A 72,089-nucleotide genomic window follows, 5' to 3' on the forward strand; every position below is an offset into this window, starting at 1 on the left:
AACAGGGGTCATAGTCTAAGGATAAGGGGTAAGCCATTTAGGACTGAAATGAGGAGGAATTTCTTCACCCAGAGAGTGGTGAACCTGTGGAATTCTCTGACACAGAGGACGGTGGAGGCCAGTTCATTAAATATATTCAAGAAAGAGTTGGATATATTTCTTGAGGCTAAAGGGATCAAGGGATATGGGGAGAAGGCAGGGACAGGGTACTGAATTTGGATGATCAGCCATGATCTCATTGAATGGTGGAGCAGGCTCGAAGGGCCGAATTGCCTACTCCTGCTCCTATCTTCTATGTTTCTAAAGCACATCAAGACGTCTGCTGGTCATGAAAGCACTGTATAAATGCAAGTCTATCTTTCTTGAAGTAGTGCCATGGGATCTTTTACATCCCCCTGAGAGAGCAGACAGGGCCTCAGTTTAATGTCTCATCCAAAAGACAGCACCTCTGACAATGCAGCACTCCCTCAACACTGCACTGGAGTGTCAGCCTAGATTTCTATGTTCAAGTTTCTGGAGTGGAACTTGAACCCACAACTTTCTGACACAGAGGCGAGAGTGCTACCCACTGAGCCACTGGCTGACACTAAAGAACAAGCAGCTCTGACGAAAGGTCATTGACCTGAAACGTTAACTCTGTTTCTGTCTCCACAAATGCTGCCTGACCTGCTGAGTATTTCCAGCATTTTCTGTTTTTGTTAAAGAAACGAGTGAGTGATTGCTGACAGGAGGAATGTTGGGTCGTCCTGCGCATGTGCACCTCCCCGGCGGCTGAGGCGAAACACCGACTTGCCCCCACCTGAGCCGCGCACGCGTATCAGATGTTGCGGCTCCGCATGTGCGCCCGATGTTCCAACCGTGGGGTTTTGTGCGCTGAGCATGTGCGTTGCGGACCGATTGGGATGGGCGATTGTGGAGCAGGAGGGAGAGCACGGAGGCCATGAGCACATGCGCGGGACTCAGATTCAACAGAGCGCTTTCTGGAGCACCGGGGCTTGTGGGTATTACAGCCGCCATTACTGCTGATCCTTTCGACCAACCTGTGCAGCAGCTGGAGCCTGAAAATCAGCTTCACTGCCCCTGGGTTCAGAAAGGGGAAAATTGAACAACAGTTTGCCTCTGATCCTTTTCTGAACTCAATTTACAGGGTTATAGAAGTGGAGCAGTTGCAGGCGGGAAGCTCAGACCAAACATCACGTCAAGATCTGACAGAGTCGCTCGATTCATCAGGACCTGAATATCATTGGCCTTTGCACATGGAAGGAGAAAGCAGCGATCGCAGCGATGACAAACCGCACACGTGTTCGGTGTGTGGACGCGGATTCAGCCGATCGCCTGACCTGGTGAGACACGTGCACCGTCACACCGGGGAGAAACCGGGTAAAGGTGGGGACGGCGGGAAGGGATTCAGTTCCCCGTCTGCATTGGAAGTTCAACGGCGCAGTCACACCAGGGACAGTCCGTTCACCTGCTCCATGTGTGGAAAGGGATTTGTTTGTTCATCCCATCTGCAAACACACCAGCGAGTTCACACTGGGGAGAGACCATTTCAATGTTCTGACTGTGGGAAGGGATTCACTCAGTCATCCAACCTGCAAACACACCAGCTTGTTCACACTGATGAGAGACCATTTCAATGTTCTGACTGTGGGAAGAGCTTTAAAAGCCCCAGGGAACTGAAGGAACACCAGCTTGTTCACACTGATGAGAGACCATTTAAATGTTCTGACTGTGGGAAGAGCTTTAAAAGCCCCAGGGAACTGAAGGAACACCAGCTTGTTCACACTGACGAGAGACCATTTCAGTGTTCTGACTGTGGGAAGAGCTTTAAAAGCCCCGGGCATCTGAAGGGACACCAGCGAGCTCACACTGATGAGAGACCATTTCAGTGTCCTGACTGTGGGAAGAGCTTTAAAAGCCCTGGGGAACTGAAGTAACACCAGCGAGCTCACACTGATGAGAGGCCGTTTAACTGTCCTGACTGTGGGAAGAGCTTTAAAATCCCTGGGGAACTCAAGCAACACCAGCAAGTTCACACTGGGGAGAGGCTGTTCACCTGCTCTGTGTGTGGGAAGGGATTCGCTCGATCCTCCATCCTCCTGACACACCAGCTTGTTCACACTGACGAGAGACCCTTTATATGTTCTGACTGTGGGAAGAGCTTTAAAAGTTTGAAGAGCCTTAAGAGTCACCAGCGTGTTCACACTGATCATCGAATCTAACAGCACAGAAGGAGGTGATTCGGCCCATCGTGTCTGTGCCAGCTCTTTGAAAGAGCTGTCCAATTTAGTCCCAAACCCCAGCATTATCCCCAGAACTCCGCAAACTAGTCCTCTTCAAGTACATGTCCAATTACCGTTTGAAAGTTCCTGTGGAACCTGATTCCAGCATCCTTTCAGATGGTGCGTTCCAGATCTTAACAACCCTCTGTGTGAAAACAATTCTCCTCATTCCCCTCTAGTTCTTTTAGCAACTATTTTAAATCTGTGAGCTTTGGTTACCGACCCACTTGCCAGAGTCAACAGTTTCTCCCTACTTGCTCGATCAAAACCCCTCATCATTTTGAACACCTACATTAGGTCTCCTCTTAACCTTCTCTGCTCTAAGTGGAACAATCCCAGCTTCTCCAATCTCTCCACATAACTGAAGTCCCTCATCCCTGGTACCATCCTGGTCAACCTCCTCTGTACCCTCTCCAAGGCCTTGACATCCTTCCTAAAGTGTGGTGCCCAGAACTGTACACAAGACTCCAGCTGAGGCCAAAACCCTGCAGCTGTACAAAACCCTGGTTAGACCACACCTGGAGTACTGTGAGCAGTTCTGGGCCCCACACCTTAGGAAGGATATATTGGCCTTGGAGGGAGTGCAGCGTAGGTTTACCAGAATGATACCCGGACTTCAAGGTTAAGTTACGAGGAGAGATTTCACAAATTAGGGTTGTATTCCCTGGAATTTAGAAGGTTAAGGTGTGATCTGATCGAAGTTTTCAGGATATTAAGGGGAACAGATAGGGTAGATAGAGAGAAACTATTTCCGCTGGTTGGGGATTCTAGGACTGGGGGCATAGTCTAAAAATTAGATTCAGACCTTTCAGGAGTGAAATTAGGAAACACTTCTACACACAAAGGGTGGCAGAAGTTTGGAACTCTCTTTCGCAAACGGCAATTGATGCGAGATCAATTGTTAATTTTAAATCTGAGATTGATAGATTTTTGTTACCCAAAGTTATTAAGGAATATGGGCCAAAGGCGGGTGTATGGAGTTAGGTCGCAGATCAGCCATGATCTCATTGAATGGCGGAACAGGCTCGAGGGGCTGAATGGCCTCCTCGTGTCCTATATTCCTAACTAGTGATTTGTAAAGGTTTAGTGTAACTTCCTTGTTTCTGTATTCAATGGCCCTATTTACAAAGCCAAGTATCCCATACGCTTTCTGAACCGGCTCACCAACTTGCCATGGCACTTTCAAAGATTTGCGAATATGGACCCCCAGGTCCCTCTGCTCTTGCACCCCCTCAAAATAGTCCCATTTCGATTATACGGCCCCTCCCTGTTGTTTCTCCCAAAGTGCATCACTTCACACTTATCCTCATTTAATTTCATCTGCCTTGTGTCTGCTCATTTCACAGTCTGTCTCTGTCCTTCTCAAGTCTGCCACTACTATGCTCACTATTTACTACGTTGCCAAGTTTTGTATCATCCGTAAACTTCGAAATTGTGCACCTATACCCAAGTCCAGGTCAGTTATATATAACAAGAAAAGCAATGGTCCTAATCCCGACCCCTGGGGGAACCCACTGCATACTTCCCTCCAGTCAGAAAAACATCCCTCAGCACTGCTCACTGCCTCCTCTCCCTTAGCCAATTATATACCCAAATTACCATCAGCCCTTTAATTCCCTGTGCTTCTATTTTCCGAGTAAGTCTCTTATGTGGTACTTTATCAAATGCCTTTTGAAAGTCCATATAAACAACATCTACTGCACTACCTTCATCAACACTCTGTTACTTCATCAAAGAACTCAATCAGGTTAGTGAAGACACGATTTACCTTCAACAAATCCATACTGGCTGCCCCTTATTAACCCATGCTTCTCCAAGTGAGAATTAATTTTGTCCTTGACAATGGTCTCTAGTCGTTCACCCACCACTGACATTAGACTGATTGGCCTGTAGTTACCAGGTTTATCCCTCTCCCCTTTATTAAATAGGGTGTAACATTTGCAATTCTCCAGTCTTCTGGCACCACTCTCATATATCTGAGGGAGATTGAAAGAATGTGGTCAGACCTTCTGCTGTCTCCACCCTAGCTTCCCTCAGCAACCTAGGATGCATCCCATCCGGACCGGGTGACTTGTTAACTTTGAGTGATGACAACCTATTTAGCACCTCCTTTCTATCTATTTTTATCCAATTCCTCTACTCCTCCTCCTCTACTGTGACATTAACTTCATCCTCTTCTTTTGTGAAGACAGATGCTAAGTACTCATTCAGTACCTCAGCCACATAGAGTCATAGAGTCATAGAGTTTTACAGCACAGAAAGAGGCCCTTCAGCCCATCGTGTCTGTGCCGCCCATCCATCCCTGTCCAGTCTAATCCCATTTTCCAGCATTTGGTCCATAGCCTTGTATGCAATGGCATTTCAAGTGCTCATCCAAATGCTTCTTGAATGTTGTGAGGGTTCCTGCCTCTACCATCCTTTTAGGCATTGAGTTCCACATTCCAACCACCCTCTGGGTGAAAAAGTTCCTCCTCAAATCCCCTCTAAATCTCCTGCCCCTTATCCTGAATCTATGCCCCCTTGTTATTGACCCCCCCACTAAGGGGAAAAGTTCCTCTTTATCTACCCTATCTATGCCCCTCATCATTTTGTACACCTCAATCAGGTCCTCCCTCAGCCTTCTTTGCTCCAAGGAAAACAACCCCAGCCTGTTTAGTCTTTCTTCATAGCTGAGGCGCTCCATCCCAGGTAACATCCTGGTGAATCTTCTCTGCACCCTCTCCAAAGCAATCACATCCTTCCTATAGTGAGGTGACCAGAACTGCACACAATACTCCAGCTGTGGCCTCACCAGCGTTTTGTACAGCTCCATCATAACCTCCCTGCTCTTATATTCTATGCCTCGGCTAATGAAGGCAAGTATCCCATATGCCTTTTTAACCACCTTATCTACCTGTTCCGCTGCCTTCAGGGATCTATGTACATGTACACCAAGGTCCCTCTGACCCTCTGTACTTCCTAGGGTCCTACCACTCATTGTGTATTCCCTTGCCTTATTTGTCCGTCCAAAATGCATCACCTCGCACTTTTCAGGGTTAAATTCCATTTGCCACTTTTCCGCCCATCTGACCAACCCGTTTATATCGTCCTGTAGCCTGAGGCTTTCCTCCTCGCAATTTACCACCCCACCAATTTTCGTGTCATCTGCGAACTTACTGATCATACCTTTAACATTCTCATCCAAATCATTTATGTAGATCACAAACAACAAGGGACCCAGCACCGATCCCTGAGGTACCCCACTGGACACAGGCTTCCAGTCACAAAAGCAACCTTCGACCATCACCCTCTGCCTCCTGCCACTCAGCCAGTTTAGGATCCAACGCGCCAAGGCACCCTGGATCCCATGGGCTCTTACCTTCTTGACCAGTCTCCTATGCGGGACTTTGTCAAAAGCTTTACTGAAGTCCATGTAAACCACATCCACGGCATTTCCCTCATCCACCCCGCTAGTCACCCCCTCGAAAAATTCAATCAGTTTTGTCAGACATGATTTACCCTTGACAAAGCCATGCTGACTATTCCCGATTAATCCTTGCCTCTCCAAGTGGAGACTAATTTTGTCCCTCAGAATTTTTTCCAATAATTTCCCTACCACAGATGTTAGGCTCACTGGCCTGTAATTCGCTGGTTTATCCATGCTACCCTTCTTGAATAATGGTACTACATTAGCTGTTCTCCAGTCTTCTGGTACATCACCTGTGGCCAGAGAGGTTCTGAAAATTTGTGTCAGAGCCCCTGCAATCTCCTCCTTTGCCTCCCACAGCAGCCTGGGATACATCTCGTCCGGGCCTGGGGATTTATCCACTTTTTGGCCTGCCAAAACCGCTAGCACCTCCTCCCTCTCGATGCTAATATGTTCAAGTATGTCACAGTCCCCTTGCCCGATTTCTATGTCTGCATCGTCTTTCTCCATAGTGAACACAGATGCAAAAAATTCATTTAAAACCTTGCCTACATCATCTGGCTCTACACACAGATTGCCACTTTGGTCCCTAATGGGCCCTACCCTTTCCCTGGTTATCCTCTTGCCCTTAATATACTTATAAAACATCTTAGGATTTTCCTTTATTTTGCTCACCAGTGTTATTTCATGGCCCCTCCTCACCCTCCTAATTTCTTTTTTAAGTATGCCCCTGCACTTTTTATACTCCTCTAGGGCTTCTTCCGTCTTTAGTCTTTTGTAACTGCCAAAAGCCCCCCTTTTATTTCTAATGCATTTTTGTATATCCTTTGTCATCCAAGGTTCCCTTTGCTTGTTGGTCCCACCCTTGACCTTTACAGGAACATGTTGGCGTTGTACTCTCTCTATTTCCCTTCTGAAAGTCTCCCACTGTTTTGATGTGGATTTTCCTATAAGTAGCTGCTCCCAGTCCACTTTGGCCAGATCCTGCCTTATCATATTAAAATCGGCCTTCCCCCAATTTAGAACCCTTATTTCCGGGCCGTCTTTGTCTTTTTCCATGACCACCTTAAATGCTCTCCTACTGACACTTCCACCACTTGCCCGGCTACATTCCCTAGAATTAGGTCCAGTACCGCCCCCTCTCTTGTAGGACTTTCTACATGTTGGCTCAAAAAGCTCTCCTGGATGCACTTTAAGAATTCTGCACCCTCTAAGCCTTTCACACTCTGACTATGCCAATTAATATGATGAGTTCCTATTTGGTCCCTAATCAGCCCCACCATTCCTTTAACTATCCTTTTACTTTTCATATGTTTATAGAAGATTTTTGGGTTCTCTTTTATGTTACCTGCTAATCTTTTCTCATACTGTCTCTTTGCCCTTATATCCTGTTTCATTTCCCCCCGCACTCTCTGTATTCTCCTGGTTTTTGACTGTATTCTGTACCTGACATTTGTCGTAAACCTCCTTTTTCTGTTTTATTTTAACTTCGATATCCTTTGCCATCGGGAGCTCGAGCATTGGATGGCCCATCTTTCCTCCTTATGGGAATATGCTTGGTTTGTACCCGAACTATCTCAGCCTTGAAGGCCTGCCATTGGTCATTCACTGTTTTCCTGGACAATCTTTGTTTCCAGTCCACCTGTGCTCCATCCCTTCTCACATCACTGAAATTGGCTCTCTTCCAGCTGGGTATTTTCACCATTGATTTTTCTTTATCCCTTTCCATAACTACTTTAAACCTAATGATATTGTGATCACTGTTAACCAGATCCCTCCTGCCCCAGAACCGATGAGAGACCCTTTAAATGTTCTGACTGTGTAAAGAGGTTTCAGATTTCATCCAACCTGCTGACTCACCAGCGAGTTCACACAGATCCTCAAAGAAAGGAAGGTGTTTTAGAAAGGCTGGCGACACTAAAAGTTCACAGCCATCTCAGAGTAGTGTCCCTTTAATTACAATCTCGCAAAACAGGAAGAATTCACCAGACTGATACCTCGGATGGCAGGAATGACGTATGAGGAGAGATTGGGTCGACTGGGCTTATACTCGCTGGAGTTTAGAAGAATGAGAGGGGATCTCATTGAAACTTATAAAATTCTAACAGGACTAGGCAGACTAGATGCAGGAAGGATGTTCCCGATGGCGGGGGAGTCCAGAACCAGGGGTCACAGTCTATGGATAAGGGGTAAGCCATTTAGGACAGAGATGAGGAGGAATTTCTTCACCCAGAGAGTGGTGAACCTATGGAATTCTCTACCACAGAAGGCAGTTGAGGCCAATTCATTAAATATAGTCAAGAAGGAGTTAGATATATTTCTTAAGGCTAAAGGGATCAAGGGGTACGGGGAGAAGGCAGGGGCAGGGTACTGAGTTTGGATGATCAGCCATGATCTCATTGAATGGCGGAGCAGGCTCGAGGGGCTGAATGGCCTACTCCTGCTCCTATCTTCTATGTTTCTATGTAATCACTGTCCCTTTAACAACCACAAATGCCTGTGTGGAGGAGAGGGGAGATACAGCCTGTCCCAGTAACTGTCACAGAACAGAATTAGCAACCCTGTCCCATAAGGGCTTGACCCTCCCCCACTCCCTGCTTTTCCTCAAGTGTCTCATCCTTAAAATTCTCATTCTTGTTTTCAAATCCCTCCGTGGCCTCGCCCCTCCCTATCTCTGTAATCTCTTCCAGCCCCTACAAACCCCCCGAGATATCTGCGCTCCTCTAATTCTGGCCTCTTGTGCATCCCCGATTTTAAACGCTCCACCATTGGCGGCCGTGCCTTCAGTTGCCTGGGCCCTAAGCTCTGGAATTCCTTCCCTAAACCTCTCCATCACTCTACCTCTCTCCTTTAAGATGCTCCTTAAAACCTACTTCTTTGACCAAGCTTTTGGTCATCTGACGGAATATCTCCTTATGTGGCTCGGTGTCAAATTTTGTTTTATAACGATCCTGTGAAGAGCCTTGAGAGGTTTTGCTACATTAAAGGCGCTTTATAAATACAAGTGGTTGTTGCTGTTTCCTGAAACTAATAATAAATTCCCCAGAGGGAAAAAAACTTGTACTTTTACTCCCAAATATTAAAAAGTTTGTTTTACAGAAGCACGAGGTCTTTCTGCATTTATTAATCAATTTAAAAAGTCTCTATTAAAACCTGAGCCAGTGTGTTGTGAGACAAAGAGCCTTGTGTCCAATAAGGGGAATAAAGGCCCACAGCCTCCCCTAGCCCCGAGCCCTGAACAAGGGACTGGAGAAACTCGCTGCCCTGCGGATCAGACAATCCGCCGGCGCTAGTCCTGCCCCTCGGGCTCCCCGCCAGCTCGCTCCTCCAGTCACGCACCACTCGCTCCCTATTGGTCGGAAGCTCCCGTTAATCAGGCTGTGGGGCCGGGTCACGTGTCCCTCACCGACTTTACAAAGAAACGTCGACTCTAATTTCTCTCCACGGATGTTGCCTGGCCTGCTGAGTTTTTCCAGCATTTTCTGTTGTTATTACAAAGAAAGCCTCGCGCGGTTGCCGGGCAGAGCTGCAGGTCGGCGGGAGCGGGGTCGGGAGATTAATAAACTGCGGGTAGGCCGCGCCGCAGGGTTTATAAAGTTGGAGAATGGCCTCAATCCCGAATGAGATCCAGCGGCCCGGTCTGTGATCCACCGGACGGCAGCGGTGAGGCTTTTTCTCGGTGACAGGCCCGGGTTAGGCGCCGCCATCTTCATGGAGGAAAGACAGACCGGTTCCACCTGGAGCACGGCTCATGCGTGGCCATCTTGGTACAGGGACAGTGAGTAGGCGGGGCTTCAGGGTCCCAGTGACCAGGAGAGACAATCATTGACTCATTGATTTTATTCTCACACTGAACACAGCGGGTGTAGAACTGAACCCAACCAGAGTAGAGAGAGGGGGAAAACTGGGAGTGGAGGAAAGAAATGTTGGAGATGGTGCGATGGGTTTGGATTTCAGCACAGGGAGGAGGGAGAGTGTGTGGGATGGGGATTTACAGCTTTGGGGGAAGAAGAGAGACAAGAATGTTCCACAGAAACTAGAATTGTCTGTTCTGAATTTCTATCCTGTACTTACAGTGATGACTTTTGTAAACTCCTTTTACAGGGTATTAGAAGGGGAGGATTTACAGACGGGAAACTCAAACCAAACATCACATCAAGATCTGACAGAGACACTCCATTCATCAGGACCTGAATATCATCAGCCTTTGAATGTGGAAGGAGGAATGTTTGTTCTGTCTGTGGGGAAAGATTTCAAACATCAGTGTGACTGGAAAAGCGCTTTAACCAGTTACGCAGCCTGAAAAAACATCGCACCGTTCACAGTGGGAAGAGAAAGGGAGCGAGAGAGAAAGGGAGCGAGAGAGGGAGAGAAAGGGAGCGAGAAAGAGAGATAGTGAGAAAGGGAGCGAGAGAGAGAGAATGATAGAGAGAGAGAGAGAAAGGAAGCCAAAGAGAGAGAGAGTGTTCCATGTGTGGACGAAGCTTCAACTGATCATCCAACCTGGAGAGACACAAAGACCCACACCACGGAGAAACCCTGGAAATGTGGGGACTGTGGGAAGGGATTCAATTATCCATCCAAGCTAGAAACTCATCGGTGCACTCACACCGGGGAGAGGCCGTTCACCTGCTCTGTGTGTGGGAAGGGATTTGCAGAGTTATCCAAGCTCCAGATACACCAGCGAGTTCACACTGGGGAGAGGCCGTTCACGTGTATTGAATGTGGGAAGGGATTCACTCAGTCATCCAGCCTCCATAGACACCAGCGAGTTCACACTGGGGAGAAACCGTTCCCCTGCTCCGTGTGTGGGAAGGGATTTGCAGAGTTATCCAAGCACCTGATACACCAGAGAGTTCACTCTGGCGAGAGGCCGTTCACATGTATTGAATGTGGAAAGGGATTCACTCAGTTATACCATCTCCAGATACATCAGCGAGTTCACACTGGGGAAAGGCCATTCACCTACTCTATGTGTAGGAAGGGATTCACTCAGTCATCCCATCTTCTGACACACCAACTTGTTCACACTGTTAAAAGACCATTTAGATGTTCTGACTGTGAGAAGAGCTTTAAAAGCACAAGCGACCTGCTGACCCACCAATGCACTCACACTGGGGAGGGGCCGTTCACCTGCTCCGTGTGTGGGAAGGGATTCACTCAGTCATGCACTCTGCTGAGACACCAGCGAGTTCACACTGAGGAGAGATCTTTCACCTACTCTTATTGTGGGAAGATTTTCACTTGGAAGTCTAACCTGCTTAATCACCAGCGAGTTCACACTGGGGAGAGGCCGTTCACCTGCTCCATGTGTGGGAAGGGATTCACCCGTTCATCCCATCTGCTGAGACACCAGCTAGTTCACCAGTGACTGCAGGGGTTTGATTCTGCTGTTATTGCTGCTGTTAATCAAATCCAGGACTGAACCATGTTCACTCTGGCAATTGGGCTTTGTTTCTGCTGATGTTAATAACCAGGTTAACTCGGGTTGAAATTAATATTCTGGATCAATATTAAATAAATCAGCTTTGTTTCAAACACACAGTGTGTCTAATATTTGATTTCTCCATGATAAGAGGAGACTAATTGGTGTTCTGTTACTGACTGTTTCTTACTCTGGATTATTTCAGTTCTCATCTAACTTGCCTTCTACCACATCAAATCCCAAGCTTGTTCCATTTGTGTACACGGTCTGTGGGTGTCATAGACTGAATTGTAGTGACTCGCTTTACTCTCATCTGAAATTCCTTTGAACCATCCCTTTACAGAACTAACTTGTATAAGATTTGAAATCTGTTATTTTTTGTATCATTTAACCTCTTTGGATCCGATTTTTTTTTTAAAACTCCACACACACTGCATGTGACAGCCTTAGAAATGTTCTGATCTTTGCTGATTTTGATGGTCCCGTCAATTAATCTCGTTACATACCTTGCACTATTTATTTAATCGAGATAATTGTTTCAAATACTTCTTTATCAGGACTTTAGCTCCTCCATTGATCCCTGTCAATAATCCTTGGTCAGGATTGGGGTTAGTGGTTGGGGTTAGTGTTAGATCCGTGATTCTGAGGGTATGCTGTTATTCAATAACCACACGGATGCTGTAACTTAACAATAAACAGGTCTTTACTGGAGGAGGGTAGTCTCAAGACTGGGGGTACAGAGGCATGCGCAAAGCTTATATACAGGTGTGGTCACTGCCGGTACTACAGTATACAGGAGCTGTAAAAGTAGTTCTGTCTTAAAGGCACATACACTACAATTCCTCCCCTTTTAGATTAGTAGTACCCCTAATATTCAAATAACAATTAACACTTTAACATGTACATTAAACAACAATAGTCCATTTATAGATTCAGTCTTTGGGGTGGCTTCCTGACCCTTTCGGGATAGCACCTTTCCGGAGGTTCTTGTTCTTGGTGCGGAGGCGATTCTGACCCCTTTTCATTGGGTAGTTCATCGGGTTCCACTGCTACTGGTTCTGAGGTAGATGCTACCGGTATGTCGGGTTCATCCCCAGGTATTCGAGACATGGGGTTGACGCGTTCCTGTGATGCTAAGATCTGATCAACGTGGCGTCTCACAATGTTCTCCCCGACATCCGCTGTGTACATTAATGGCCCCTGCCTTGTGCATATCATTCCGGGTTGCCGTTTCTCTGTTCGATAGTCACGGGCCAAGACTGGTTGCCCTACATTGAAGCTCCTTGTCGGCTTCTCATTGATGTGCTGGAATTGTTTGTCCTCAACATTTCTTCGCACATTTGGCCTGAGCAAGTCCAGATGAGATCTCAACCTTCGGTTAAAGAACATCATGGCCGGTGTCTGGTTGGTAACTGCATGTGTCGCGTTTCGGTAGGCTAATAAGAAATTGTCCATCTTATGCTGTAGTGGAATTTCATCGTCGCACATGGCCTTTATCGCCTTCTTAAAGGTTTGTACGAACCTCTCAGCCAATCCATTTGTGGCTGGATGATACGGGGCGGATGTGTAATGCCTTACCCCATTCCTTCTCATAAATTTTTGAAACTCGTCGGACACAAACTGTGGTCCATTATCAGAGCAAATCTGCTCTGGCAAACCGTTTCTGGCAAATATGGTCCGTAGGACTGCAATCGTTTTCTCTGTAGTGGTTGAAGACATTTTTATCACCTCAGGCCACTTTGAATGAGCATCCACTGCTATTAAGAACATTGAGTCCATGAATGGACCAGCGAAATCAATATGCACCCATTGCCATGGAGAGGAGGGCCACTCCCATGGGTGTAGAGGGGCATGTGGTCGGAGAGGAATTTCCCAGATTTTTTTCTCCCAAATTGGCCATTGGGTCTTTATCTGGTTTTTCGCCTCTCCCGGGAGATCACATGGGTTCGGGTGGATGCAGAGTGATAGAAGATTTGAGGTTAGGATCAGATCAGCCATGATCTTATTGAATGGTGGAGCAGGCTCGAGGGGCCGATTGGCCTACTCCTGCTCCTATTTCTTATGTTCTTATGTTCTTATGCATTTTGGACCTCCTGGCATCCTAAGCAGCTCTTAGTTAGGTCTTCGATTTGTTGATCGATTCCCAGCCACCACACATAAGCCCTAGCAAGGCTTTTCATTTTCACTCCCCCCAGATGACCTTCATGTAGCTCATTTAGCACTCTCTCCCTTAACTTGGGTGGAATCACCACTCTGGATCCACACATCACTGTCCCCTGGCATACTGACAGCTGTTCTCTTCTGGATGAGAATGCTGGCAACAGTGAGTCGCCATGTGTTGGCCAACCCCTCACCATCAAATCATATACCCGAGACAGTGTCGGATCATTGCGGGTCTCCTTCTCTATATCCGCGTTCGTTACTGGCAATCATTCAATTATTGATGAATAAAATATCTCGATAGGGTCCACTGCTGGTGCTTCCTCCACAGTAGGCAGTGGCAGGTGCGATAGCCCATCAGCATTCCCATGCTGTTTCGTGCCTTTATATTGTATTTCATATTGATTCGCCTCTAGAAACAGGGACCATCTTTGTAACTGCTGTGCAGTCATCACTGGAACACCCTTCTTAGGATTAAAGATGGAGACAAGTGGTTGGTGGTCAGTCAGCAAGGTGAACTTCTGCTGATGCAGATAGTGGTTGAATTTTTTTACTCCCCATACTAGGCTGAGGGCCTCCCTGTCAATCTGGGCGTAGTTGCGCTTGGCTGAGGTTAGTGACCGAGACGCAAAGGCTACTGGCCTCTCCAACCCGTCTGGGAATTTGTGCGACAGCACCGCTCCAATACCATAGGGTGATGCATCACATGCCAAACGAATTGTTAGTGCTGTGTTGAAATGGGCCAACACCTCTTTTGATGTGATCAATTCTTTACACTTCTGGAAAGCTCATCTACGTTCGTCATCCCACTTCCATGGTACCCCTGTTTGCAGTAGGGTGTTCAGTGGGTGTAATACCATGGACAAATTTGGTAAGAACTTGTGGTAGTAGTTTACCAGCCTGAGGAACGACCTCAGTTGTGACACATTTTCCGGTGCTGGAGCCTTGACTACTGCCTCAATCTTGTCAGGGGACTTATGTAACCCCTCTTCATCGATGACGTGGCCACAATACGAGATCTGTTTCTGGACAAACTCGCACTTGTGGCGATTAGCTCGTAGCCCATACTCCTTTAATCTGGTGAGCACCTTCTCCAAGTTGGCGAGGTGATCACTGTCATTTTTGCCCGTGACCAAGATGTCGTTCAAATAACACTGGGTCCCTGGAATCCCTTGCAGGACCTGATCCATCGCCCTTTGCCAGATAGCTGGAGCCGAGGCTACTCCGAACACCAGCCGGTTGTATTGATAGAGACCTTTATGAGTGTTAATCATAAGGTATTGTTTCGAAGCTTCTTCTACCTCCATTTGCAAGTACGCCTGGGCTAGATCAATTTTGGTGAAGCGTTTACCTCCAGATAGCGAGGCGAAAATATCCTCAATTCATAGAAGCGGATATTGTACCGTGTGAAGGATTGGGTTCACTGTCACCTTAAAATCCCCACAGATGCGGACCTTCTTTGGTTCCCCAGGCGTATTACTCAACGACCTGTTCATTACAGGAACGATGGGTGTAGCCCACTCACTCCAGTCCACTTTGGACAGTACTCCTGAACGTTCCAACCCTTCCAGCTCTGCTTCAACAGCTGGTCTGATCGCATAAGGCACTGGTCTGGCCTTAAGAAACTTTGGGCTTGCATTTTCCTCTATTTTAATCGTTGCTGTTATGCCTTTTAGTGTTCCTAGTCCCTCCAGGAACACTTCTTTTGCATCAGTTAGCATTTTTGACAGTCGTCCAGGTGTGACATCGTCATCCTTTTTGGCCTCAACCTTCAGTGCCTGTATGGAATGCCAATCTAATTGTATCTTCCGGATCCATTCACGTCCTAGCAGTGGTGGTCCTCCATCTGGCAATACATGTATATACCATTTTAGGTATTTCCTGGCCTTTATATATCACTTTCACCCTTATTTTTCGTTTGGGGTAGACTTTTTTGCCCCGTATACATCTTCAAGACAATCTCTGTAGCTTTCAAGGGTATATGTGAAAATAGCCGCTTGTAGTCCCTTTGATTTATGACTGTTAGGGCTGATCCTGTGTCCAATTCCATTTTCACTTGGACTCCGTCTATCTTGAGTGTAACCCAGATAGTCTGGTGATTCTCCATTTCGGTTACCTTATGTAGTTTCAGATAACCCAGCTCTTTGCTTCCGGAGTCTGTGTCACTTTTCTGTTCGTCTGAACCACTGTCCATCACCTGGTGTACCTTTTTGTACTTCTCCTGTGGAGATTTATTACGGTTGGTTTTCTTCCCAGACTGGCAGACTCTTGCTATGTGTCCTGCTTTCCCACACTGTCTGCACACCTGGTCCTTGAACCAACAATCCTTCTGGTCATGTGTTGTTCTGCCGCAGCGATAGCACTTCCCTGTTCCATAGGACATTTCATTGGTGCCATATTCTTGCAGTCTCCGTTGTATCTCTGCAGCGCCCCTTGCGGCTGCTTCGTGTGATACTGCCATACTGAAAGCTTTGTCCAGCGTAAGATCCTTTTCTGATAGAAGCCGTTTCTGGGTTCCTTCACTTTGTAGCCCACACACAAACTTGTCCCATAACGTATCTGCTAGTCCCGTTCCAAACTGACAGTGTTTCGATAGCTTGCGCAGTTCCGTTAGGTACTCAGCATTGCTTTCGTCTTTGTGTTGGCTCCTTTTATGGAACTTAAATCGTTCTGCTATCAGCAGCAATGTGGGGTTTAAGTGGTCCTGTAGGATTTCTACTATGCTTTCGAAATTCTTGTTCACCGGCTTCTCTGGGGTTATTAGGTTTCACAGTAACCCATAAGTTTTTGCACCCATGGAATTTAACAAAACCAGTGCTTTATTAGCATCTGGCACTTCATTCGCCCTGCAGTACACCTCAATACGTTCCACATATGTCGCCCAATCTTCGACTTCATTGTCGAACGTAGAGATACTGCCACTCTTCGGCATCCCTGGGTGTGAGTTAACTGTCAAAAATGTCATCTCCCGCGCTTCCCCTTCTTCTCCGCTGGCACAAAATGACGTCTCCCGCGCTTTCCTTCCTTCCCGTGCTCGCCCTTCTTCTCCGCTGCGGCTTCTAAAAATGGCGTCTCCCGCGCTCTTCCTTCTTCTCTGCGGCTCAATGGCATCTCCCGCGCTCTCCCTTCTTCTCCCCGTGGACCCTGTTCAGCCCGTGAGCCCTGGCTGTGCTCTGCGCGTTCTTCTTTTTATTTATTTATTTATTTTTATTCGACGCCGCTCGGTCTTGAACCCGGCTGTTTCTTTACCCTCTCTCTCTCCGGTTTGTTTTCTTTTTCTCGACGCCGCTCGGTGTTCAACCCTCGGCTGTGCCCTGTGCGCTTCACCCTCTGTCTTACCCCGTCGACACTGCTCGGCTTTCTCTCCGCCGTCGGTCGGCTCCAGCCGCCGCTGCTCAGGAAGGGTCTGCACTGGACCTGTCGTCAGTCTCTTGCTGATCGTCGTGGCTGGGGAACCAAGCCTGGCTCTCCGCAGCCTCCCCTGCGATGTTCACTCTCTGCCTGACGACTGGGCGGTTGCTCGTGGTCGAGGCTGTGGAGAGCCGGGCCCGTGTTCCTGGCCTCGACTTTTTTTTTGTTTTTTTGCTGCAGTTAGATTCGAATCGACACTCGTCACCACTGTTAGATCCGTGATTCTGAGGGTATGCTGTTATTCAATAACCACATGGATGCTGTAACTTAACAATAAACAGGTCTTTACTGGAGGAGGGTAGTCTCAAGACTGGGGGTACAGAGGCATGCGCAAAGCTTATATACAGGTGTGGTCACTGCCGGTACTACAGTATACAGGAGCTGTAAAAGTAGTTCTGTCTTAAAGGCACATACACTACAATTAGTGGTTATTGGTTAGGATTGGGGTTAGTGGTTGGGGCTAGTGGTTATTGGTTAGGATTGGGGTTAGTGGTCAGGATTGGGGTCAGTGGTTGGGGGTAGCCGATAGGATATTAGGCTTAGGAGATAGTGATTAAGGTTAGAAACCACTATTGACAACACCAGTGTCACTGGACGCGTCCTTTTTCATTTCATGTTTTTGAACCTCACACAGACAAGTCACGAAGCAGCCTCATGAATTGTTCATTCAAGGAACCTTCTTTCTTGCCCGAGCCTGATTTCCTCCCTTCTGTCACATCTCGACATTTCTCACAGAAATAGACATCACGGACATTAGACTTTGTGCTTTGGGACAAGAACAGGCAGATCCAGGTATTGTGCAGATTACATCCAATCATCGGCCTGCCTGAAAAGGGCTTCTGACAATAACCTGTCACCAGGCCCCACCAATCACCATCTGATTCCACCATCATATCTTCCTCCATTACCCGCCTTTCATCCTCAATGGAGCTGGTTTCACCAACATGACCATTCCCCATACTGAGGCTCTCTGATTCCCATTTATAATCACCTGGATTTGGTGTCTCAGTGTAAGTGGTCCCTGGATTTGGTGCCACAGTGTAAATGGTACCTCGATTTGGTCTCAAAGTGTAAATGGTCACAGGATTTGGTGTCACAGGCAACAACAATAACTTGCATTTATATAGTGCCTCTAACTAATAAAACATCCCATGTTGCTTCACAGGAACGTTTTCAAACAAAATTTGACAGTGAGTCATATAAGGAGATACAGGAAACTCTCATTTAAACGGCACCTAAGTATCCAGAATTCGCTATTAACCGGCAAAATTCACACTCCGAAAACAACGCCTCAATAACCGGAAATGTTGCCGAGTCCGAGTCTCCCACGGTGGCCGAGTTAGTCAGTGGGGGTAGTTCTCCAAACTGCCACTACTCGGCCTCTTGACGCTATCGGAAGTCGGAACACCTCAATAACAGGAGTCTGACTCTCCCACGCTGCCGGTAGTCTCTTCCGATCTGCCATTTTTCTGTTTACTGTATAAGTTTTGTTTTACTGTTAAGTAATTAAAGAGTTATGGATTACCCTCAACTGGCAGTACTGTACTAAATCAAGCATCTTCTACCATCCATTTAACACAACATTCTGTAGGTGAGTACCCAATTACTGTATACTGCACATTTCTTGATTTTTTTAAATGTTTGTTTGTTAAAAATAGCCTTGGTAGATAACTCTCTCCGTCATCCGGAATTTTTAATCAACCGGCACCATGCCGGTCCCGTCGGTGCCGGATACCAAAGAGTTTCCTGTATTAGGGCAGGTAACCAAAATCCTGGTCAAAGAGGTAGATTTTAAGGGGCATCTTAAAGTAGGAAAGAGAGATGGAGAGGTTTAGGGAGGGAATTCCAGAGCTTGGCAATATAGGAACAGGATGTTAATAACACCGTTCAGCCCCTCGAGCCTGCCCACCATTCAATGAGATCTTACTCCATATACCCGCCATTACCCCATAGTCCTTAATACCTTTGGTTAACACAAATCTATCAATCCCAGATATAAAATTAACAATTGACCGAGCATCAATTGCTGTTTGCAGAAGAGTGCTCCAAACTTCTACCACCTTTTGTGTGTAGAAGTATTTCCTAACTTCACTCCTGAAAGGTCTGGCTCTAATTTTTACACTCTGCCCCCTAGTCCTAGACTCCCCAACCAGCAGAAATAGTTTCTCTCTATCTACCCTATCTGTTCTCCTTAATTTTTTGAAATCAATCAAATCAACCCTTAACCTTCTAAATTCCAGGAAATACAACCCTAATTTGCTTAATCGCTCCTTGTAATTTAACCCCTGAAGTCTGGGTATCATTCTGGTAAACCTACGCTGCACTCCTCCCAAGGCCAACATATCCTTCCCAAGGTGTGGTGCCCAGAACTGCTCTCAGTACTCCAGGTGTGGTCTAACCAGGGCTTTGTATAGCTGTAGTGTAACTTCTACACCCTTGTATTCTAGTCCTCGAGATATAAAGGCCAGCATTCTATTAGCCTTTTTGATTATTTTCTGTACCTGTTCATGACAATTTAACGATCTATGTACCTGGATCCCCAAGTCTCTTTGGACCTCCACTATTTCTAGCTTTTCACCATTTAGAAAGTACTCTGTTCTATCCTTTTTAGGTCCAAAGTGGATGACTTTGCCTACATTGAAATCCATTTGCCACAGTTTTGCCCATTCACTTAATCAATTAATATCTCTTTGTAATTTTATGCTTCCATCTACACTGCCTACAATGCCACCTATCTTTGTGTCATCAGCAACTTGGATATGTGACTTTCTATCCCATCATCTAAGTCATTAATAAATAGGGTGATTAGTTGAGGCCCCAACACAGATCCTTGCTGGACATGCCCTCATATGCTTCGGTGATGGTTTCAAATCAAATCAAATCAAATCAACTTTTATTGTCATTGTTAGTGCACAAGTGCAGTACAACGAAATGTAGGCTTGCAGCTCCCGAGAGTGTACATTTAGATTAAGACATTTAAACATTCAACATACACTTGGCTTGTAGGAGTTCGACCTCCGAGTGAGCGCAGACGCAAGCATTGTCTGCATACTGTAATTCAATGAGAGAGGAAGGGACGACCTTGGACCTGGACTGGAGGCGACGGAGGTTGAACAGTTTCCCATTGTTTTGTAAATTAGCTCCACTCCAGTGGGGAGCTTACTGAGGGTGAAATGGAGCATTGCCACAAGGAAGATTGAGAAGAGCGTTGGTGCGATGACACAGCCTTGCTTGACCCCGGTCCGTACATGAATTGGGTCTGTGGCTGAACCATTGGTCAGGATCATGGCTTGCATGTCATCATGAAGCAGGCGGAGGAAGGTGACAAACTTTTGAGGGCAGCCGAATTGGAGGACCCTTCATAATCCCTCATGGTTGACAGTGTTGATGGCCTTTGTGAGAGCAAAGAAGGCCATGTACAGCAGTTGGTACTGTTCCCTGTATTTCTCTTGTAATTGGCGTGCGGTGAAGATCATGTCCATTGTGCCCCTTAGTGGGTGGAATCCGCATGGCGACTCTGGGAGGAGCTCTTCGGCCACTGGGAGAAGGCGATTGAGGAGGATTCTTGTGATGACTGTCCCTGTGGAAGACAGCAGAGAAACTCCTCTGTAATTACCGCAATCGGACTTGTCACCTTTCTTGAAGATGGTCACAGTTACGACATCTCTGAGGTCCCCTGTCATGCTCTCCTCCTTCCAGATAAAAGAAATGAGTTCATGACTTCACGCCAGTAGTGCTTCTCCACCATGCTTTAGTGCCTCGGCAGGGATTCCATCTGCTCCTGAGGTCTTGTTGTTCTTCAGTTGTCAGATGGTCTTTTCAACCTCATGCCGGGCTGGGGTTGTGCTGAGATGGTGGTGGGTAGCATGCTGCGGGATGGAGTTGAAGACACTCCCGTCAAAGACAGAGTCTCGGTTATGAAGATCTTCGAAGTTCTCCTTCCAGCGGGCACTGCCTGCACACCCTGTCCTTGATGTGTACCTCTCCATTCTTGGCCCGCAGTGGGGTAGGACCTTGGGTGCTTGGGCCGTAGGCAGTCTTGGCTGTGCTAAAGAATCCACACACGCCGTGGTTGTTGGCTGGCTGCTGGATCTCCTGCGCTTTCTCCACCCACCACCTGTTCTTTAGGTCGCGAGTTCTTTGTTGGACCTCGGCCTTCAGGCATCTGTAGAGCTGCTTTCTTACTCTTGAGTTGTGTTCCTGTTTCCAGATCAGGAATGCCTTGCGCTTGCGGCTTATTAGCTCCTGGATCTCCTGGTCGTTCTTGTCAAACCAGTCTTGGTGTTTCCTGGTCGAGTGACCAAGCATCTCTTCACAGGTGCTGATTATGGAGGCCTTGAGTGCAGACCAGGTGCTGTGGGCACTCTGTGTCTCTGCATCACTGGTAGTCGTCAGGTTGGGTGTGAGGCTCAGGCTGAATAGGGCTTTCTTAGCAGGGTCTTTGAGTGCTCCAGCATTGATTCTCCTGTGGCATTGTTTCTGTTGCCGCTGCTGTTTTGGGGTTACATTGATGGAGATGACAGAGCGGATTAGGCGGTGGTCTGTCCAGCAGTCGTCAGCTCCTGTCATGGTGCGGGTGATGCAGATGTCCTTGCGGTCCCGCGCTCGGACCATGATGTAGTCCAGCAGATGCCACTGCTTGGAGCGAGGGTGCTGCCATGAAGCCTTGTACTTGTCTCTCTGACAGAACAAGGTGTTGGTTATGACAAGGCCATGTTCTGAGCATTTCATCAGGAGGAGGGTACCGTTGGAGTTGGCTTTCCCTACCCCCTCTCTGCTGATCACACCTCCCAGAGGTCTGTGTACTTTCCAACTCTGATGTTAAAGTCACCAAGGAGGATCAGCTTGTTGCCCGTTGGGACTCGGGACAGGGATTGTTCGAGACTGGAGTAGAATTCCTATTTGGTCTCGTCTGTGGCTTCCAGTGTTGGCGCGTACGCACTGATGACCGTAGCACACTGGCTCTGGGCTAGGGTGTCAGTGTTGGCGCGTACGCACTGATGACCATAGCACACTGGTTCCGGGCTAGGGTGTCAGTGTTAGAGCGTACGCACTGATGACCGAAGCACACTGGTTCTGGGCTAGGGTGTCAGTGTTGGGGTGTACCCACTGATGACCATAGCACACTGGTTCCGGGCTAGGGTGTCAGTGTTGCGGCGTACGCACTGATGACCGTAGCACACTGGTTCCGGGCTAGGGTGTCAGTGTTGGGGCGTACGCACTGATGACCGAAGCACACTGGTTCCGGGCTAGGGTGTCAGTGTTGGGGCGTACGCACTGATGACTGTAGCACACTGGTTCTGGGCTAGGGTGTCAGTGTTGGGGTGTACGCACTGATGACCGTAGCACACTGGTTCTGGGCTAGGGTGTCAGTGTTGGGGTGTACGCACTGATGACCGTAGCACACTGGTTCTGGGCTAGGGTGAGCCAAAGAGTCATGAGGCGCTCCTATGTTTCACTTTCAGTCAGGAACTGATCGCAGTTTGACCCCAATCTCTGATTTGACAGCACAGTTCCAGCATTCGCCGTTCTTCCTGACTCTAAACACAGTTGTAAAGGAGCCTTCTGTTCCATGCCTAGGAGCTCTGAACCATGGAAGAAAGCGGCTGGGTCACATTTCTTACACGCCTCAAGATTAACTCACATGGAGCCTTTGCTGTCAGTGAAGAGAGACGAGAAAGACCAAAGTGCCGTTTGCCCCTCTCAGTGTTGCCCTGAAGGACTGTGTCCAGGCTGAAGTTCTGTTCCCGCCGTACGATCCTCCCCCAGATTGTCCTTTCTGAGCTCCAGCCAGGTGATGCTAAACACTCAGGTGGGAAGACAAAAATCTACAAAAATGCTTTGAAAACAAAGCTGATTTATTTGACACATATCCAGAATATTAAACTCCAGCCCAGTTATAGGGGTCATTAACTTCATCAGAAATAAACCCCAACTGTCAGAATGAACATGGTTCAGTCCTGGATGTGATTAACAGCAGCAATAACAGCAGAATCCAACCCCTGCAGTGATTGTGAACTCGCTGGTGTCTCAGCAGGGTGGATGACTGAGCGAATCCCTCCCTGCACACGGAGCAGGTGAACGGCCTCTCCCCAGTGTGAACTCGCTGGTGTCTCAGCAGGGTGGATAGCTGAGCAAATCCCTTCCCACACATGGAGCAGGTGAACGGCCAATCACCAGTGTGAGTGCGTTCATGTTGTATCAGTTTCCTTTTGCTTTTAAAGCTCTTCTCACAGTCAGAACATTTAAAAGGTCTCTCATCAGTGTGAACAAGTTGATGATCAGTGAGGTGGGATGAGCGAGTGAATCATAGAAACATAGAGATAGGAACAGGAGTAGGCCATTCGGCCCTTCGAGCCTGCTCCGCCATTCAATGAGATCATGGCTGATCTTCGTCTGAGATCATAGCTGATCTTACCAGTTCAGTACCCCGTCCCCGCCTTTTCTCCGTAACCCTTAATCCCCTTAGCCTTCAGAAATATATCCAATTCTCTCTTGAAAATATTTATTGAATTAGCCTTCACAGCCCTCTGTGGCAGGGAATTCCACAGGCTCACCACTCTTTGAGTGAAGAAATTCTTCCTCATCTCTGTTTTAAATGATTTGCCCGCTATTTTTAGACTGTGGCCCCTGGTTCTGTGCTCCCCGGCCATTGGAAACATTCTCTCTGAATTCAGCCTGTCCAGGCCTGCCATAATTTTATATGTTTCGATGAGATCCCCTCTCAATCTTCTAAACTCCAGTGAGTACAAGCCCAAACTATTTAATCTCTCTTCGTAGGTCATTCCCGCCATTCCAGGTATCAGCCTGGTGAATCGCCGTTGCACTCTTTCCATGGCAAGAACATCCTTCCGCAGATGGGGCGACCAAAACTGTACACAATACTCCAGATGCGGTCTCACCAGCACCTTGTACAGCTGTAGTAAGGTATCCCTATTCCTATACTCGAACCCCCTTGATATGAAGGCCAACATACCATTTGCCTTCTTAATCGCCTGTTGCACCTGCATGCTCTCCTTCAGTGACTGGTGCACAAGAACACCCAGGTCCCTCTGCACTTCCCCATCTCCCAATCTATTGCCATTTAGATAATAATCTACCCTCCTGTTTTTACCCCCAAAGTGGATAACCTCGCATTTATCCACATTATAGTGCATCTGCCATGTATCCGCCCATTCCCCCAACCTGTCCAAATCGCACTGTAGCCTCCTGACATCCTCATCAGAGCCCACCCCTCCTCCTAGTTTAGTGTCGTCAGCGAATTTGGAAATATTGCATCCAATTCCCTGATCCAGATCATTTATATATATTGTGAACAGCTGGGGTCCCAGGACAGATCCTTGCGGCACCCCGCTGGTCACTGCCTGCCACTCCGAAAACGAGCCGTTTATTCCAACTCTCTGTTTTCTATCCGCCAGCCAGTTCTCTACCCACGTTAATACTTTGCCCCCAATCCCATGAGCCTTAATTTTGCATGATAATCTTTTGTGTGGAACCTTATCGAAGGCTTTCTGGAAGTCAAGGTACACCACATCCACTGGCTCTCCCCCATCTATTTTACCAGTTACTTCCTCAAAAAATTCCAGATTAGTCAAACACGATTTACCCTTTGTAAATCCATGTTGACTCTGTCCGATCCTTTCCCCATTTGTCAAGTGCTCCGCTATTTTATCCTTAATAATGGACTCTAGCATTTTGCCCACAACCGATGTAAGGCTTACTGGTCTATAATTCCCTGCTTTCTCTCTACCCCCCTTTTTAAATATTGGGGTAACATTAGCTACCCTCCAATCCACGGGTACTGTTCCTGAGTCAATGGAGTTCCGGAAGATGATCCTTAGAGCATCTGCTATCTCCAGGGCCACCTCCTTAAGTACCCTAGGATGTAGTTTATCAGGCCCCGGGGATTTGTCGGCCTTCAGTCCCCTCAACTTACCCAACACCATATCCCTAGAGATACTAATTTCTGTCAGCTCCTCCCTCTCATTAGTCCCTATGTTTGCCGATATTCCTGGGAGGTTATTTGTGTCCTCCTTTGTGAATACAGAACCAAAGTATGAGTTTAATTGGTCTGCCATTTCCTTATTCTCCATTATATATTCTCCCGAATCGGACTGCAAGGGACCGACTTGGGATTTTACCAGTCTTTTCCTCCTGATATACCGATAAAAGCTTTTGCAGTCTGTCTTTATGTTTGCTGCAAGTTTACTTTCGTATTCTATTTTCCCCTTCCTGATTAATCCCTTTGTCCTCTTTTGCTGTATCCTGTACTGCCCCCAATCTTCCGGTCTGGTGCTTTTTTTTGCCAGTTGATATGCCCTTTTTTTTGATTTTATGCTGTCCCTAATTTCCCTCGTTATCCACGGTTGAGTCACCTTTTTAGGTTTATTTTTATGCCAAACCGGTATAAACATGTTCTGGAATTCTTCCATTCTATCTTTGAATGCTTGCCATTGTCTATCCACTGTCAATCCCCCCAGAAACACCACCCAATCAATCTTACCCAATTCCCGTCTCATACCCTCGTAATTCCCTTTATTTAAGTTCTGGACCTTAGTCTCTGATTCAATTTCCTCACTCTCCATCTCGACTGAGAGCTCGATCATATTATGATCGCTCTGACCCAAGGGGCCTCGTACAAGAAGATTGCTGATAAGTCCCTTCTCATTGCACAATACCCAGTCTAAAATGGCCTGATCTCGAGTCGGCTCCTCGACATATTGGTCCAGATAACCGTCCCGAAAACATTCCAGGAATTCCTCCTCCTCAGAATTTTTACTAATTTGGGTAGTCCAATCAATATGTAAATTAAAGTCACCCATGATGACAGCTGTGCTCTTATCGCACGCTTCTCTAATTTCCCTTTTTATGCCTTCCCTCACCTCCATACTACTATTTGGAGGCCTATATATCACACCCACTAACGTTTTCCTCCCCTTGCTATTTCTCATTTCTACCCATACAGATTCCGTTTCATCCGAGTTAATATCCTTCCTTTCCATTGCATTAATCCCCTCCTTTACCAGCAATGCTACCCCACCTCCCCTACCTTTTTGCCGATCCTTCCTAAATATTGTATATCCCTGGATGTTAAGTTCCCAGCCTTGCCCACCCTGCAGCCACGTTTCTGTAATCCCAATCAAATCATACTTGTTTACCTCTATTTCCACAACTAATTCATCCACCTTGTTCCTAATGCTTCTAGCATTAAGATACAAAGCCTTCAGGCTTGCTTTTTTCACACTCTCATTATGAATTAGTTTGGCCCTTTGTGTTTCTCTCCTTTGCTTATTGCTTCTCACCTTTCTACCATCTATTTCTGACTTCATATGACTTCCCTCTTTTCCACTACCTAGGTTCCCATCCCCCTGCCAAATTAGTTTAAATCCTCCCGAACCGCCCTAGAAAATATTACCCCGAGGACATCGGCTCCCTCACAGTTCAGGTGTAGACCGTCCCCTTGGTACAGGTCACTCCTCCCCAAGAACTGGTTCCAATGCCTCAAGAATTTAAATCCCTCTCCCTTGCACCACTGCTCAAGCCACGTATTTAGCTTATCTATCTTACTCTCTCTAAACTTATTAGCTCGTGGCACTGGTAGCAATCCAGAGATTACTACCTTTGAGGTCCTACTTTTCAATTTAGCTCCTAACTCCCTAAATTCAGCTTATAGGACCTCCTCCCTCTTTTTACCTACATCGTTGGTACCTACATGTACCACGACAACTGGCTGATCCCCCTCCCCCTTCAGAATGCTCTGCACCCGCTCCGAGACATCCTTGACCCTTGCACCAGGGAGGCAACATACCATCTTGGAGTCTCGGTCTCGGCCACAGAAACTCCTATCTATCCCCCTTACAATTGAATCCCCTATCACTATAGCCCTATCCCTCTTTTTCCCGCCCTTCTGTGCAGCAGAGCCAGTCATGGTGCCCTGAACCTGGCTGCTGGTGCCTTCCCCTGATAAGTCATCTCCCCCAACAGTACCCAAAACGGTAAACCTGTTTTGGAGGGAGATGACCGCAGGTGACTCCTGCACTACCTTCCTGCCTTTACCCTGCCTTTTGGTCACCCATTTACTGTCTGAGCTAGCCTTTACCTGCGGTGTGACCAACTCACTGAATGTGCTATCCACAACATCCTCAGCATCGCGTATGCTCCAGAGTGAGTCCATTCGCAGCTCCAGCGCCGCCATGCGGTCCGCTAGGAGCTGCAGCTGGACACACTTCCTGCACACATAGTTGTCAGGGACAGTGTCCCTGATTTCCCACATGGCACAGGAGGAGCATGACACGGGTCCGAGCTGCCCTTCCATGACTTAACCCTTACAATACCCTTTTATTTACTACGATTTAGCTTAATTATTGAATTCTACTTAGAATAAGTTTGTGAAAGTACTCACCAACCAGTCACCTACCTGTTTTCTGGTGTTGTATTTTCACTGCCGCCTCCTGTCCTGGAACCTTTTCCACCTAGGTTAGGCTCCTGAAATAAAATAAATTGAACCTACCTTTTCAACTTCCCCTAACCCCTAAAAGGTTAGAGGAGGTGGAAGGGTGGGAGACACTACACTGTAGTGTTTCGGGTTTAGCAACAGCTCCACCTATATAAGAGTTACTGGCCTCCTGCTCTCCCGACTGCACCAGCTGTGAAAGAAAAAGCCCGCGAAAGGTGAGCTTTTAAACTCACCAGTTACTGGCCTCCTGCTCTCCCGACTGCACCAGCACCCACACACGGAGCAGGTGAACGCCCTCTCTCCAGTGTGAGTGTGCTGGTGTACAGTGAGTTCAGATGACTGCCTGAACCCAGTCCCGCAGTGAGAGCACCTGAACGGTCTCTCGCCAGTGTGAACACCTTGATGGCATATCAGTTCCCCAGAACTTTTATAGCACTTCCCGCAGTCTGAGCATTTAAAAGGTCTCTCATCAGAGTGAACTCGCTGGTGTGTCAGCAGGTTGGATGAATTAGTGAATCCCTTCCCACACTCAGAGCAGGTGAACGGCCTCTCCCCAATGTGAGTGCGTTGGTGTCTCAGCAGACCACTTGCACTTTTAAAGCTCAGCCCACACTTAGAACATTTAAAAGGTCTCTTATCAGAGTGAACAAGCTGGTGTTTCAGCAGGTTGGATGACTGAGTGAATCTCTTCCCACACACGGAGCAGGTGAACGGTTTCTCCCTAGTGTGAACTCGCTGGTGTTGCAGCAGTGTGGTTGAATGAGTGAATCCATTTCCACACACAGAGCAGGAGAACGGCGTGTCTCCAGTGTGAACTCGCTGGTGTCTGATCAGGTAGGATGAGTGAGTGAATCCCTTCCCACACGTGGAGCAGGTGAACGGCCTCTCCCCAGTGTGACTGCGTCGATGAGTTTCCAGGTGGGATGGGCAACTGAATCCCTTTCCACAGTCCCCACATTTCCACGGTTTCTTTGTGGTGCGGGTGTGCTTGTGTCTCTCCAGGTTGGACAATCGGTTGAAGCCTCGTCCACACACAGAACACGTGCGCGGTTTCTCCCCGCTGTGAATGGTGCGATGATTTTTCAGGCTGTGTAACTGGTTAAAGCTCTTTCCAGTCAGTGCACTGGAACACTCTCACTCGGGTGTGTGTGCCATGGTGCTTTCCAGTCACACTGATGTTTGAAATCTTTTCCCACAGAAAAGAACAGAGAAAAAGGCCGATGACATTCAGGTCCTGAAGAATTGAGTGACTCTGTCAGATCTTGTTGTGATGTTTGGTTTGAGTTTCCCGTCTGTAAATCCTCCCCTTCTAATACCCTGTAAAAGGAGTTTGCAAAAGTCATCACTGTAAGTACAGGATAGAAATTCAGAACAGACAATTCTAGTTTCTATGGAACATTCTTTCCTCTCTTGTTCCCCCAAAGCTGTAAATCCCCGTCCCACACACTCTCCCTCCACCCTGTGCTGAAATCTAAACCCATCACACCATCTCCAACATTTCTTTCCTCCACTCCCACTTTTCTCCCTCCCTCTACTCTGGTTGGGTTCAGTTCTACACCCGCTGTGTGCAGAGTGAGAATAAAATCAATGAGTCAATGATTGTCTCTCCTGGTCACTGGGACCCTGAAGCCCTGCCCACGGATTAGATACAGAGTAAATCTCCCTCTACACTGTCCCAGCAAACACTCCCAGGGCAGGTGCAGCATGGGTTAGCGTCCGAGTAAAGATCCCTCTGTGATTCTGCAATTATTTACACAGGAGATCCCCAGTACCCACATTCCTGATAATCCAGCAGAATTTTCACAGGGATAAACCCTGCAAGAGACGTCACTGCATTGACACTAATCTCCTATGTGATATACTCGCTGGAGTTTAGAAGAATGAGAGGTGTGGTGTATGTGCCTTTAAGAGCCCCTGTGTACTGTAATGCCGGTAATGGCCACTCGGGCTATATAAGCCTGTATAGTGTCTTGTATCTGTTAGTTCACCTCCAGACTTTGTTCAGTAAACACCTGTGAAACCAACTCCTGCATTCCGTGTCTCCATTAACACACGGATACAACAGTGGCGACGAATTGGAAACGGACTTACCTGCAATTCGGCAGCACCTCAAGGAGATCGATTCCTCAGACGAAGGTCGAAGAAAAAAAAAAAAAAGAAAAAACTCTGGTTTCACCAGTTAGCCGGGCTGGTGGCAGGTACTGCACTAATCCTTCCTGGGCGGCGGGCTGGGGCTCAATCGGCTGGCTCTGCAGCGGGGCCGAGCAGCGAAGGCGGAGGCAAACAGAGATGGAGGGTGGAGCACTCGGGAGACGGCCAGCGCTGCAAAGCAGGTCGGCGTTCGGACCAAGCAGAGGGAGGGAAAAGTCCCAGAGAGTCCGGCGGGAATGAGTCTCCAACTATTAAAAATATCTGTATAAATAAAAACCGTGGAGAACAGCATTGTCAGCAGTGGCAGCGGCGGGAAAGCGCGGGAGGCGCCATTTTTTCTCGGCAGGGAAGAAAGGAAAGCGCGGGAGGCGCCATTTTTTTTCAGGATGCCTAAGACTGGCAATATTACTGCTTTCGATAGTGATGTAGAGGATTGGACCACATATGTGGAAAGAGTGGAGGTATATTGCACAGCGAATGAAATAGAGGATGATAAAAAGGCATCGGTACTTCTAAATCTAATGGGCGCAAGGACATACGGGCTGTTACGAAACTTAATCACTCCAGCCAAACCGATGGACAAGAATTTTAAAGAGATTGTTGATACCCTACAGTAACACTTAAACCCAACACCGCTGCTGATAGCGGAACGATTCAAATTCTTCAGGAGGAATCAGCACAAGAATGAAAGTAACGCTGATTACCTCACTGAATTAAGAAAGCTGTCAAAGCACTGCCAATTTGGGGCAGCACTGGCAGATTCTCTTCGAGACAAATTTGTCTGCGGTCTCCCAAGTGAAGGAACACAGAAAAGGCTACTTTCTGAGAAAGATTTAACACTGGACAAGGCTTTCAGTGTGGCTGTATCATACGAAGCAGCAGCAAGAGGAGCTGCAGAGATACAGCAAAAGCCACAGGACGTCGGCACCCATGAAATGACACAGGGTTTCGAGAGATGTTATCGCTGCGGCAGATCCACCCATGACCAGAGGGACTGCTGGTTCAAGGACAAAGCATGCAGGCAATGCGGAAAGATGGGACACATTGCACGTGTATGCCGATCTGGAAACAAAAAATCCACTGACAGAAAAAAAATCAATAAGGAAAAGTACAGAAAGGTACAAATGATGACGGACAGTAGCTCCGAAGACCAGAAGAGCGATAGCGACTCCGGAGACAAGAGACTAAGCTGTCTCAAATTACATAATGTAATTGCCAAAGAAGATTACCAAACCATTTGGGTTACCCTCACGATAGCGGGGTCCCCAGTTAAAATGGAGCTAGATACAGGATCAGCTCTGACTGTCATAAGTCGACGGGATTACGAGCGGCTATTTCCGCATATACCTTTGAAAGACACATCCATTATCTTGAAAACATATACGGGGCAGAAAGTATACCCCAGAGGGAAAATAAGGGTGCCTGTTGTATACAACGGCAAGGAAATACAGAAGTTGTATTTATACGTTCTGCAAGATGGTGGTCCACCGCTGTTGGGACGTGAATGGATCAGGAAGATACGGTTAGTCTGGCACTCCATTCAGGCACTGACGGTGACCAGTAAGAAAAAAAATGATGATGACGTCATACCTGAACGATTAAAAGACATCTTGGCCAACGCCAAAGAAGTGTTTCAACAGGAACTAGGAACATTGAAAGGCGTCACCGCCTCAATAAAAGTGGAAGATGCGGCAATTCCCAAGTTTTTTAAGGCAAGGCCGGTGCCATACGCAATTCGTCCAGCAGTCAAGGCAGAGCTGGAGAATTTGGAAAAGGCAGGCGTGTTATCCAAGATAGATTGGAGTGAGTGGGTAACACCCTTCATCCCGGTCATGAAGAAAACGTTGAATAATGATAAAGCTGAAGAACAGAGAAAAATTCGCATCTGTGGGGACTTCAAGGTGACTGTAAACCCGGTCCTTCACACGGTACAGTATCCTTTTCCGAGGATAGAAGATATTTTCGCCTCACTATCAGGAGGGAAACGTTTCACCAAAATTGACTTGGCACAGGCATATCAACAGATGGAGGTTGAGGAGGCCTCTAAAAAGTATCTCACGATAAACACACACAAAGGCCTGTACCAGTACAATCGACTGGTTTTCGGAGTAGCATCAGCTCCAGCTATCTGGCAAAGAGCTATGGAGCAAGTCCTGCAAGGGATTCCGAGGACTCAATGCTACCTAGATGACATCCTTGTAACAGGAGAAAACGAAACGAGCACCTTGCCAATTTGGAGCAGGTGCTCACTAGGCTGAGAGAACGGGGCCTACGAGCAAATCGCCCCAAGTGCAAATTTTTCCAGAAACAAATATCATATTGTGGCCACATAATTAATGAAGAAGGGTTGCATAAGTCACCTGAAAAAATTGAAGCGGTCATAAAAGCCCCAGCACCTGAAAATGTCTCACAATTAAGGTCGTTCCTGGGATTGATAAATTACTATCATAAATTTTTACCAAACTTGTCAACTGTTCTGCACCCTCTTAATGAACTGCTACAAACGGGAGTAAATTGGAAATGGAGCGAAGACTGTAAACGTGCCTTCCATAAATTCAAAGGCTTGATCACGTCCAAGGAAGTTTTGGCTCATTACAACCCATCACCGCCAATCAGACTGGCGTGCAATGCATCCCCTTACGGCGTAGGAGCGGTATTATCGCATAGATTCACTGATGGCTCGGAGCGGCCGATAGCTTTTGCGTCACGCTCATTGAACTCAGCTGATCGTAACTATGCCCAGATCGACAGGGAAGCACTCAGCCTGGTATGGGGAGTGAAGAAATTCAACCATTACCTACACGGACAAAAATTTACCTTGCTGACTGACCATCAACCCCTCATCTCCATATTGAACCCTAAAAAGGGCGTTCCCATTATGACAGCGCAAAGGCTACAGAGGTGGTCCCTTTTCCTAGGGGCACACCAATATGACATAGAATACAAAGGATCAAAACAGCATGGAAATGCTGATGGTTTATCGCGTCTACCGTTGCCAACGGTAGAAGAGGCACTTACAGTTGACCCAGTGGAGATGTTCCACTCAACCACAGTGGAATGTCTACCAGTAACAAATTCTACCATTGAAAAGGAAACGAGAAATGACCCGACTCTCTCACGAGTCTACGATTTAACGGTGAAGGGATGGCCAGCGCATGGCGAACCACTGTTGCCAGCATTCTCGCAAAGAAGAGAACAGCTGTCAGTGTGCCGAGGAACCTTGATGTGTGGATCCAGAGTGGTGATTCCACCCAAACTCCAGGATAAAGTGCTAAAGGAGCTTCACGAGGGGCATCTGGGTGGAGTGAAAATGAAGAACCTAGCCAGAGCATTTGTGTGGTGGCCAGGTATCGATGGAGACATCGAAGTAATGACCAAGGGCTGTCTAGGATGCCAGAAGGTCCAAAACACCCCACCACAAGCCCCTCTACACCCATGGGAGTGGCCCTCATCTCCATGGCAAAGGGTACACATCGACTTTGCTGGTCCATTTATGGACTCAATGTTCTTAATCGCGGTTGATGCACACTCCAAGTGGCCGGAGGTAATAAAGATGTCTTCCACCACCACGGGGGAAAAACCATCACAGTATTAAGGACCATATTTGCCAGGAATGGGCTGCCGGAACAGATCTGTTCTGATAATGGACCGCAATTTGTGTCCGAAGAATTCAGGAAGTTCTTAAAAAACAATGGGGTTAAGCACTACACGTCTGCCCCATACCATCCCGCCACCAATGGATTGGCTGAAAGGTTTGTCCAGACCTTCAAGAAGGCCATAAAGGCCATGGGTAATGAAGACATAAATCTACAGCATAAGGTAGATAACTTCTTGTTTGCATACAGGAATGCAACACGTGGTTACAAACCAAACTCCCACCATGATGTTTTTCAATAGAAGACTAAGATGCCGGCTGGATTTGATCAGGCCAAACATCAGAAAGGACGTAGAGAACAGGCAATTTCAAGGCATGAATGAAAGGCCAACTAGAACCTTCCAGATAGGTCAACAAGTTTTGGCCCGGGACTACCGTACCAAGAAATGGCAGCCTGGAACTATTTGCACACGACTAGGACCACTGATGTATACCGTGGACATTGGAGAAAGCATAATAAGGTGCCATGCTGACCAGATCATAGAGTCATCCGAAAAGGGACAACCTACACCACAACTCTATACGCCTAATGATGAAGCAGAGATACCCATAGTATCTACCTCCGATCCGGTGATACTGGCACCAGATGAACCCGACACTGGCATTCAAGCCGAATCGACCTTGCCAAAAGAACCTACTACACCACCGAAAACTACTACACCACCGAGGCGTTATCCGGACCGAGTCAGGAAGCCTCCAGAGAGACTGACTTATAATTGATTAACTGCAGCAAATGTGTAGATTATTGTTCTTGTAAACATGTTAATTAATGATTACTTAAAATGTTATGTACTGGTTGTCTAAAAGGGGAGGAATTGTGATGTGTGTGCCTTTAAGAGCCCCTGTGTACTGTAATGCCGGTAGTGGCCACTTGGGCTATATAAGCCTGTATAGTGTCTTGTGTCTTTTAGTTCACCTCCAGACTTTGTTCAGTAAACACCTGTAAAACCAACTCGTGCATTCCGTGTCTCCATTAACACACGGATACAACAGAACCGGCCTGTCTTTCCTCCACCAAGATGGCGGCTCGTAACCTGGGCTTATCACGGAGAAAAACCCTCACCGCTGCTGTCCGGTGGAACAGAGACCAGGCCGCTGGATCTCATTCGGGCCTGAGGCCGTTCTCCAACTTTATAAACCCTGCGGCGCAGCCTACCCGCAGTTTATTAATCTCCCAACCCCGCTCCCGCCAACCTGCAGCTCCGCCCGGCAACCGCGCGTGGCTTTCTTTGTAAAGTCGAATGTAAGAAGTCACACAACACCAGGTTATAGTCCAACAGCTTTATTTGACATCACAAGCTTTCGGAGCGCTGCTCCTTCATCAGGTGAAGTGGAGAGATGCATATAGGCACAGCATATATAGTCAGAGAATGCCGCCAGATGATTACAGGTAATCTTTCTAACTGCCCTTTATCACACCTCAGCAAAGAAATAATACAGCAATCAAAGGTGTGAATTGTGTCCAAACAGGTCAGTCAGGAAAACATTACATCAAAGAACAATGAGGTGGGGTCACGAGGGGTCAAATGTTGCAGATGCTGGGGTCTGTATGAAAAACAAAAAACAAACAAAAAACTATTTTGTTGCTGGAAATCACAGCAGGTCCGGCCGCATCTGTGTAGAGAGAACAAAGCAATGACGACTCGAGTCTGGATGGCTCTATGTCAGGTGGGGTTACATGGCGCGTGACATGAACCCAAGATCCCGGTTGAGGCCGTCCTCATGAGTGCAGAACTTGGCTATCAGTTTCTGCTCGATGATTTTGCGTTGTCATGTGTCTCGAAGGCCACCTTGGAGAATGCTTAACCGAAGATCGGAGATTGAATGTCCTTGACTACTGAAGTGTTCCCCAACTGGGAGGGAACACTCCTGCCTGGCGATTGTTGTGCGGTGTCCGTTCATCCGTTGTCGCAGTGTCTGCATGGCTTCGCCAATGTACCATGCTCCGGGGCATCCTTTCCTGCAACGTATGAGGTAGACAACGTTGGTCGAGTCACATGAGTATATACCATGTACCTGGTGGATGGTGTCCTCACGTGTAATGATGGTATCTGTGTTGATGATCTGGCATGTCTTGCAGAGGTTGCCGTGGCAGGGTTGTGTGGTGTCGTGGTCGCTGTTCTCCTGAAAGCTGGGTAATTTGCTGCGAATGATGGTCTGTTTGAGGTTAGGCGGCTGTTTGAAGGCGAGTAGTGGAGGTGTGGGGATAGCCTTAGCGAGGTGTGCGTCGTCGTTGATGACATGTTGAAGGCTGTGAAGAACATGGCGTAGTTTCTCCGCTCCGGGGAAGTACTGGACGACGAAGGGTACTCTGTTGGTTGTGTCTCGTGTTTGTCTTCTGAGGAGGTCTATGCGGTTTTTCGCTGTGGCCTGTTGGAACTGTCAATCGACGAGTCGAGCGTCATATCCCGTTCTTACCAGGGCGTCTTTCAGCGTCTGTAGGTGTCCATCGCGTTCCTCCTCATCTGAGCAGATCCTGTGTATTCACAGGGCTTGTCCATAGGGGATGGCTTCTTTAACGTGGTTAGGGTGGAAGCTGGAGAAGTGGAGCATCGTGAGGTTGTCTGTGGGCTTGCGGTAGAGTGAAGTGCTGAGGTGTCCGTCTTTGATGGAGATCCGTGTGTCCAAGAATGAAACTGATTCAGAGGAGTAGTCCATGGTGAGTTTGATGGAACTTGTTGATGTTATCGTGTAGTCTTTTCAGTGATTCTTTGCCGTGGGTCCGTAGGAAGAAAATGTCATCGATGTATCTGGTGTATAGCATTGGTTGGAGGTCCTGTGCAGCGAAGAAGTCTTGCTCGAACTTGTGCATGAATATGTTGGTGTATTGGTGTGCAAATTTGGTCCCCATGGCTGTTCCGTGTGTTTGGGTAAAGAACTGGTTGTCGAAGGTGAAGACATTGTGGTCAAGGATGAAGCGGATGAGTTGTAGGATGGCGTCTGGAGATTGGCTGTTGTTGGTGTTGAGTACTGAGGCTGTCGCAGCGATGCCGTCTTCGTGGGGGATACTGGTGTAGGGTGCCGAGACGTCCATCGTGGCGAGGAGTGTTCGTGGTTCAACTGGTCCGTGGTTGCTGAGTTTCTGTAAGAAGTCTGTAGTGTCACGACGGAAGCTGGGGGTTCCCTGTATGATGGGTTTCAGGATGCCCTCGACGTATCCAGAGATGTTCTCACATAGGGTTCCATTGCCTGATACGATAGGACATCCAGGTGTGTTGGCCTTGTGTATCTTTGGGAGGCAGTAGAAATCTCCCACGCGGAGAGTACACCAGCTCTACAGCAGACGCCGCAACCTCAAAACCAAGATAGAGTCCATGTTCTCAGCCTGTGCTCAGGACACAGCAGACCAGCTATGAGACACCGCCAAACAGACGAGGCAACGGATCTACGCTGCCTACATGCACACCAAGAACAGGAAGCTTGAGAAACTCGGCATCACCACCAGCATTAACCAAGCCTCCCCTGGTACCACGGTTGAAACCACAGGGAAGTCCATCATCAACTTGTCCGACCACACCCTTCAACCAGACGAAATCGAAGTTCTCAGCCGAGGGCTCAATTTCTGCCCCACCACCAAAATGGGCCCAATCGGTCTCGCGGCAGACACAGAGGAATTCATCAGGAGAATGAGGCTCCGGGAATTCTTCCACAAATCCCAAGATGTCAGCAGCGAACCCAATGAGACAATCAATGATCCGGAACAGCAGACAGAGGGATCCGCAGTGCAGCAACTGAAGAAGAAAGAGTCAAATTGGACCCCTCCGGAGGGTCGCTGCCCTAAGCTTGACATGTATGCTCAAGTTGTCAGCAGATGCATCAACACCAGATTCATCAGCCACACTCACAAGACAGTCCAGAATGTCACCTGAGCACAATGCAATGCCATCCACGCTCTCAAAACTAACCGCAACATCGTCATCAAACCAGTAGACAAAGGAGGAGCCATCGTCATACAGAACAGAATGGACTATTGCAAAGAAGCATACCGACAACTGGACAACCAGGGACACTACAGACAGTTACCCGCAGATCCGACCAAAGAACACACCCGCCAACTCAACAGACTGATCAAGACCTTCGATCCAGGCCTTCAAAGCTCCCTACGCGCTCTCATCCCACGTACTCCCCATGTGGGAGACTGCTACTGCCTCCCAAAGATACACAAAGCCAACACACCCGGATGTCCTATCGTATCAGGCAACGGAACCCTGTGTGAGAACATCTCTGGATACGTCGAGGGCACCCTGAAACCCATCGTACAGGGAACCCCCAGCTTCTGTCGCGACACTACAGACTTCTTACAGAAACTCAGCACCCACGGACCAGTTGAACCAGGAACACTCCTCGCCACGATGGACGTCTCGGCACTCTACACCAGTATCCCCCACGATGATGGCATCGCTGCGACAGCCTCAGTACTCAACACCAACAACAGCCAATCTCCAGACGCCATACTACTACTCATCCATTTCATCCTTGACCACAATGTCTTCACCTTCGACAACCAGTTCTTTACCCAAACACACGGAGCAGCCATGGGGACCAAATTCGCACCCCAATACGCCAACATCTTCATGCACAATTTCGAGCAAGACTTCTTCACTGCACAGGACCTCCAACCAATGCTATACACCAGATACATCGACAACATTTTCCTCCTATGGACCCACGGCGAACAATCACTGAAAAGACTACACGATAACATCAACAAGTTCCATCCCACCATCAAACTCACCATGGACTACTCCTCAGAATCAGTTTCATTCTTGGACACACGAATCTCCATCAAAGACGGACACCTCAGCACTTCACTCTACCACAAGCCCACGGACAACCTCACGATGCTCCACTTCTCCAGCTTCCACCCTAACCACATTAAAGAAGCCATCCCCTATGGACAAGCCCTACGAATACACAGGATCTGCTCAGACGAGGAGGAATGCGATGGACACCTACAGACGCTGAAAGACGCCCTCGCAAGAACGGGATATGACGCTCGACTCGTCGATCGACAGTCCCGACGGGCCACAGCGAAAAATCGCATAGACCTCCTCAGAAGACAAACATGGGACACAACCAACAGAGAACCCTTCGTCGTCCAGTACTTCCCCGGAGCGGAGAAACTACTCCATGTTCTTCACAGCCTTCAACATGTCATCGATGATGACGCACACCTCGCTAAGGCCATCCCCATGCCTCCACTACTCGCCTTCAAACAGCCGCCTAACCTCAGACCATCGTTCACAGCAAATTACCCAGCTTTCAGGAGAACAGCGACCACGACACCACACAACCCTGCCACGGCAACCTCTGCAAGACATGCCAGATCATCAACACAGATACCACCACCCACCAGGTACATGGTACATACTCATGTGACTCGGCCAACGCTGTCTACCTCATACATTGCAGGAAAGGATGCCCTGGAGCATGGTACATTGGCGAAACCATGCAGACACTGCGACAACGGATGAACGGACACCGCACAACAATCGCCAGGCAGGAGTGTTCCCTCCCAGTTGGGGAACACTTCAGCAGTCAAGGACATTCAGCCTCCGATCTTCGGGTAAGCATTCTCCAAGGCGGCCTTCGAGACACATGACAACGCAAAATCATCGAGCAGAAACTGATAGCCAAGTTCCGCACTCATGAGGACGGCCTCAACCGGGATCTTGGGTTCATGTCACGCTACATGTAACCCCACCTGACATAGAGTCATCCAGACTCGAGTCGTCATTGCTTTGTTCTCTCTACACAGATGTGGCCGGACCTGCTGTGATTTCCAGCAAAAAAAGTTTTTTGTTTGTTTTTTGTTTTTCATACAGACCCCAGCATCTGCAACATTTGACCCCTTGTGACCCCACCTCATTGTTCTTTGATGCAATGTTTTCCTGACTGACCTGTTTGGACACAATTCACACCTTTGATTGCTGTGATTATTTCTCTGCCGAGGTATGAAAAAGGGCAGTTAGAAAGATTACCTGTAAACATCTGGCAGTACTCTCTGACTATATATGCTGTGCCTATATGCATCTCTCCACTTCACCTGACGAAGGAGCAGCGCTCCGAGAGCTTGTGATTTCAAATAAAGCTGGTGTTGTGTGACTTCTTACATTTGTCCACCCCAGTCCAACACCGGCATCTCCACATCATTTGTAAAGTCCGTGAGGAACACGTGACCCGGGCCCACGGCATGATTGACGGGAGCTTCCGACCAATAGGGAGTGAGCAGGGCGGCGCTGGAGGAGCGTGCCGACGGCGGGTCCTCCAACCAATCGGGGAGCCCGAGGGGCAGGACTAGCGCCAGCTGATTGTCTGATCCGCAGGGCAGCAAGTTTCTCCAGTCCCTTGTTCAGGGCCCGGGGCCAGGGGAGGCTGTGGGCCTTTATTCCCCTTATTGGACACAAGGCTCTTTGTCTCACAACACACTGGCTCAGGTTTTAATAGAGACTTTTTAAATTCATGAATAAAAGCAGATAAACCCCATGCTTCTGTGGCACAAACTTTTTAATATTTGGGAGTAAAAGTACAAGTTTTTTTCCCTCTGGGGAATTTATTATTAGTTTCAGGAAACAACAACAACCACTTGTATTTATAAAGCGCCTTTAATGCAGTGAAACGTCCCAAGGCTCTTCACAGGAGCGTTATAAAACAAAAATTTGACACCGAGCCACATAAGGAGATATTCGGGCAGATGACCAAAAGCTTGGTCAAAGAGGTAGGTTTTAAGGAGCATCTTAAAGAAGGAGAAAGAGGTAGAGAGATGGAGAGGTTTAGGGAAGGAATTCCAGAGCTTAGTGCCCAGGCAACTGAAGGCACGGCCACCAATGCTGGAGCGATTAAAATCGGGGATGCTCAAGAGGCCAGAATTAGAGAAGCGCAGATATCTCGGGGGGTTGTGGGGCTGGAAGAGATTACAGGGATAGGGAGGGGCGAGGCCACGGAGGGATTTGAAAACAAGGATGAGAATTTTAAGAATGAGACACTTGAGGAAAAGCAGGGAGTGGGGGAGGGTCAAGCCCTTATGGGACAGGGTCACTAATTCTGTTCTGCGACAGTTACTGGGACAGACTGTATCTCCCCCTCTCCTCCACACAGGGATTTGTGGTAGTTAAAGGGACAGTGATTCTCCTTGTTTTGCGAGATTGTAATTAAAGGGACACTACTCTGAGATGGCTGCGAACTTTTAGTGCCGCCAGCCTTTCTAAAACATCTTCCTTTCTTTGAGGATCTGTGTGAACTCGCTGGTGGCTCAGCAGGTTGGATGAACTCTGAAACCTCTTTGCACAGTTAGAACATTTAAAGGGTCTCTCATCGGTTCTGGGGCAGGAGGGATCTGGTTAACAGTGATCACAATATCATTAGGTTTAAAGTAGTTATGGAAAGGGACAAAGAAAAATCAACGGTGAAAATACCCAGCTGGAAGAGAGCCAATTTCAATGATTTGCGAAGGGTTCGAGCACAGGTGGACTGGAAACAAAGATTGTCCAGGAAAACAGTGAATGACCAATGGCAGGCCTTCAGGGCTGAGATAGTTCGGGTACAAACCAAGCATATTCCCATAAGGAGGAAAGATGGGGCATCCAATGCTAGAGCTCCCTGGATGACAAAGGATATTGAGGTTAAAATAAAACAGAAAAAGGAGGTTTACGACAAATGTCAGGTACAGAATACAGTCAAAAACCAGGCAGAATACAGAGAGTGCGGGGAAATTGAAACAGGATATAAGGGCAAAGAGAGATTATGAGAAAAGATTAGGGGGTAACATAAAAGAGAACCCAAAAATCTTCTATAAACATATGAAAAGTAAAAGGATAGTTAAAGGAATGGTGGGGCCAATTAGGGACCAAATAGGAGCTCATCATACGGAGGCAGATGGCGTGGCTGAGGTACTGAATGAGTATTTAGCATCTGTCTCCACAAAAGAAGAGGATGAAGTTATGTCGCAGTAGAGGAGGGGGGAGTAGAGAAATTGGATAAAAATGGATAGAAAGGAGGTGCTAAATAGGTTGTCATCACTCAAAGTTAACAAGTCACCCGGTCCAGATGCGATGCATCCTAGATTGCTGAGGGAAGTTAGGGTGGAGATAACAGAAGCTCCGACCACAATCTTTCAATCTCCCTCAGATATATGGGAGGGGTGCCAGAGGACTGGAGGATTGCAAATGTTACACCCTGTTTAAAAAAGGGGAGAGAGATAAACCTGGTAACTACAGGCCAATCAGTCTAATGTCAGTGGTGGGTGAACAACTAGAGACCATTGTCAAGGACAAAATTAATTCTCACTTGGAGAAGCATGGGTTAATAAGGGGCAGCCAGTATGGATTTGTTAAAGGTAAATCGTGTCTGATTAACCTGATTGAGTTCTTTGATGAAGTAACAGAGGGTTGATGAAGGTAGTGCAGCAGATGTTGTATACATGGACTTTCTAAAGGCATTTGATAAAGTACCACATAAAAGACTTACTTGGAAAATAGAAGCACATGGTATTAAAGGGCTGATGGTAATTTGGGTATATAATTGGCTAAGGGAGAGGAGGCAGTGAGCAGTGCTGAGGGATGTTTTTCTGACTGGGGGTAAGTATGCAGTTGGATCCCCCAGGGGTCGGTATTAGGACCATTGCTTTTCTTGTTATATATAACTGACCTGGACTTGGGTATAGGTGTACAAGTTTGAAGTTTACGGATGATACAAAACTTGGCAATGTAGTAAATAGTGAGCATAGTAGCAGCAGACTTCAGAAGGACAGATACAGACTGTGAAATGAGCAGACACAAGGCAGATGAAATTAAATGAGGATAAGTGTGAAGTGATGCACTTTGGGAGAAACAACAGGGAGAGGCCGTATAATCGAAATGGGACTATTTTGAGGGGGTGCAAGAGCAGAGGGACCTGGGGGTCCATATTCGCAAATCTTTGAATGTGCCGCGGCAAGTTGGTGAGGCGGTTCAGAAAGCGTGTGGGATACTTGGCTTTGTAAATAGGGCCATTGAATACAAAAACAAGGAAGTTACACTAAACCTTTACAAATCACTAGTTAGGAACATAGGACAGGAGGAGGCCATTCAGCCCCTCGAGCCTGTTCCGCCATTCAATGAGATCATGGCTGATCTGCGACCTAACTCCATACACCCGCCTTTGGCCCATATCCCTTAATACCTTTGGGTAACAAAAACCAATCAATCTCAGATTTAAAATTAACAATTGATCTCGCATCAATTGCCGTTTGCAGAAGAGAGTTCCAAACTTCTACCACCCTTCGTGTGTAGAAATGTTTCCTAATTTCACTCCTGAAAGGTCTGGATCTAATTTTTAGACTATGTCCCCGAGTCCTAGAATCCCCAACCAGCGGAAATAGTTTCTCTCTATCTACCCTATCTGTTCCCCTTAATATCCTGAAAACTTCGATCAGATCACACCTTAACCTTCTAAATTCCAGGGAATACAACCCTAATTTGTGTAATCTCTCCTCGTAACTTAACCCTTGAAGTCTGGGTATCATTCTGCTAAACCTACGCTGCACTCCCTCCAAGGCCAATATATCCTTCCTAAGGTGTGGTGCCCAGAACTGCTCTCAGTACTCCAGGTGTGGTCTAACCAGGGTTTTGTACAGCTGCAGGGTTTTGGCCTCAGCTGGAGTCTTGTGTACAGTTCTGGGCACCACACTTTAGGAAGGATGTCAAGGCCTTGGAGAGGGTACAGAGGAGGTTGACCAGGATGGTACCAGGGATGAGGGACTTCAGTTATGTGGAGAGATTGGAGAAGCTGGGATTGTTCCCCTTAGAGCAGAGAAGGTTAAGAGGAGACCTAATAGAGGTGTTCAAAATGATGAGGGGTTTTGATCGAGCAAGTAGGGAGAAACTGTTCACTCTGGCAAGTGGGTCGGTAACCAAAGGTCACAGATTTAAAATAGTTGCTAAAAGAGCTAGAGGGGAATGAGGAGAATTGTTTTCACACAGAGGGTTGTTAAGATCTGGAATGCACCATCTGAAAGGATGCTGGAATCAGGTTCCACAGGAACTTTCAAATGCTAATTGGACATGTACTTGAAGAGGACTAGTTTGCACAGTTATGGGGATAAAGCTGGGGTTTGGGACTAAATTGGACAGCTCTTTCAAAGAGCCGGCACAGACACGATGGGCCGAATCACCTCCTTCTGTGCTGTTAGATTCTATGATCAGTGTGAAGTCGCTGGTGTCTCTTAAGGCTCTTAGAGCTTTTAAAGCTCTTCCCACAGTCAGAACATTTAAAGGGTCTCTCGTCAGTGTGAACAAGCTGGTTTGACAGGAGGGTGGATGAATGAGTGAATCCCTTCCCCCACACGGAGCAGGTGAACGGTCTCTCACCAGTGTGGAGGAGCCGATGTCTCTTCAGCTCCCCGGAGCTTTTCAATCTCTTCCCACAGTCAAAACATTTAAAGGGGTTCTTTCCAGTGTGAACTCGCTGATGTACCAGCAGGTTGGAGGACCGGCCAAATCCCTTCCCACACACAAAGCAGGTGAACGACCTCTCCCCAGTGTGAACTTGCTGGTGTTGCTTTAGCTCCCGGGGGATTTTAATGCTCTTCCCACACTTAGAACATTTAAAGGGTCTCTCGTCAGTGTGAACAAGCTGGTGTGTCTGCAGATTGGATGACTGAGTGAATCCCTCCCCACATTCGGAGCAGGTGAACAGGTGAACGCTCTCTCCCCAGTGTGAACTCGCTGGTGTGGCTTGAGCTCCCAGGGGATTTTAAAACTCTTCCCACACTCAGAACATTTAAACGGTCTCTCGTTACTGTGAACTCACTGGTGTCCCTTCAGCTCCCCAGGGCTTTTAAAGCTCTTCCCACAGTCAGAACGCTGAAATGGTCTCTCGTTTGTGTGAACTCGCTGGTGTGTTTGCAGGTGGGATGAACAAACAAATCCCTTTCCACACACGGAGCAGGTGAACGGACTGTCCCTGGTATGACTGCGCCATTGAAGTTCTATTGCAGACGGGGAACTGAAGCCCTTCCCGCCGTCCCCACCTTTACCCGGTTTCTCCCCGGTGTGACGGTGCATGTGTCTCACCAGGTCAGGCAATTGGCTGAATCCGCGTCGGTTTGTCATCGCTGCGATCGCTGCTTTCTCCTTCCATGTGCAAAGGCCGATGATATTCAGGTCCGGATGAATCGAGTGACTCTGTCAGATTTTGACATGATGTTTGGTCTGAGCTTCCCGCCTGTAACTGTTCACTTCTATAACCCTGTAAATTGAGATCAGAAAAGGATCAGAGGCAAAATGTTGTTTAACTTTCCCCTTTCCGGCCCTAGGGGCAGTGAAGTTGATTTTCAGGCCCCAGCTGCTGCACACGTTGGTTGAAAGGATGAACAGTAATGGCGGCTGCAATACCCACAAGCCCCCGCGCTCCAGAAAGCGCTCTGTTGACTCTGTCCCGCGCATGTGCTCATGGCCCCTGCGCTCTCCCTCCTGCTCCACAATCGCCTGTCCCGATCGGTCCGCAACGCGCATGCTCAGCACACAAAACCCCGCGGTTGGAACATCGGCCGCGCATGCAGAGCCGCAACATCTGGTACACATGCGCGGCTGAGGTGGGGGTGAGTCGGTGTTTCGCCTCAGCCGCCAGGGAGGTGCGCATGCGCAGGACAACCCAACATTCTTCCTGTCAGCAATCACTCCCTCGTTTCTGTAATAAAAACAGAAAATGCTGGAAATACTCAGCAGGTCAGGCAGCATCTGTGGAAACAGAAACAGAGTTAACGTTTCAGGTCGATGACCTTTCGTCAGAACTGCTTGTTCTTTAGTGTCAGCCAGTGGCTCAGTTGGTAGCACTCTTGCCTCTGAGTCAGAAAGTTGTGGGTTCATAGTCCCACTCCAGAGACTTGAGCACCAAAATCTAGGCTGAAATTCCAGTGCAGTGCTGAGGGACTGCGGCACTGTCGAAGGTGCTGATTTTTGGAGCAGACGTTAAACCGAAGCCCCGTCTGCTCTCTCAGGTGGATGTCAAAGATCCTGTGGCACTATTTCGAAGAAGAAAAGCAAAGAGAGGGCATGAAAAAATACTGGCAAGGAAAACAAGTGGAGCCTATTAGGGACTAAAAAGGTAACCTGTGTGTGGAAGTGGAAGACATGAGTATTGTGATAATAATAATAACTTCCGGGAAGTTATGTCATCACTTCCTGTGAACTGTGAACTATGTACATACCTCACTTCCTGTCATATGTCACTTCCTGTTGGACTGGTATAAATACTGGACTGTTCAGTATTGTAAGAGGCTTCTACCAGAGGCATGGTAAAGACCTCTCTTGTATATAGTGTGTTTATAAGTTACTTAAAGCTTACTTTAAAGTTACTTGATGGTAAGACTCCTTTTTCTTACATCAATTTAAGTAACTTAGTATTTACACTCACAAATACTAGACCTTCGGACAAACTCGGAGCTAAGGATCCAGGGAACCACCCATCATGGAGAGAATCCTTAGACCTATTCGTCTGGACTTGGACCCGAATACACCAGCAGCTGGCAGGGTATGGAAGCATTGGTACCGTACTTTTGAGAATTTTCTGAATGAATGTAAAGCGGATGCTCCTACTAGATTGAGGATACTTATCAACTATGTGACCCCAAAAGTGTTCGAATATGTTGATGAATGGGATAATTATGATGAGGTGATTCGGGCACTTAAGAAACTGTATGCCAAGACCCCAAATGAGGTCTATGCTAGACATCTACTGGCCACAACCCAACAAGGGCCAGGGGAATCAATTAACGAATTCCTGCAAGAACTTTGCAGGCTCAGCATAGATTGTAACTTTCAGGCAGCCTCAGCTGAGCTGTACCGCGAAGAAATGATTCGTGATGCTTTCATCTGCGGGATTGCCTCTCCATTTATACGCCAGCGTCTACTAGAAAGTAAAACACTTGAGCTACAAAAAGCTTTTGACCTAGCTTGTTCTCTGGATTTGGCAAAGAGAAATGCAGACCTCTATCAGCTGCCCAGATCTCGATCTGCTGCTGTAACTGCAACCAGACAATTCAAGCGGTCTCAGGTGAACCCTATCATGGGGGAATCTAATTCTGATAATTCTGATGAAGAAGAGGAGGATGACCCCACTTTAGCAGCCTCTTGGCAATCTAGGAAGGAATGCTTCTTTTGTGGAGATGCTTTTCACCCTAGGAAAACCTGCCCTGCTCGCAATGCAATCTGCAGTTATTGCAAAAAAAAAGGACACTTTGCTAAAGTTTGCCTACCAAGGGCCTCTACGAGGGCCAATCCAGCCAAGGCCTAACGAACTGCCCCAATTAGGGCCTATCAAGATTCTCCAGCTAGAACCTATCAAGCTTCCTCTCGAGCTCTCTCCCGAAGAAGCACACCGAGAGTTTTAGCCACTCTCTGTGCAACGACACCAATTACAGCTGCTTGCCCACAGAACCTGTCTCATGCAGCCACAAAAGTTTCAATTAAAGGGCATACCTTAGATGCCTTAATTGACTCAGGAAGTACTGATAGTTTCATTAAGGAACAGATTGTTGCGAAATTGAAACTACATGTCTTCCCATCGGACCAGGCAATTGCGATGGCTCAGTCATCACTTAATACCAGAATCTCCGGCTTTTGTGTTGTTGATATGACACTTCATGGTCGTATGTATCCCTCCACCCGACTTTCAGTGCTCAAGGACTTATGTAGTGATCTCCTCTTAGGGCTGGACTTCCAAAAACAGCATAAGAAACTCACCATTGAGTTTGGTGGATCCAAACCCGGACTTACTATTTCTAATATACCGTCTAAATTACCGTTTTGTGCATTGTCAGCAGCTTCACTTGATGAACCCTCATTATTTGCCAGTATTCCGCCTCGATGCAAACCAATAATAACGAAATCGCGGCGCTTTAATCAGGAAGACCAATCTTTTATTGCGGCTGAAATCTCTCGACTTCTTGCAGAGGATATCATCGAACCATGTTCGTCGCCCTGGCGGGCTCAAGTCGTCATTGTCAAGAAACCTCTAAAACCTCACAAACAGCGACTATGCATTGATTATTCGCAAACCATCAATCAATATACCGACTTGGACGCCTACCCATTGCCACGCATTGATGATATGGTTAATAAACTGGCCGAATACAAAGTGTTCTCAACTTACGATTTAAAAAGTGCCTATCATCAGGTACCCTTGAAGGTCTCAGATAAGCAGTACATGGCCTTTGAGGCTAATGGACGGCTGTACCAATTTTGTCGCCTCCCATTCGGGGTTACTAATGGAGTGGCTGCCTTCCAATGGGCAATGGATGGCCTGGTTAAGCAGGAAAACCTAAGGGACACTTTTCCCTATCTTGATAACATTGCCATTGCAGGTCACGATCAACAGGAACACGACGCCAACCTCCAAAAATTTTGGGATGCCCTCCATCGCCGTAATTTGACCCTGAATGAATCCAAATCTGTTGAGTCGCAACCGACCATCAACATCCTTGGCTACTGCATAGGCAATGGTATCATTAAGCCAGACCCAGAAAGACTTCGCCCGCTCCAAGAGCTCCCGTCACCTAAGAATCCGGCTTCTTTACGTCGGGCTCTCGGTCTGTTTGCATACTACGCTAAATGGATTCCTCATTTTTCAGACAAAATCCAACCCTTGCTGCATGCTAGATCATTTCCACTGGGAACAGCGGCTGTTGCAGCCTTTAACCTTCTCAAAAAACAGTTGGAGAAAGCGGCTCTTCACTCCATCGATGAGAATCTCCCTTTCGTGGTCGAATGTGATGCCTCGGAGGTGGCGATCTCGGCTACTCTGAATCAGGAAGGTCGTCCTGTAGCATTTATGTCCAGGACCTTACAAGGTGCCGAGCTACATTATCCTCCGGTTGAGAAAGAAGCCACAGCCATCATAGAGGCAGTACGGAAGTGGAACCATTTTCTAGCTCGCCAGCACTTTACATTGATCACGGACCAACGATCAGTCGCCTTCATGCTCGATAATCAAAAGCGAACCAAAATTAAGAATAATAAAATACAACTTTGGAGGATGGAACTGGCCTCTTTTGGTTATACCATTCTCTATCAGCCTGGCAAGGAGAATGTGGCCCCGGACACCCTCACACGGACATTCTGCTCCACTATGTCATCCTCTACTCTCATGGATGTCCACAATGGATTGTGTCATCCTGGCGTTACGCGCATGCTACATTTCGTACGATCACGGAATCTCCCTTTTTCCACTGGAGATGTAAAGAAAATATGCTCAGAATGCCGGCTTTGTGCGGAATTAAAACCTCAGTTCTTCCGCCCCTCAGATGGTATACTCATACATGCAACCCAACCAATGCAACGACTTAGCATCGATTTTAAGGGCCCAGTGCCCTCTTCAACTCGGAACACATATTGGCTCACCATGATCGACGAATATTCACGTTTTCCGTTTGCCTTCCCCTGCTCCAATATGCTGGCGTCCACAGTAATCTGCTGCCTTGAGCAGGTATTTTCTCTCTGTGGCATGCCGGCTTATATTCACTCAGATCGGGGTCCATCCTTTATGTCAAGGGAACTCAAAGACTACCTCTCAGAACGGGGAATTGCTACAAGCAAAACAACACCATACCATCCCATCGGAAATGGGCAGGTAGAGAGGTATAACGGTATCATCTGGAATTCCGTACGTCTCGCTTTAAGATCTCGGGGCCTACCAGACCAGCAATGGGAAACAGTGCTTCCGGATGCATTGCACTCTATACGGTCCCTGCTTTCTACAGCCACAAATACTACACCTCATGAGCGGTTCTTTGGATTCTAGCGTCGCTCATCTCATGGGACATCACTCCCATCATGGCTAACTACTCCTGGACCTGTATTACTCCGAAGATACGTTCGGACGTCTAAAAATGACCCTCTCGTAGACGAGGTCGAACTAACCGATACCAACCCCACCTATGCAAACATACGATATTCCGACGGCCGAGAATCTACCGTATCATTACGGGATCTGGCTCCCTGCCCACCAGGACCAAGTGGGACATCGGGTGATGGCATTTCACCAGGAAACTCTTGGGACCTATCGGGTACCCCTCTCCAGGATCCTGATCGGACACCAACCAGCTTGGTGCCGGTAGAACCACGTACTCAAAGTTGCGACCCTCCCAGTACCGCGCATGAAAGTACTGATCCGCCACAGACCAGCTCTGCACCTCCCTCTGAACAGAGGCAGTCCGACTTTGAACCTATTGGGGCTCGTACACGAAGCCATGATCTCCCCGACCCTTCACAGGGCAATCCAGGCCACACAGACTCTGACCAATGGCCAACCGCATGTAAGCGGACCAGCGACCCTCTACAATGGGAATCCAAACGGGTGCGACTCTTCCTTGTTCGGCGGCTGCGGAACAAAAGGTAGACCACAGCCTCCTAATCCTGCAGGAGGGAAGAATGTGATAATAATAATAACTTCCGGGAAGTTATGTCATCACTTCCTGTGAACTGTGAACTGTGTACATACCTCACTTCCTGTCATATGTCACTTCCTGTTGGACTGGTATAAATACTGGACTGTTCAGTATTGTAAGAGGCTTCTACCAGAGGCATGGTAAAGACCTCTCTTGTATATAGTGTGTTTATAAGTTACTTAAAGCTTACTTTAAAGTTACTTGATGGTGAGACTCCTTTTTCTTACATCAAGTATGGTTCTTAATGAATACTTTGCACCTGTTTTCACAAAAGAGAGGGACGATGCAGACATTGCAATCAGGGAGGAGGAGTGTTGCAGTGGGGAAAGAGTTAAACTGACATTGCTGGCAGTTTCATTGAATGATGTGGGGATTTTAACTATCATATTAATTGGACAAATCAAATTGGGCAGGGCTGCCTTGAGGATGAGTTCATTGAGTGTATTAGGGATGGGTTTCTTGAGCAGTATGTAACTGAACCGACCAGGGGGCAAGCAACCTTAGATCTGGTCCTGTGTAACGAGACAGGATTAATTAAAAATGTCGGAGTAAAGGATCCCCTTGGAATGAGTGACCATAACATGGTTGAATTCCATATTCAATTAGAGGGTGAGAAGGTTGGATCTCAAACAAGTGTGCTAAGCTTGAATAAAGGAGACTATGAAGGTATGAGAGAGGAATTGAGTAGAGTGGATTGGGAAAATAGATTAAAGGGTAAGACGATACTTGATCAGTGGTGTACATTTAAGGAGTTATTTTACAACTTCCAAAAAATATATATTCCACTGAGAAGAAAAGGGTGTAAAAGAAAAAACAGCCATCCGTGGCTAAGTAAAGAAATTAAGGATAGTATTCGACTAAAAACAAGGGCACATAAGGTAGCCAAATCTAGTGGGAGGATAGAGGATTGGGAAAACTTTAAAAGACAGCAAAAAATAACAAAAAGATTCATTAAGAAAGGGAAGATAGATTATGAAAGTAAATTAGCAAAAAATATAAAAACAGATAGTAAGAGTTTTTATAGTTATATAAAAAGAAAAAGGGTAGCTAAAGTAAATGTTGGCCCCTTAGAGGATGAGACCGGGAAATTAATGATGGGAAATATGGAGATGGCAAAAACACTGAATGAATATTTTGTCTCAGTCTTTACAGTAGAGGACACTAAGAATATCCCAACACTGGACAAACAGGGGGCTATAGGGGGGGAGGAGCTAAACATGATCAAAATCACTAAGGAAGTGGTACTCGGTAAAATAATGGGACTCAAGGTGGGTAAATCACCTGGACCTGATGGCTTACATCCTAGGGTCTTGAGGGAAGTGGCGGTAGGGATTGTGGATGCATTGGTAATAATTTTCCAAAACTCCCTGGACTCAGCAAAGGTCCCGGCAGACTGGAAAACTGCTAATGTAACACCCTTATTTAAAAAGGGCAGTAGACAGAAGGCTGGAAACTATAGACCGGTTAGCCTAACATCTGTGGTACGTAAAATTTTGGAGTCCATTATTAAGGAGACAGTAACAGGACATTTGGATAATCATAATGTAATAGGACAAAGTCAGCATGGTTTTATGAAGGAGAAGTCATGTTTGACAAATTTGCTGGAGTTCTTTGAGGAAGTAACACATAGGGTGGATAAAGGGGAACCAGTGGACGTAGTGTATTTAGACTTCCAAAAGGCATTTGACAAGGTGCCACACAAAAGATTATTGCTCAAGGTAAAAAATCACGGGATTGGGGGTAATATTCTGGCATGGATAGAGGATTGGCTATCTAACAGAAGGCAGAGAGTTGGGATAAATGGTTCATTCTCAGACTGGCAATCAGTAACTAGTGGTGTTCCGCAGGGGTCAGTGCTGGGTCCCCAACTCTTTACAATCTATATTAATGATTTGGAGGAGGGGACCGAGTGTAACATATCAAAGTTTGCAGATAATACGAAGATGGGAGGGAAAGTAGTGAGTGAGGAGGACATAAAAAACCTGCAAGGGGACATAGACAGGCTAAATAAGTGGGCAGAGATTTGGCACATGGAATACAATACTGGAAAGTGTGAGGTTATGCACTTTGGCAGGAAAAATCGTTGAGCAAGTTATTATCTTAATGGCAAGAAACTGGAAAGTACTGAAGTACAAAGGGGTCTGGGGGCCCTGGTGCACGAAACTCAAAATGTTAGTATGCAGGTGCAGCAAGTGATTAAGAAGGCCAATGGAATGTTGGCTTTCATTGCTAGGGGGATAGAATATAAAAATAGGGAGGTATTGCTTCAGTTGTACAAGGTATTGGTGAGACCGCACCTGGAATACTGCGTACAGTTTTGGTGTCCATACTTAAGAAAGGACATACTTGCTCTCGAGTCAGTACAAAGAAGGTTCACTCGGTTAATCCCGGGGATGAGGGGATGGACATATGAGGAGAGGTTGAGTAGATTGGGACTCTACTCATTGGAGTTCAGAAGAATGAGAGGCAATCTCATTGAAACATATAAGATTGTGAAGGGGTTGGATCAGGTGGATGCGGGGAGGATGTTCCCGATGATGGGTGAAACTAGAACTAGGGGGCATAGTCTTAGACTAAGGGGCTGCTCTTTCAAAACTGAGATGAGAAGGAACTACTTCACTCAGAGGGTGGTAGGTCCATGGAATATGCTGCCCCAAAAAGCTGTAGAAGCTACATCATTACATAAATTTAAAACAGAAATAGACAGTTTCCTAGAAGTAAAGGGAATTAAGGGTTACGGGGAGCGGGCAGGAATTTGGACATGAGTCTAGGTTCGGATTGGACATGGCCCTGTGGGTAGCGGAGCGGGCCCAGGGGCCGTGTAGCCTGATCCTGCTCCTATTTCGTGTGTCTAATTCTGTTAGATTCAGGAGATGGTTCTGTGATAGTAGATTGGCGGTTAGGATCAGCTCAGCCATGATCTTATTAAATGGCGGAGCAGGCTCGAGGGGCCGATTGGCCTACTCCTGCTCCTATTTCTTATGTTCTTATGTTCTTATGTAATAAAGACCATACTTTGCAGTAGTAAGCTTTTTCTAATTTGCTGAATTGGCAGTGGAGATAACACAGCCGGACATGGAACCATAAGAGGCCGAGAGGATGTAAGTTCTGTTATGGCAGGAAAGTAAAACAATGAGTTGGAAGTAAAAGAGGCCTAGAGAGGCAGGAAAGGAGGACAATGAGTCAGAAGTACAATGTTGATGAGATCCCATCTGGCATAAACAGAGATCAGAGGTGCAACAACAGCTTGTGGGATAACGGTCGATAATAAAGGCGGTACTTTAATGTAACGCAGCATAGGCAACCAATCAGTGAAGATGCATGTGGGCCGGGATCCAATCGGGTGCCAGGAATGCATTGTGCATGAGATGACCATGTGTATTGTAATGTATAAAAATGTAGTGTTTGCTGTACCAATTTGGAAAGGTCTGGCTAAGACAGAGCAGATTGTTTCCCCACCGGTGTAATAAGACAACTTGACTATCGATCTAAAACCTTGTGTCGAGTGTTGGTTTAAAATATTCCACAACAATTGGCATCACGAACAGGATTCGAACCTGTGCGGGGATAGACAGTATACATGGACCAGGGTGCCGCAGGGGTTCCACAATAGTCCAAATATATTCCACCGTGTACTGAGTCAAGCCTTAGACGAGTTAGACCTATCAAAGTACCAGAGCGCCCTACTCCAATATGTCGATGACATAATGATTGCATCAGAGGATGCCAAAGGACACATGGGAGCAGTACTAGCCACCCTCCGGACACTTAAGAAAGCTGGCTTTAAATTGAACCCCAAAAAAGGCACAGGTTGGACTGTCCAAAGTATCTAGGGCACGAAATGAGCCAGGGGTATAAGGCACTCCCGCAGGAACAAAAGGCAGCCATAAAAGACATGCCAAGGCCAGTGACCGTCCGGGGAGTGAGGAAAGTGTTGGGACTGTTTAACTACTGCAGGAATTTTATATCAGACTTTGCAGGGAAAGCAGAGCCGATTCAATGGTTAGTTAAAGGGGGAGACCCGCCACTGATAAGATAGAATGGGAATCGGAGCAGGACGAGGCTTATGCAAAATTAAAAGCAGCCCTGACGTCCGCACCTGCACTAGGATTGCCAAATATAGTCAAACCATTCCATATATATTATAGTATATAGACGGGAACTTCTATAATGCTGTAGTCACCCAAGAGTATGGGGGAGATATGAGGCCAATTGCCTATTACTCCACCCAACACACCCGCGTGGCTAAAGGAATGGCGAGATGCGTGGCGGCCCTCAACTGCGCTGCATGGGTGGTGCAGATATGCGAGCCCGTCACTATGTCAGGACAGCTGATATTACACACGCAACACACAGTGTGGACCTGCTAAACACAGGCAAAATGAAGGCTGTATCAGACAGAAGGAGGGCAGCTTGGGAAGCAGTATTGATACCCAAGGACAGATCAGTCCAGATTATAAGGGAACATAGAGTCAACCCCGCAGAGGGAATGCTAACAGAGGGTGAGGCACACGAGTGTCAGTTAGTAATCGAAGAAGGGGTGAGAGGAACCGTATCAGAATCGCCCCTTGAAAATCCCCAAAACACCTTTTATGTAGACGGATCACGCCGATATATAAATAGGGAGCCACCCACGGTTCGGCGGTAGTATCCGAGAACAGAGAAACAGTCACAAAGGGAGGGCTTGAAGGAGGAACCTCAGCACAGGTAGCAGAACCAGTGGCTCCCACAGAAGCATTGAAATTGGCAAAGGGAAAACGAGTAAATATATACACAGATAGCGGGTATGCATTTGGGGTAGTACATGATGATATGATAGCGTGGAATAGGAGAGGATATGGAACCTCTGGAGGAGGACAAATACAGCCTGAGGAGGTAGTGAGAGACCTAGTAGAAGCGGTAAAAGGAGCAGAAGAGGTAGCAGTGATTAAAATAAAGGCACACCGCAAGATAGTGAGCAAGCAACAAAAAGGAAATATGCTAGCTGATCAGGCAGCAAGAGCAGCAGGTAGACTAACAGCAGAGGAAGTGAACATTAAAAGAATCCAAGAGGAGACCGAAATGGAGGAGCAGGAGCAGTGAACAAAGAGAGGCGCAGCCAAAGGTAGAGATGGAATATGGAAAAAGGATCACAGGGTGACCGGACTGACACCATATGAACTCAGGACTGGACGAGCAATGTGTCTGCCGGAAGGAGTAGCATCTGGTAGCGAGGGACTGGGACCCTTAAAAGATAAAATTAGGAAATACGTACAAACATTGGATAATCAATTGAAGGAGCTCAAACAAGAAGTTAAAGAACAACAAGACATCAGAGATAAAAATACACAAAAGCAGGGGGCCTCGGAGCCCCTACCCAAGGTGGGCGAGCAGGTATTTGTTAAAATATTGCCAGAGAGATCGGGATTCTCACCTAGATGGACTGGACCATTTGAGATTATCATGACCAGCGATACGTGCGCATGTATAGATATGGGGGGAAAGGGTAGATGGAAACATTGGACCCAATTAAAACGGTACAACAATAACCCCTCTGATCTTAAATCCCACAGGAACAATGGAATAAATACCGGAGATAAACTAACCTCTGGTGACGACCAGGCTTCTGCTTAATTTACAGGGAAACTTCACCGTGAAGGTGGGATTACTGCTGGGACACGAAATAAGCCAAGGGACATCCCACATTACACGACAAGTACATGATGAAGAAGCACCATGTTTTAATGGAACAATCACATTCGGAGTCTCATCCACGGCTCCCAATACACAGAAAGAAGAGACAAGCGAACCGAGGATGCTACAATGTCCAGATATGAAACCTGGACCCATGAATGGACTAGTATTATTTACCGAGGGAGAACAATTGTATGGTAACGTGAGACATGAAATTGTACCGGTGCTAATGAACTTAACCATATTACAATGGCCAGGATATTGTGAAAGGTTTACTAAAACTAGAGAATTGTATGCATATATGATGAAGAATGTAATTACCAAGCTGCTGATGCGACAGGGGCGACTAATTTTAGGGGACATGCTGCATTCCACCAAAGGATTAAGAGGAGCTTAGGAACCGATATACTCACGGGAATAAACACGGGGACATCATTCATTAATGCCCTAGATATACAAGGAGTCCAGAGTCATGTGGAACGACTACAAAGGGTAATACAGCAGATTTTAGAGAAGGAAACTGGTTTGGTTCGACAAGGATCAGAGTTGGGAGGAGATAGGATAAGGAAATTACTCGAGGGAATCAAGGTTATAGAGGACCATGCAAGCATTATCAACAAACTAAACCATAGAGATGAGGAACAGGCAAAAGACGGGGTAGAGAGAGGCTTATGTCATGCCTATGGCCAATGGATCACCGGACAGTTAAAACATAATCTGGCACAGACACAGCGAGGCGAGGTACCAGACTGGATTAACAGCACACAGCTCTATGGCCTGAGCCAGAATCCAGGCCCTCTGAGTGCTTGTACCCTCAAAGGGATGACCAGAGTATATCCAGTGATACAAAAATGTAAAGCAGAAGTGACAGCAATGATAGGCATGGTACTCCTGATACCAGTGGTGGGACTAGACATGACTCCATACCCACAGTACCAGGTAACAAACATAGGCATAGTGAGGGGTGAGACATACCTCCAATACTATCCAATTGATACCTATGCCATCAGGAAGAATGGTACTATGAGAGGAGTCTCCCTAAACGGATGCCACGGGAAAGGCACGCTTACGACATGCCCACATCCAGTAGGAGAAGGCCCTAAGGATGAGTGCGGCTATAATAAGACAGAGGGATGTGTGTTGGAATTATCACATGTTGATCACCATCACATCCACTCGGGATATAGAGGCGAAGGGGAGTATTGTATAGTCACCACAGAGACTGAGTACCAATATAGTAACCTTGTATGTGCAATCACAATGCCTAACTTCTGCTTTACGCCAAAGGTCCCTGTGACAATTGGACACACCAGATTGGTGTACGTACATTCAAGGGACGAGATAAAACTAAATGTGCCAGATAGTCTAAAGGATGAGTTGGTTAATTATGAAGATCCGGTAGGGGCCCCAATACCCCGCCTGCAAGAGGATCTGCAAGAAATGAAAGAGGATTTAAGTAAGATGGTGAAACAATACATAGTGTTGCAAAGGAATCTTGGGGAATTAGAAAGGGACATAGAGGTAGAGCTACAGGACGTCCCGTGGTATGAGAAGCTGTGGGTTTGGGGAGTGAATGTCAACATACACCCATGGATCCGCATCATTTCTCATATATTAGTGATAGTACAGTTAGTCATGGCTATAGGATGGGGAATAGCAGCATGCACCGCTTGTAAAAAGAAACGGACCATATAAAGAGCTAAAGCGAGTCGGAAAACACAAGATTGCTCTAAACATGATGGGTATGCAGGGCCTCCCGAACCAGCACCTGATCACCGCATGGGGCAGGAGGCACAGCGATGCTTATACATGTGGTTTAACTTGGGCAAGGGCCAAGTACCAAAAGGGGGGATTGCAGTGGGGAAAGAGTTAAACTGACATCGCTGGCAGTTTCACTGAATGGTGTAATAAAGACCATACTTTGAAGCTTTTTCTAAGTTGCTGAATTGGCAGTGGAGATAACCTAGCCGGACATGGAACCATAAAAGGCCTAAGAGGATGTAAGTTCTGTTCTAGCAGGAAAGTAAAACAATGAAAGAAGCCTAGAGCGGCAGGAAAAGAGAACAATCAACCAGAAGTACAATGTTGATGAGACCCATTTGGCATAAAAAGAGGTCATAGGTGCAACAACAGCTTGAGGGATAACGGACATATACTTTTCAGATAATAAAGGCGGTACTTTAATGTAACGTGGCATAGGCAACCAATCAGTGAAGATGCATGTGGGCCGGGATCCAATCGGGTGGCAGGAATGAATTTTGACATGTGTTGTAATGTATAAAAATGTAGTGTTTGCTGTACCAATTTGGAAAGGTCTGGCTAAGACAGAGCAGACTGTTTCCCCACCGGTGCAATAAAGACAACTTGACTATCGATCTAAAACCTTGTGTCGAGTGTTGGTTTAAAATACTCCACAACAATGATGGAGCTGTACAAAACTCTAGTTAGGCCACAGCTGGAATACTGTGTGCAGTTCTGGTCGCCACACTATAGGAGGGATGTGATTGCATTGGAGAGGGTGCAGAGGAGATTCACCAGGACGTTACCTGGGCTGGAGCGCTTCAGCTATGAAGAGAGACTGGACCGGCTGGGGTTGTTTTCCTTAGAGGAGAGAAGGCTGAGGTGGGACCTGATTGAGGTGTACAAAATTATGAGGGGCATAGATAGGGTAGATGGAAAGGAACTTTTCCCCTTAGTCAATAACCAGGGGGCATAGTTTCAAGATAAGGGGCAGGAGGTTTAGAGGGGATTGGAGGAAAAACTTTTTCACCCAGAGGGTGGTTGGAATCTGGAACTCACTGCCTGAAAGGGTGGTAGAGGCAGGAACCCTCACAACATTCAAGAAGCATTTAGATGAGCACTTGGAACACTAAAGCAAACAAGGCTACGGACCAAGTGCTGGAAAATGGGATTAGAATAGACAGGGCTTGATGGCCGGCGCGGACACGATGGGCCAAAGGGCCTCTTTCTGTGCAGTATAAATCTATGACTCTAATCTGTTTTTGTTATGTAGGTTGAGGGATAAATATTAGCCAGGACACCGGGGATAACTCCCCTACTCTTCTTCAAAATAGTGCCATGGGAGCTTTTACATCCACCTGAGAGAGCAGACGGGGCCTCGGTTTAACGTCACCGCCGAAAGATGGCACTTCTGACAGTGCAGCATTCCCTCAGCACTGCACTGGAGTGTCAACCTAGCTTTATGTGCTCAAGTCCCTGGAGTGGGACTAGAACCCACAACCTTCTGACTCAGAGGGGACTTATTCCCCTTATTGGACACAAGGCTCTTTGTCTCACAACGCACTGTCTCAGATTTTAAAAATGTTTCATTCACCAGAAAATGACGAAGTACAACATTAAATAAACCTGGAATGAAAAGTTTGTATCAGTGATGGTGACCATGAAACTATCGGATTGTGTAAAAACCCATCTGGTTCACTAATGTCCTTTAGGGAAGGAAATCTGCCGTCCTTACCCGGTCTGGCCTATTGGTGACTCCAGACCCACAGCAATGTGGTTCACTCTTAACTGCCCTCTGAAATGGCCCAGCGAGTCACTCAGTTGTATTCAGAAGGCGGCTCACCACCACCTTCGAGGGCAATTAGAGATGGGCAATAAATACTGGCCTTGCTGGTGATGCCCACATCCTGTGAATGAATAAAAACACACAGTGGTCAGCTTCAGAACATAACAATTAGGAGCAGGAGTCGGCCATTCGGCCCCTCGAGCCTGCTCCACCATTCAATGAGATCATGGCTGATCTTCGACCTCAACTCCACTTTCCCACCTGATCCACATATCCCTCGACTCCCCTGGAGTCCAAAAATCTCTCTCAGCCTTGAATATACTCAACGACTGAGCATCCACAGCCCTTTGGGGCAGAGAATTCCAAAGATTCACAACCCTCTGAGTGAAGAGATTCCTCCTCATTCTCAGTCTTAAATGGACAACTCCTTATCCTGAGACAATGCCCCCTAGTTCTGGACTCTCCAGCCAGGGGAAACAACCTCTCAGCATCTACCCTGTCAATCCCCTTCAGAATCTTGTATGTTTCAATGAGATCACCTCTCATTCTCCCAAGTCCCATTAAACACTCCCGGGGCAGGTACAGCATGGGTTAGATACAGAGTAAAGCTCCCTCTACACTGCCCCATCAAACACTCCCAGGGCAGGTACAGCACGGGTTAGATACAGAGTAAAGCTCCCTCTGCACTGTCCCATCAATCACTCCCAGGGCAGGTACAGCACGGGTTAGATACAGAGTAAAGCTCCCTCTACACTGCCCCATCAAACACTCCCAGGGCAGGTACAGCACGGGTTAGATACAGAGTAAAGCTCCCTCTACACTGCCCCATCAAACACTCCCAGGGCAGGTACAGCACGGGTTAGATACAGAGTAAAGCTCTCTCTACACTGCCCCATCAAACACTCCCAGGGCAGGTACAGCACGGGTTAGATACAGAGTAAAGCTCTCTCTACACTGCCCCATCAAACAGTCCCGGGGCAGGTACAGCCCGGGTTAGATACAGAGTAAAGCTCCCTCTACGCTGTCCCATCAAACACTCCCGGGGCAGGTACAGCATGGGTTAGATACAGAGTAAAGCTCCCTCTACACTGTCCCATCAAACACTCCCAGGGCAAGTACAGCACGGGTTAGATACAGAGTAAAGCTCCCTCTACACTGTCCCATCAAACACTCCCAGGGTAGATACAGCACGGGTTAGATACAGAGTAAAGCTTCCTCTACGCTGTCCCATCAAACACTCCCAGGGCAGGTACAGCACGGGTTAGATACAGTCACTGACACAAATCTCTTCCTGTCTGATATAAACCAACCCCACAGTCACTGACACCAATCTCCTCCTGTCTGATATAAACCAACCCCACAGTCACAGACACCAAACTCCTCCTGTCTGATATAAACCAACCCGTCACTGACACCAATCTCCTCCTGTCTAATATAAACCAACCCCACAGTGACTGACACCAATCTCCTCCTGTCTGATACAAACCAACCTCACAGTCACTGACACCAATCTCCTCCTGTCTGATATAAAACCGCACAGTCACTGACACCAATCTCCTCCTGTCTGATATAAACCAACCCCACAGTCACTGACACCAAGCTCCTCCTGTCTGATATAAACCAACCCCACATTCACTGACACCAATCTCCTCCTGTCTGATATAAACCAACCACACAGTCACTGACACCAATCTCCTCCTAATAAGAACATAAAAAATAGGTGCAGGAATAGGCCACTTGGCCCCTCGAGCCTGCTCCGCCATTCAATAAGATCATGGCTGATCTTGGGCTCAAATCCACTTCCCCGCCCACTCCCCATATCCCTTCACTCCCTTATCTTGCAAAAATCTGTCTATCGCGACTTTAAATGTATTTATTGACTCCGCCTCCACAGCTCTCTGGGGCAGAGAATTCCACAGATTTACGAGCCTCTGAGAGAAGAAATTCCTCCTCATCTCAGTTCTAAAAGGGTGACCCTTTATTCTGAAACTATGCCCCCGAGTTCTAGATTTCCCCACGAGGGGAAACATCCTCTCTGCATCTACCTTGTCGAGCCCCCTCAGTATAGATTCCCTCTTATTCTTCTAAATTCTAATGAGTATAGGCCCAGCCTGCTCAACCTTTCTTCATAAGTCAAACCCCCCATCTCTGGAATTAACCTCGTGAATCGTCTCTGAACTGCCTCCATTGCAAGTGTACCCTTCCTTAAATAAGGAGACCAAAACTGTACGCAGTACTCCAGGTGTGGTCTCACCACTACCCTGTACAGTTGTAGCAGGCCTTCCCTGCTTTTATACTCCAACCCCCTTGCAATAAAGGCCAACATTCCATTTGCCTTTTTGATTACTTGCTGTACCTACATGCTAACTTTTTGTGTGTCATGCACAAGGACCCCCAGATCCCTCTGAACTGTAGCATTTTGTAATCTCTCTCCATTTAAATAATAATTTGTTTTTTTATGTTTCCTGCCAAGGTGGATAACCTCGCACTTTTCCACATTATACTCCATCTGCCAAATGTTTGCCCACTCACTTAGCCTGTCTATATCCCTTTGCCGGTTCTTTGAATCCTCTGCACAACTTGCTTTCCCACCCATCTTTGTATCATCCGCAAACTTGGCTACATTACACTCAGTCCCTTCATCAAGTCATTAATGTAGATTGTAAATAGTTGAGGCCCCAGCACTGATCCCTGTGGCACCCCACTACTTACCGTTTGCCAACCGGAAAATGACCCATTTATCCCGACTCTCTGCTTTCTGTTAGTTAGCCAATTCTCTATCCATGCTAATATATTACCCCCAATTCCGTGAGCTCTTATCTTATGCAGTAACCTTTTATGTGGCACCTTATCGAATGCCTTCTGGAAATCCAGCTCCTGTCTGATATAAACCAATCCCACAGGCCCAGAAAGATTAAACTCAGCCCGTTACCTGGATTGGACTTGTCTCCATTCCCATGCCGAGGGGATTGCTGTACCAGACGGGAGGGGCAACATTTGGGGACTCTCAATTCTCCACCAATTCCCATTCCCCTTCTTTCTGGTGGATAATGGAGGTGCCACTGTGTGTAATGTGCAAGTCAGTAAGAATTGTCAACGAGGATTAATCAGCACTTTCTAATTGGAGATATTAATCCATGGAACTTTTCAGAAAATAAATTGTAGATTTTGTACCAAAGGTCAATTTAGGGTTAAAGTAAAATTCATAATTTTGTCAAATAATTTCTTATGGAAATCCTGAATTAAGGGGAAAGATCATAGACAATGGTTCTTAAAGGGACACTGCAGCCCCAACAAGTCAATCAACCATATATCCATAATATTAACCCTATAACTGGGCTGGAGTTTATTAACATCAGCAGAAACAAACCCCAACTGTCAGAATGATTTCAGTCCTGGATGTAATTAACAGCAGCAATAACATCAGAATCCAACTCCTGCAGTCACATGTGAACTTGCTGGTGTCTCAGCAGGTTGGATGATCGAAAGAAACCCTTCCCACACACGGAGCAGGTGAACGGCCTCTCCCCAGTGTGAATTTGTTGGTGTGTCAGCAGGCTGGACGATCGAGTGAAACCCTTCCCACACACGGAGCAGGTAAACGACCTCCCCTGAGTGTGAATTCGTTGGTGTGTCAGCAGGGTGGATGAACAAGTGAATCCCTTCCCACACACGGAGCAGGTGAATGTCCTCTCCCCAGTGTGAATTCGCTGGTGTGTCAACAGGGTGGATGAACAAGTGAATCCCTTCCCACACACGGAGCAGGTGAACGATCTCTCCCCGGTGTGAACTCTCTGGTGTGTCACCAAATGGAATGACTGAGTGAATCCCTTCCCACACACGGAGCAGGTGAACGGCCTCTCCCCAGTGTGAGTGCGTTCGTGTACAATGAGATTGAATGACTGCATGAACCTTTTCCCACAGTTAGAGCAACTGAATGGTCTCTCGTCAGTGTGAACTCGCTGATGTTGAATCAGTTCCTCAGAGCTTTTAAAACAGTTCGCACAGTCGGAGCATTTAAAAGGTCTCTCCTCAGTGTGAACTCGCTGGTGTCTCAGAAGGTGGGCTGAATTGGTGAATCCCTTGCCACACTCGGAGCAGGTGAATGGCCTCTCCCCAGTGTGAACTCGCCGGTGTCTCAGCAGGTTGGATGACTGAGCGAATCCCTTCCCACACATGGAGCAGGTGAACGGTCTCTCCCCAGTGTGACTGCGTCGATGAGTTTCCAGGTGGGACGGGGAGCTGAATCCCTTCCCACAGTCCTCACATTTCCATGGTTTCTCCGTGGTGCGGGTGTCCTTGTGTCTCTCCAGGTTGGACGATCGGTTGAAGCCTCGTCCACACACAGAACACGTGTACGGTTTCTCCCTGCTGTGAATGGTGCGATGCTTTTCAAGCTGTGTAACTGGTTAAAGCTCTTTCCACAGTCAGTGCACTGGAACACTCTCATTCGGGTGTGTGTGTCTCAGTGCTTTTCCAGTCACACTGATGTTTGAAATCTTTTCCCACAGACAGAACAGACAAACATTTCTCCTTCCACATTCAAAGGACGATGATATTCAGGTCCAGATGAATTGAGTGACTCTCAGATCTTGACGTGATGTTTGGTTTGAGTTTCCCATCTGCAAATCCTTTCCTTCTAATGCCCTGTAAAAGGATTTTATAAAAGTCATCGCTGTAAGTACAGGTTAGGAATTCAGAACAGACAATTCTAGTTGCTATACAACGTTCTTTGACACATGGGGATTCCAGCCCTGGGACCGTACGTGGGGATTCCAACCCTGGGAATGTACATGGGGATTCTAACCCTGGGACTGTACATGGGGATTCTAACCCTGGGACTGTACATGGGGATTCTAACCCTGGGACTGTACATGGGGATTCTAACCCTGGGACTGTACATGGGGATTCTAACCCTGGGACTGTACATGGGGATTCTGACCCTGGGTCTGTAAATGGGGTTTCCAACCCTGGGACTGTACATGGGGTTTCCAGCCCTGGGAACGTACGTGCGGATTCCGACCCTGGGACTGTACGTGGGGATTCCAGCCCTGGGACCGTACATGGGGTTTCCAGCCCTGGGAACGTACGTGCGGATTCCGACCCTGGGACCGTACGTGGGGATTCCAGCCCTGGGACCGTACATGGGGTTTCTGACCCTGGAACTGCACATGGGGATTCCAACCCTCGGACAGCACATGGGGATTCTAACCCTGGGACTGTACATGGGGATTCTAACCCTGGGACTGTACATGGGGATTCTAACCCTGGGACTGTACATGGGGATTCTAACCCTGGGACTGTACATGGGGATTCGAACCCTGGGACTGTACATGGGGATTCTAACCCTGGGACTGTACATGGGGATTCTGACCCTGGGACTGTACATGGGGATTCTAACCCTGGGATTGTACATGGGGATTCCGACCCTGGGACTGTACATGGCGATTCTAACCCTGGGATTGAACATGGGGATTGCAACCCTGGGACTGTACATGGGGATTCTAACCCTGGGACTGTACATGGGGATTCTAACCCTGGGACTGTACATGGGGATTCTAACCCTGGGATTGTACATGGGGATTCCGGCCCTGGGACTGTACATGGCGATTCTAACCCTGGGACTGTACATGGGAATTCTGACCCTGGGACTGTACATGGGGATTCTGACCCTGGGACTGTACATGGGGATTCCAACCCTGGGACTGTACATGGGGATTCTAACCCTGGGACTGTACATGGGGATTCGAACCCTGGGACTGTACATGGGGATTCTAACCCTGGGACTGTACATGGGGATTCTAACCCTGGGACTGTACATGGGGATTCTAACCCTGCGACTGTACATGGGGATTCTAACCCTGGGACTGTACATGGGGATTCTAACCCTGAGACTGTACGTGGGGATTCTAACCCTGGGACTGTACGTGGGGATTCTAACCCTGAGACTGTACGTGGGGATTCTAACCCTGGGACTGTACATGGGGATTCTAACCCTGGGACTGTGCATGGGGATTCTAACCCTGGGACTGTACATGGGGATTCTAACCCTGGGACTGTGCATGGGAGCGCAGGTCTGAAAGAACAAAAGATTTGCATTTCTATAGCGCCTTGGACGTCTCAAAGCGATTTACAGCCAATGAAGTAGTTTTTGAAGTGTAGTCACTGTTGCAGTGTAGGACAGACGGCAGCCAGTTTGTGCACAGCAAGCTCCCGCAAACAGCAATGTGATAATGCCCAGATAAGCTGTTTTTTTTAATGATGTCGATTGCGGGATAAATATTGGCCAGGACACCGAGGATAACTCCGCTGCTCTTCTTCAAATAATGTCCTGGGAACTTTTACGCCTACCTGAGAGAACAAACGGGGCCTCGGTTTAACGTTGCATCTGATAAAACGGCACCTCTGACAGTGCAGCACTCCCTCAGCACTGCACTGGAACGTCAGCCTAGATTTCTGCGCTCAAGTCTCTGGAGTGGGACTTGAACCCACAAACTCCTGGGGCTCTTTTACAATTCTATGGCATGTAAACTCTGAGCTTGGCACTTCCCAGCGCCTTCAGGAGAGATGGGGAGAAATGCCCTGTGTGCAGAATGAGAATACAATAACTGAGACATTGATTGTCTCTCCCGGGCACTGGGACCCGGATGGAAGCAGACACTGAAGCCCCGCCCACACTTTTTAAGATGGCTGCGCATGCGCTCTGTTCCACACTGAATCAAACTGGCGTCGCACCGGAACTTTCTGCCCCCGCAGCTGCAAACATGGGATCTTCAGATCATTATTCGGGACTTGCGGCCTACCCCAGTTGTTTATGAAGTCTCCCCACCTACCTACCGGTCCATTGCTCCCCTACGCCCTCCGATTCTTACCCGCTGCCGAAGCGCGCTTCCTCCGTCTGTCCGTCTCCCGTACACCGTACTGCGCATGCTCAATACACCCAACCGTACCGCGCCTGCGCGCTGGGCTCCTGCAGTCTGGGCACATTCTCCACCGCGGGGAATGCTGGGTAAAAGACCCCGATTGAAAGACCAGATTAGTGAATAAGAAATAGGAGCTGGAATAGGCCACTTGGCCCCTCGAGTCTGCTCCGCCATTCAATAAGATCATGGCTGATCTTGGGCTCAAAGCCACTTCCCCGCCCGCTCCCCATAACCTTTCACTCCCTTATTTTGCAAAAATGTGTCTATCTCCACCTTAAATGTATTTAATGACTCCGCCTCCACAGCTCTCTGGGGCAGAGAATTCCACAGATTTACGACCCTCTGAGAGAAGAAATTCCTCCTCATCTCAGTTCTAAAAGGGCGACCCCTTTATTCTGAAACTATGCCCCCGAGCTCTAGATTTCCCCACGAGGAGAAACATCCTCTCTGCATCTACCTTGTCGAGCCCCCTCAGTATCTTATATGTTTCAATAAGATCCCCTTTCATTCTTCTAAATTCTAATGAGTATAGGCCCAGCCTGCTCAGCCTTTCTTCATATGTCAACCCCCTCATCTCTGGAATTAACCTAGTGAATCATCTCTGAACTGCCTCCAATGCAGTTCAGAGACCAAATAAGGAGACCAAAACTGTACGCAGTCCTCAAGGTGTGGTCTCACCAATACCCTGTACAGTTATAGCAGGACTTCCCTGCTTTTATACTCCAGCCCCCTTTGAAATAAAGGCCAACATTCCATTTGCCTTTTTGATTACTTGCTGTACCTACATGCTAACTTTTTGTGTTTCATGCACAAGGAACCCCAGGTCCCTCTGAACTGTAGCATTTTGTAATCTCCATTTAAATAATAATTTGCTTTTTTATTTTTCCTGCCAAAGTGTATAACCTCGCACTTTCCCACATTATACTCCATCTGCCAAATGTTTGCCCACTTACTTAGCCTGTCTATATCCCTTTGCAGATTCTTTGAGTCCTCTGCACAACTTGCTTTCCCACCCATCTTTGTATCATCTGCAAACTTGGCAACATTACACTCGGTCCCTTCATCCAAGTAATTAATGTAGATTGTAAATAGTTTAGGCCCCAGCACCGATCCCTGTGGCACCCCACTAGTTACCGTTTGCCAACCGGAAAATGACCCATTTATCCCGACTCTCTGCTTTCTGTTAGCCAATTCTCTATCCATGCTAATATATTACCCCCAACTCTGTGAGCTCTTATCTTGTGCAGTAACCTTTTATGTGGCACCTTATTGAATGCCTTCTGGAAATCCAAATACACCACATCCACTGGTTCACCTTTGTCCACCCTGCTCGTTACATCCTCGAAGAACTCCAGCAAATTTGTTAAACATGATTTCCCTTTCATAAAACCATGCTGACTCTGCTTCACTGCATTGTGATTTTCCAAATGCCCTGCTACTGCTTCCTTAATGAAGGATTCCAGCATTTTCCCAACAACAGATGATAGGCTAACTGGTCTATAATTTCCTGCTTTCTGTCTCCCTCTTTTCTTAAATAGGGGTGTTACATTTGCAGTTGGGGCCAGTGGTTATTGGTTAGGATTGGGGTTAGTGATTGGGGCTTGTTATTGGTTAGGATTGGGACTAGTGGTTGGGGCTACTGGTTATTGGTTAAGATTGGGGTTAGTGGTTGGGGGTAGTCAATTGGAGGTTAGGCTTAGGAGTTAGTGATTAGGGTCAGAAACCACTATTAACAACACCAGTGTCACTGGATGCATCTTTTTTAATTTCGTGCTTTTTAACCTCACAGAACAAGACGGAAAAATGCCTCATGAATTGTTCATTTGAGGAACCTTCTTTCTGGCTGGAGCCTGATTCTTTCCCTTCTTTCACATAGAAACATAGAAGATAGGAGCAGGAGTAGGGCATTCGGCCCCTCGAGCCTGCTCCGCCATTCAATGAGATCATGGCTGATCATCCAAACTCAGTACCCGGTCCCTGCCTTCTCCCCATATCCCTTGATCCCTTTAGCCTTAAGAAATATACCCAACTCCTTCTTGAATATATTTAATGTATTGGCCTCCACTGCCTTCTGTGGTAGAGAATTCCACAGGTTCACCACTCTCTGGGTGAAGAAATTCCTCCTCATCTCTGTCCTAAATGGCCTACCCCTTATCCTTAGACTGTGACCCCTGGTTCTGGACTCCCCGAACATCTCTTCATTTCTCACAGAAAAATACATCAGGGACATTAGACTTTGGGATTTGGGGACAAGAACAGGCGGATCCAGGTGTTGGGTTGGTTACATCCGATCATCAGCCTGCCTGAAAAGGGTTTCTGAAAATAACCTGTCACCATCTGATTCCACCGTCATATCTTCATCCATTACCCAGGTATCACCACCATGACTATTCTCCAAACTGAGGCTCTCTGATTTCCATTTATACTCTCAGTGTAAGTTGTCCCTGGATTTGGTGTCACAATGTAAGTGATCCCTGAATTTGATGTCCAGATTATTTTCCAGCCATTTTGAGGTGTCCCTTACCCTGACAACAGAAAGGCAATACACCCTTCGGGACTCTCGATCCTGACTGTAGACTACTATCTATCCTTCTAATTATAGAATCCCCTATACGACAATGTTTCCACTCTGCTCCTCCACCCCATGGACAGCCTCCTGTTCCACGGTGCCTTGGGCAGCATTCTAGCTGTCCTTCCCAGTCTTTCTCCTGATCCTCACAGGTATTGAGTACTTTGTACCTGTTGGACAGGAGCAGTGTCTGCTGGACTTCCTTCACTACTTCTCCTACATTCCCCTTACCCGGCTGACTGACAGTCACACTCTCCCCTTCCTGCACCTGTGCTTTCTTCTGGTATGGGACTGTACTCGAGTAAATTATCCAGTAATTCCTGCTCCTCCTTTATATGTCGGAGTGTCTCTAGCTCGGACTCCAGCTCACCGACTCTGAGCTGGAATGTCATGAGGCAGAGACATTTGCTGCAGATGTGGCCGTCTGGGACAGTCTCGTTGTTCACAAACTCCCACATACTACAATCACCACACACTGCCTGGTCTTTATTAATGAATGAATTTATTCATTTTTTCTTTAGTAGTTTAGAACTGCGATTAATTACTTCGCTATTTATCAGTTATGAGCATCTTTAAAAGCAGTTCGAATTTAATCACTTACATAGAAACATAGAAGATAGGAGCAGGAGTAGGCCATTCGGCCCCTCGAGCCTGCTCCGCTTTCAATGTGATCATGGCTGATCATCCAAGTTCAGTACCCTGTCCCTGCTTTCTCCCCATATCCCTTGATCCCTTTAGTCTTAAGAAATATATCTAACTCCTTCTTGAATATATTTAATGAATTGGCCTCTACTGCCTTCTGTGGTAGAGAATTCCACAGGTTCACCACTCTCTGGGTGAAGAAATTCCTCCTCATCTCTGTCCTAAATGGCTTACCCCTTATCCTTAGACTGTGACCCCTGGTTCTGGACTCCCCGGCCATCGGGAACATCCTTCCTGCCTCTAGTCTGTCCAGTTCTGTCAGAGTTTTATAAGTTTCAATGAGATCCCCTCTCATTCTTCTAAACTCCAACGAATATAAGCCCAATCGACCCAATCTCTCCTCATACGTCATTCCTGCCATCCCAGGTATCAGCCTGGTGAATCTTTGCTGCACTCCCTCCATGGCAAGAACATCCTTCCTCAGATAAGGCGACCAAAACTGCACACAATACTCAACATGTGGTCTCACCAAGGCCCTGTACAACTGCAGCAAGACATCCTTGTTCCTGTACTCAAACCCTCTCGCTACAAAGGTCAACATACCATTTGCCTTCTTAACCGCCTGCTGCACCTGCATGCTTACCTTCAGTGACTGGTGCACAAGGACACCCAGGTCTCGTTGCACTTCCCCTTCTCCCAATCTATTGACTTTCAGATAATAATCTGCCTTCCTGTTTTTGACACGAAAGTGGATAACTTCGCATTTATCCACGTTATATTGCATCTGCCATGCTTCTGCCCAATCACCCAACCTGTCCAAATCATACTGGAGTTTCTCGGCATCCTCCTCACAGCACACACGCCCACCCAGCTTTGTGTCATCTGCAAACTTGGAGATATTACATCTAGTTCCCTCGTCTAGATCATTAATATATATTGTGAATAGCTGGGGTCCAAGGACCCCACTAGTCACTGCCTGCCACTCGGAAAAATACGCATTTATTACAACTCTTTGCTTTCTGTCTGCCAACCAGTTCTCTATCCAAGTCAATACCTTGCCCCCAATCCCATGTGCCTTAACTTTACACGCTAATCTCTTATGCGGGACTTTATCGAAAGCCTTTTGAAAGTCCAAATACACCACATCCACTGGTTCTCCCTTATCTATTTTACCAGTTACATCCTCAAAAAATTCCAGTAGATTAGTCAAGCACGATTTACCTTTTGTAAATCCATGTTGACTTTGTCCGATCCTGTCACTGTTTTCCAAGTGCTCCGCTATTACATCTTTTATAATGAACTCTAGCATTTTCCCCACTACCGATGTCAGGCTTACCGGTCTATAATTCCCTGTTTTCTCTCTACCACCTTTTTTGAATAGTGGGGTAATATTAGCTACCCTCCAATCCATGGGTACTGTTCCAGATTCTATCGAATGTTGGAAGATGATCAGCAATGCACCTACTATTTCTAGGGCCACTTCCTTAAGTACCCTAGGATGTAGATTATCAGGCCCTGGGGATTTATCGGCCTTCAGTCCCATCAATTTTCCTAACACCATTTCCCTACAAATACTGATTTCTTTCAGTTCCTCCCTTTCATCAGACCCTATATTCCCCGACATCTCTGGGAGGTTATTTGTGTCCTCCTTTGTGAAGACAGAACCGAAATATGTATTTAATTGGTCTGCCATTTCTTTGTTCCCCATTATAAATTCCCCTGATTCTGACTGCAAGGGACCTACGCTTGACTTCACCAATATTTTTCTCTTCACATATCTATAAAAGCTTTTACAGTCAGTTTTTATGTTCCCTGCAAGCTTACTCTCATATTTCTATATACTCTCTCTATTTTCCCCTTCTTAAATAATCCCTTTGTCGAATCCTAAACTGCTCCCAATCCTCAGGTTTACTGCTTTTTCTGGCCAATTTATATGTTCTCTCCTTGGAACTTATGCTGTCCCTAATTTCCCTTGTTAGCCACGGTTGAGTCACCTTTTTTGTTTTATTTTTATGCCAAACTGGGATGAACAAATTCTGTAGTTCATCCATGCGGTCTTTGAACGTTTGCCATTGCCTATCCACCGTCAACCCTTTGAGTGACATTCCCCAATCAATCCTACCCAACTCGCGCCTTATACCATCGTAGTTTCCTTTATTTAAATTCAGGACCCTAGTCTCTGAGTCAACTACTTCACTCTCCATTTAAAGAAGAATTCTATCATATTATGATCGCTCCGACTCAAGGGGCCTCGCACAACAAGATTGCTAATTAATCCTTTCTCATTACATAATACCCAGTCTAAGATGGCCTGATCGCTAGTTGGTTCCTCGACATATTGGTCCAGGAAACCATCCCGTATACACTCCAGGAATTCCTTCTCCACAGTATTGTTACTAATTTGGTTAGCCCAATCTATATGTAGATTAAAGTCACCCATGATAACTGCTGTGCCCTTATTGCACGCTTCTCTAATTTCCCTTTTAATGCCATCTCCAACCTCCGCATTACTGTTTGGAGGTCTACTTACCACTCCCACTAACATTTTCTGCCCCTTGGTATTTCTCAGTTCTACCCATACAGATTCCACATCATCAGAGCTAATATCCTTCCTTACAATTGTGTTAATCCCCTCTTTAACCAGCAATGCTACCCCACCTCCTTTTCCTTTTTGCCTATCTTTCCTAAATATTGAATACCCCTGGATGTTGTGTTCCCAGTCTTGGCCACCCTGGAGCTATGTTTCCGTAATCCCAATCAAATCATATTTGTTTACCTCTATTTGCGCAGCTAATTCATCCACCTTATTATGAATGCTCCTCGCATTAAGACACAAAGCCTTCAGGCTTGTTTTTTTAACGCTCTTAGACCTTTTAGAATTATTATTTACTGTGGCCATGTTTGATTTAAACCGTTGATTTCTCTGACTGCCACTTTTGTTTTTCTCCTTCCTATCTTTTGCTTTTATCCTGGTTTCCCTTTCCTCTGTCTCCCTGCTCAGGTTCCCAACCCCCTGCCATTTTAGTTTAAACCCTCCCCCACAGCACTAGCAAACACTCCCCCTATGACATCGGTCCCGGCCCTGCCCAGGTGCAAACCGTCCGGTGTGTACTGGTCCCACCTCCCCCAGAACCGGTTCCAGTGTCCCAGGAATTTGAATCCCTCCCCCTTGCACCATTCCTCTAGCCATGTATTCATCTGAAATATGAATATATTTCCATGTGACGGTCTGGATCGAATAGGTGTCGGGAAGTATAAACACCACAGGATCGTGATCCCATGACGAGTGAGTGTGCGCAAAATAAGTGTGTGTGGGTGAATGATAGAGTAACACAAGAACCATTGAGAAATCGGAAGCTATAAAAAATGCCTAAAAAGGATGCAGAG

At 47.1% G+C, this 72,089-nt stretch overlaps 3 protein-coding genes across 3 annotated transcripts; 1 reads left to right on the forward strand and 2 right to left on the reverse strand.

The window, feature by feature from the left end:
* The first annotated feature begins 879 nt into the window (after positions 1-879).
* LOC147118495 (uncharacterized) lies at positions 880-11,142 on the forward strand. Its single transcript, XM_085983921.1, has 3 exons — positions 880-917; positions 1,328-1,731; positions 10,110-11,142. The coding sequence occupies exons 1-3, from the start codon at positions 880-882 to the stop codon at positions 11,057-11,059; spliced, it is 1,392 nt and encodes a 463-aa protein (XP_085840047.1). The 3' UTR covers positions 11,060-11,142.
* Positions 11,143-22,543: 11,401 nt separating this feature from the next.
* Positions 22,544-35,797, reverse strand: LOC147118496 (uncharacterized). The gene is made up of 3 exons (XM_085983922.1): positions 35,745-35,797; positions 27,511-28,200; positions 22,544-22,992 (listed from the first exon to the last, which is right to left on the reverse strand). The coding sequence occupies exons 1-3, from the start codon at positions 35,795-35,797 to the stop codon at positions 22,623-22,625; spliced, it is 1,113 nt and encodes a 370-aa protein (XP_085840048.1). The 3' UTR covers positions 22,544-22,622.
* Positions 35,798-61,752: 25,955 nt separating this feature from the next.
* Positions 61,753-62,843, reverse strand: LOC147118497 (uncharacterized). Its single transcript, XM_085984439.1, has one exon. The coding sequence runs from the start codon at positions 62,744-62,746 to the stop codon at positions 62,012-62,014; it is 735 nt and encodes a 244-aa protein (XP_085840565.1). The 5' UTR covers positions 62,747-62,843; the 3' UTR covers positions 61,753-62,011.
* Between the last annotated feature and the right edge of the window lie 9,246 nt (positions 62,844-72,089).

Source organism: Somniosus microcephalus, chromosome 4 (genome assembly GCF_052327205.1).
Source record: "Somniosus microcephalus isolate GS21.2 chromosome 4, FLI_Smic_1.0, whole genome shotgun sequence".
NCBI lineage: Eukaryota > Metazoa > Chordata > Chondrichthyes > Squaliformes > Somniosidae > Somniosus > Somniosus microcephalus.

Bases quoted from the DNA above. Each gene is read 5' to 3' on its own strand.
- LOC147118495 (XM_085983921.1), top strand. From the start codon at position 880: ATGTGCGTTGCGGACCGATTGGGATGGGCGATTGTGGA. The intron at 918-1,327 runs GCAGGAGGGAGA...ACGCGGATTCAG, and splicing joins TTGGGATGGGCGATTGTGGA to CCGATCGCCTGACCTGGTGA. The intron at 1,732-10,109 runs GTGGGAAGAGCT...GAGAGAGAGAGA, and splicing joins ACCATTTAAATGTTCTGACT to ATGATAGAGAGAGAGAGAGA.
- LOC147118496 (XM_085983922.1), bottom strand. From the start codon at position 35,797: ATGGGGACCAAATTTGCACACCAATACACCAACATATTCATGCACAAG. The intron at 28,201-35,744 runs GCAAGACTTCTT...CACCATTCACAG, and splicing joins ATATTCATGCACAAGTTCGA to CGGGGAGAAACCGCGCACGT. The intron at 22,993-27,510 runs GTGCTCTCACTG...TATGTTTCTATG, and splicing joins ACTGGCGAGAGACCGTTCAG to ATTCACTCGCTCATCCCACC.
- LOC147118497 (XM_085984439.1), bottom strand. From the start codon at position 62,746: ATGTGTGGGAAGGGATTCGCTCAGTCATCCAACCTGCTGAGACACCGG.